The following is a 72089-nucleotide window of genomic DNA, read 5'->3' as shown; positions in this document are numbered from 1 at the left end:
AGTAGCATTGCCATCTCAGAATGGAAGGATGGATTTTATAATTATGGAAAGGTACGCAGGTACCTTTGAATCTATTGTTTTTGTTTTATTTATCAAGATAGGTGGTTGGTATATATATGCTATTACTGTGATTGTAATATTATTCAAACTTTTTAAAATTTCTGAATGTTTGACAAAATCAGCAGAATATATTTGACTTTGATTACATGTCCCAACATATCTGAAAAGAAGTGCATTCCAAAAATGCACTGTGCTTGGGAAAGTTTAGAAGTTAGACAAGTCTAGGGTTACCTCAGTGCTTCTTTCCCTTTTTTAGCTCTCTATTCTTATAGCAGTTTAAGATATTAAAAGAGCATGGACCAGGAATCAGGCAATGCCAAACTTGGATGCTACAAAGAAAACATTTGATATGTGGTCATGCAAATTAAAATTTGATATATCTTTCTTTATGGTCTAGTTTGCTAGCTGCTGAAATGCAGTATACCAGAAATGGAACAGCTTTTTAAAAGGGGAATTTAATAAATTGCTAGCTTTTGGTTCTAAGGTGGTAGAAATGTCCAAACGAATGCAAGTCTATAGAAATGTACAATCTAAGGCATCCAGAGAAAGATTCCTTGGTTCAAGAAAGTCGATGACGTTCAGGATTTCTCTCTCAACTGGAAAGGCACATTGCAAACATAGTGATGTCTGCTAGCTTTCCAGTAAGCTAATCAAGACCTTACAAAGTTAATCTAAGGAATAATAATGTGTGTTGAGCACATGTTATACAATCAGCATATATAGGAACTAAGAAATAATAGTTAATATTTATTGACCTGCAAATAAAAACATTTAGGATATGATATTAGGTGGTCATCAAGGTTAAGATCCTGGAAAACAAGAATTAAGTACCTGTAGCTTTTAGGGATATAAAAGTTTGTACATGGAAATCGTGTTTGAATTAATAGGTGGTAAAGCTGATAATGAAAATGAATTAAAAATGTGAGGTGGATTGTACAACTAAGTGAAGATAATGTGAGACATGGATCATTGACTGTGGGCAGTGTATTATGATGCCTAATGGAAGAAGGTGGTGGAAGGATACATTGACTGAGAAGTAGAATGGCAAACTATGGTGTATACATATGATGGAATATTGTGCGGCTACAGGAAAGAACTAAGTCGTGAGGCATGCAACGAAGTAAATGAACCTTGGGGACATTGTGTGGTATAAAATAAGTCAGAAACAAAAGAACAAATATTTTTGTGGTCTCTTTTAGTATTCTTTTCTGGTATAGCATTTTCTTCTGGTATAGCATAACTTGAAAGTGACATGTCATCCCATCTGCCATATGCTCTTATCACGCAGACCATCCGTAGTTCAGTGAGGAGAGGACAACACAAAAGTGAGAACATCATGATGTGGGAAACAGTAAGGACCTTTGGAGACTGGCTGCCACACCCAGAGGCTTAGGCTATATTTAAGTCAATGCACTGCTTCCTTCACTGAGAAAGTATTGCTACCAAAGCAAAACGAAAACAAGTAAACCAAACAACAAAACCTCTCTGCACTACATAATGAGTAACAAGCCAAAAACTACCAATCAAAACAACAAAACCTCAACTACACTAAATATAAAACTTGACTATCACCTAAAGAATATGCATTATATTTAAGATTATTTATTTATTAATGTGATAATACAGAAATTATCATAATAAACTTATCACATGCTGAGGAACAGTGGTAAATAAGGAAAAACATTCTGTTAAGGGTGCTTGAATTATAGAACAAACTCTTTCCTGCAGGTGTTACTATAAGGTAAGAAACAGTTTAATCCCAGCTTTTAGGAATGTACTTTGGACAGCAAACACTTAAACAAGCAACACTTGTTTATTTGTTCATCTTCAGTATTTTTGATGATTTTAATAATTCCATTCAAGGGAGGAATAGGTTATCTTTTCAATGGCATGTCTTGTCATATGGCAAAAACAAAGTTTAGCAACCAAGAAGAGAGGTTTATAAATTATAATAATGTTCCATTATTTAAGAACAATTTCTATGAAACATGTGATCTTGGCATTTCAATCTCTAAAAAGTTATCACCAATCACCTTGCAGATTTGGTAGACTACTTTGAATTTTATTTTCCATCAATAGACGATCCATGCATAAAAATTTTATGATAAAAATCTAGTTCTTTAATCAAAAGGCAACTTAAATTTAATTCTAAATTTAAAAGTTAAATTGTTGTAACTAGCTGCTGATGAATGATTGCAAAAGAATTTGAAAATGGAGCATCACTTCCTACATTTCAATAAAAGTTTAAAAGAGTAACCTGAGCTCACTGAAATTGCTTTAAAATTTTTTGCATTCCCATCAACAAACCATTGTGAGATCAATTCTCTGACATGAGTGTTATCAAATCAAAAGTTTATATATACATTATTTTCTGTGAGTAGCACTATTGTCAATGCAATCTATATTAGGTAAGTTAATAAGTGAGAAGCAAGCTCACTTATCACATTAATATTTTATTGTTGATATATGGTATTTATTGAAATTGTGCTTGCAAGTTTTTAACATAGAGAATTACTATATTCCTCATGCCTTTTTATTTCATTACTGCTGTAGAATGACAAAAATATATATCATTTGATATATTTGCTTATAAACACATTAATGAATGAGGTATATTGATATTTAATTATTTGTCCCATGTTATGTTTATACTGTTTCTGTTAATTAAAATTTAACTTTATGCCTGTTGACTCTAAGGAATGAAAAAACTGGAATTGTATACATAGATCTTTTTTTTAATTTTATGTTTTTGATATTCATTTTGTCACTTTTTTCAATGTTGGGCTGAAATGGTTATTTCAGATAATTAGATTAATGTATATCTGGTGGAATTTAGTAAGGTTGTTAGAGGTATATTAAAAATATTTCAGATTGGGCCCCACAGAAAACCAGTAAGAAATTCAGGGTTTAATAAATATCAAGAGTTGTGTGAATATTTCTCAGGGAGAAATTAAAAGAAAAATTCAGACTATGGAGATGCAGTACAAAAAACCTTCATTTTCTTTCTTTGAGAATCTAATGAAAAAAGAGCAAGTGAGTAGTATTTTTAAAATGCACCCTCAATTTTCTCTCACTTGTACAAAATGACTTCACCAGTAACATTGGGGAAGAATTTTAGTTCTTTAGAAAAAAAGACAGATTTTTTCTGACTGTGTTGAAATATTTTTCCTTCTCACTGAAATTATTTTGGTATGACGTATAAAAGTTGATTCTTCCCCATAATACAGAAATGTGAATTTGTTTAGTAGTAATGAAAATAGCAACACCGATGTACTTTGAATTTAGCTGGAAAGATGAAAACATCCTCAAGTTACCCATGAGAAAGGTCATTAAGCTTTTTTAATGTTAATCACATATATTTTCTCATATAAAAATTCACACTGAGACCCGGGTTCAATTCCTGGTGTCTGCCCATGCCAAAAAACAAAAAAACAAAAAAAGTTACACTGAATCACAAATCATAACTTGTGTGAATACAAATAATTATTACATGATTTAGGAGCTTATTATAGTTGAGATATTTTGCATTATTAAACTTTTACATGTGTTAGATGCTTTACATATATTTTGTCTAATTTACATAAGAATTCTGTGGAATAAATAGTATACCATCATTTTCTGCAGGCAGAAAAATTGAAGCACAGAGCAATTAAGTAATATGTTCAAAGTCACCCAGGTAGACTGCATTGGTGCTGAAAATTCAGTCTAACATACTATGATTGCAAATCCTCTGCTTTTTCTACTATACTATTTTGCCCTAAAATTAAATCCTTGCCATGATTTCAAAAGTAGTTTTTCATGAAAGCAAAATGTACATAGATTGCCAAAAAACTTTATTGGACAAGAAATACTAAATGAAGAAAAATCTCTATTTCAACTTGATAATTTTCCATATTCTTCTATGATTTTGTTTCATCGAAGCTGTTATAGGACTGGCTTTACTTATGAGATATGTTAATAAAACCAGGTGGATGGGTGGTGCGATGGTGGCTCAGTGGCAGAATTCTCACCTGACATGCCAGAGACCCCGGTCCAATTTCTGGTGCCTGCCCATGCGGAAAACAAAACAAAACAAAACAAAACAATCAGATTGATATACACTATTAATTTGAGGGCTTATATCTCAGTCCACCATTTTGAAACACAATAGTAGTCATAATGTTCTCCAAGATGGGGTCAAATTCTGTAAAAATAGTAAATTATCTGAATGAAGCCACTCTTTGGATGATGGTTACAGAGATTTGTGATTGCTCTGTGTTAAGAAGTCACTTCCCAAAGCACTAGAGAAATGGTTGTTTTCCATGCACCTTCTATTTGTGTGAGTGTTTTTTTGCCCCCATAAGGTGAGATAGATGCTTGTAGAATACCTACTATATTTTTATTTGTTTTGAGACTTATAAGATATTTCTTTCCTAAGTCTCCCTTTCTTTTCCCAAAAGACTTAAGTCAAAAAATAAGGAGAGGGCTTTGATTCTTCCTCCAACTTACTCATAATCTCCAGCGAGTCATCAATACCCAACATTTTTACCCTCTTCATCACTTTTCTGATTTTGGCTATACCCTGTTAGGTGGCGCTATACTTTTCTTTCTCTTGGCATGTTAGAGTAAGATTTTAGTTCTGATTTTACAGTTTAGTAGCCACTAGCCAGTTGTGCCTCTTGAGCACTTGAAATCTGAGTACTCCAAATTGTGAATAGTTGAAAGCATAAAATACACACTGTTAATGAAGAATTAGTATGTAAAAAATCTTTAAAATGATAATATTTGAGATATATTGTTAAATAAAGTGCAATTTTAAAATTCCACTTCTTTCATTTTGCTTTTCTAATGTGGCTACTTTAATTACCTGTGTGCTTTAATTACATTTCTACTGCACAGCACCGCTCTGGTTGTTCTGTCTGTCTTCTAACTTGTCCCTCCTTAAATTCCTTCTGTTGAGCTGTCAAGTAATCTAACACACAAGTCTGACCACAGCCCTTCCTGACTTAAAATGCTGCAATATTTCTCAGCCTCATGCACAAGAAAGACAAACTCATTCATGCATCTTATAAGGCCTCGCTTTTAAACACTGATTTTCCTCTATTCCCTGCCAGTCTGTTTTTACCCAAGCAGGATTGAGCTGAGTGCAGTGTGCAGTTCCTGCCATAGTGTTTTCAGACTCTACTTAGCTTAGACTGTACATTCTTCTTCTGTTGCTGTAGTGAATAAACAGAACATTCCAGAAGGACCAGAAGCCTGCTCGTTGGAGGCATTGTCACCAGAGTGAAATACTAAGACTAAGCTTAGAAACAGTTATGCGAATGACATGTAGTCTGTAAAAAGAGTCAAATTTGGATAATTGCCACCATGTACACTGCACAGCAGGCTGGTGTTCTGAAATGAGCGTTGTGTAACAGGACTTGAGAAAGCAGATAGCCATTTTACAAAGCACCATGTTTTCTCTGCCCCACCAAAAAAAAAAAAAGACTTATACATATATCACAAAAGATATCGAATACCTGCAAACTAGACAGTGTCATTGTCATTAAAATAGAGGTCACTCCAAGATTTTAAAAACGTATTTAGCTACTCTGTATAAGGTTTTCCTATTGCCTATTTCCTTATAACCTCTCTTCTCCACAAAATAAAATCATCTCCTTCTCAAGTCAAGAACTCATACATTTTAATATCATGATATCAATGTCTTTATAGTATAAGGGAAACATTGTCTAGTTACACCTATATTTTTTCAAGTGTAATTTTTTATGAGAGATTACATGCCATTTTTTTTTGTATGCTGTATGGCAGGTCACATTTCATTTTATTCCCATGTGAGTATCCCATTATTGCAGCACCATTTGTTGAATTTTTTTGTTTGTGTGTTTGCTTTACTTGTTTGTTTGTTTTTTGGTGAACTGCATGGGCCAGGAATTGAACCCAGGTCTCCCGCAAGGCAGGCAACAATTCCATTCTTCAACTACCCTTGCACCCCTCAACATGCTGTTTTGATTCATGGTTATATTATTACTTTTGTGTACTTTTAGAAACTATAACATGAAAGCAGATATAGACTTACAGGCTTTCCCTTATCTATAACAAATCACTAGTATGCAATTTTTTCTTTAATTCTTATTTAACTCATGGAGGAAAATGTATCTTGGCATTTCTTTGGGCAACAGTTGTTTGGGGTTAGGGATGTGGACTGATGCTATATCAATTTAAGTCCAGCATGTCTATACAACCATTTATCAGATCTCATTACTAGTCCAGAGACTCAGGCAACTGGGCTAATTGGCCACAGACAAGAAAGTAAATAATTAAAGAATGACTTTTGAAGATAACGAAAATCTGAAGATTTTCATTCTTATGTACATATTTGAAATTTACTAGTGAGATTAGACTGTAAGTTTAGAGTGAAGTCATTTATTTCTCAGCTTAAAATATGTCACCAGGTTCTCCCAAACCTCACAAGAGAACAACGCCTTGCTTAAGATCTGCAATGTAATGGGAGGCACAAAAAGGCCAGGAACAAAAAGCCACCTGTACGTGCTATGTAATAATGTGCAGGAATTCTAAAGGGATTCAGAAAATATATTACACAGGCTAAATTCTTCAGTGCAGGCATCATGGGAAGTAGTAGTTGCGTGTGTGACTTTTTTTTAAAATTAAGAGACATCAATGTCTTTCAAAGAACCCACATTTTTTTTTCTTTGAGAATCCAAAGAGAGAGGAGGAATTAAGTAATATTTCAATTTTATCTATCTTTTGCATAATATAATTGCAGATAAAGTTGGTAAAGAACTTGGAGTTTCTGAAAATCCAACTGCATTGAAAATTAGGCATTCTTCCCATTGAAATATTATAGGGGTGACATTTATGAAAATTTATTTATATATGCATAGCAGAAATGTATGTTTTGTATTTCTGATAAAAATATCTTTGAGGTGGTTTTGAATTTAGCTGAATAGATTTGAAAATATGTCCTCAGTTACCCATATAGGAGTTTATTATTTCAGTTATAATAGTTTTACATACATTGCCTTTAATTATGAAAGAATATAGTTGAGTAAGTATTATATTATCATACAGGTAAGAAAATTGAGGTATGAAAAAGTTAATGATTTGTTCAAAATCACACAGGTTACAATCTGATGGTGCTGGAAATTGCGCCCAGCTCTTTATTTCCAAAGCCTTTTCTCCTTCTTACTATATTATTCTTATCTCACATATGTATGTTACCTCTGTATTAGAATTCCATTTTCATGCAAGTAAAATGTACATAAATTGGAAAACTCCATTGACTGAAAATTTACTATGTTGAAGAAAGTCTCTACTTTAATTCATTCATTTTGACACTTTACTTGAATCTGATTCATTGATGTTGTTAGGAGATCAAACTGATCTTTAGGAAATATGGAACATAAAACAAAATTGGATCAATATACCCTATTAATTTAAAGCCATATTTCTGTCTGCTGTACAAAAAGGCAGTCCACAAAGTTTTCTACTGGGATATACTTTCAGGAGAGTTGTAATTTACTTCAGCAAAATATGACCTCTGAGTAGAAGTTACAGAGATATGCAATGGTTCTGAATTATATAAACATTTCCAAAATTTCTAGTAAAATAATCCTGCTTTCCCTATATGTCTGATCTATGTGGATGATTTACTTATTTGTATGAATAAATGCATAAATAAATGTAAAATGTATTTATTTTATTTAGTCGTTTGTGGGATGTATAGAAATATCTATAAATATCAGGGAATACATAGAAATATTAAGAGCTACATGATATCTATCTCGTTTTCCTTTTCCTATGCCATCATATTTATTCTAAGTAAGTATCTGTGAGCTATCTTTAATTTTTCCTTCCTACTCACCATGGCATCCAATAAATCACTAAGTTCTACTACTTTTACATAATAAATAATTATTTATGGCAGTCCTTTCTCCCTGTTTGAATAACACTACTCTGGTTGAAGCTGTGAACTTCTTTCTCCTGGGATATCAGAGCAGACCCTGGTTGATTTCCTGGGCTTCTGATTTAACCATTATGCATTTATTCTAATATTGAGTTTTCAAGGCAGTCTACCCAATCACAGTATTCCCCTAATGAATACTCTCCCATGATCACTACAGCAAAATCAAAGTCCTTCATCTAGTTTACTGGGGCCTGACATAATATGAACTTTGCTTACTTTTCTAACCTGGTTTCTCTCCACTCCTTCTTTCCCTGTCTATGCTCCAGCACCAATGAACTTTCAGCCATGGTGTTCCTGGCCTTTATCCCAACACATCTTTCTCCCACCTCCTTCCTTTTTTTCATCTCCAAGTCAAGAATTCAGGTCACCATCCATTTTTAAGTACCTCGCATTTCCTAAGCCCTTTTGGGGCAGATGAGAACACAGAATATATAGCAGATAGGGTTGTTTCCTTCAACTAGCATGCAGTCTGTCAGAAGAGACATATGTGAAGCAAAGAGTGGATAATTCAACACAGAATTAACAAACTTCAGGTATATAGGGCCATATAGCAAATACTTTCAGCTTTGCAGGTCATACAGTCTCTATCACAACTGCTTATCACTGTTGTAGTGTGAAAGCAGTCATAGATGAGACATAATGAATGAGCATGGCTGTAGTCCAATAAAGTTTTATTTACAAAAATAGGTGGTAGGTCAGACTTGGCCTTGGGACTCTAGTTTTCCCATTCCTGATTTAACAGATAGGAAATCAGAGTGTGGTATAAAGTGTTACTCATTTAAACACTAAAAGAGAGAAAATTCACCCTGAGTTAGGCCCATTTAGGAGAACATGTCTGGTTGCTAGATGGGCAATTCTAGAAAATATCGAAATCAGAGTAGAATAATAAAACTAAAGTCTTTAGAAAGCTATACAAATGGCATTGTGGGCCTTTAAAAAAATGTCAACCATAGATAATTACTGTACTTAGATTGCATAGCAGTCTAGTATCCTGAAGCCAGTTCACATAAGAGGAGCCATGAAAATAGAATTGACTTTTACAAAGTACTGCCTCCCTTGACCCTTCATACACACCCACATATGTTCCAAAGCCATCTAATGATTACAAAACACGACACACGTTTGACATTAAAAATGAAAGTCATTTAATATCACTTTTTTAAAAGAAGACTCATAATGGTCAGTTATAATGATTATTTTTTCTCATTTATTTATGCTTGCTCTTCACTTACACATATCATCTATGTGAAAAACCACAAATCTATGAAATGACTTATCAGACCATCTCTTTCCTGTAGTGCAGCATTACCTTGTTGCATCTGGTTTTGTTTAAAGTAACATGTGGAGAGATGACATGTTATTTTATTTAAAGTGTGTGTTATTGATAGAACATGTTACTAGAAACTAACGTAAAATGAAGTAGATATAAGCCTAGTGGATTTTTTCTTCATTTAAACTTAATAATAGATCATTATCTGATCTTTTTCGGTCCTTTTACAGTAAGGGAGAAATAAAATGTCATCCTTTTTTTATCATCTACTCCAGTAGTATGTCAAAGTCCCATAATTTAAGTAAACTTAGGAATTTATATCTTACAGTATCACACACGGCTTTCTTTCACACTTCTGCCTCCCCATGAGCCAGTTGCATCAAAGAAGCAAGCAAGTTGCATATTAGTATAAGGAACAAGTATGGAGCAATCACTTTGATATGAAATGCTTTTAGATTGGCATACATCTCAAAAACTGAATTTCTCTTGACATAACTCTTGAAACCCATTTAATTCTCAACAGCCTGGAAATTCCTTTATCTCTTAGACTTGTTGCTCTGTGTTTATAAAAGTGACTGGCATCTATCATCCAAGATTATTTTTCTGACAAATGAGATATAGTTGTGGTTTAAAAAAAAAAAAAAGCTTTCCTTAATAGGATTTTTGAAAAAAAAAAAAACCAGAAAAACAAGAACTTTATAGATGGAAGCATATCTGAAGTCTCAATTTCTCTCTGACCCAGTTATAAATATGTCAAACGGCATTCTTTTAAGTAAATAGCTAATATCATTTCTTTTTATTTTCTTCTCTTCCTTCAAGACCTCTGGAGCTGTCCTTAGAGCAGCATAAAGCTTAGAGGGGAAAATGCGGTTTGTAATTGAGATTTTCTTTTAATATTCACTCTTCACTGGTTGCATCCAATGCTTTTATATTTCTTCTAGAAGTAGCAGTAAATTAGTGTGTTGGTGACATTTCAGAAATCCCATCTTGGACTATGACTTACACTCTATATTGCATTATAAATACCGGCTTACTTTCAAATCCCATGTGTCTCTTATGGAGAAACCAATTAGACAGTGAAGACATTATTCAACTTAATTTGCAACATTTATTACCCTTGATGGATATGCATGCATTAGTTATATTCATAACAAATGGCCTCTGAGTTTTGAGGGTATATATTATGTTCTTTAAAAAATTACTTACATTGCATATGTTTTCTTTTCATCCTTCTCTTTGCTTAATGCGTGTAACAGAGAAAAAATGTACATATAATTGAGAATTAAAAGAAGCCACATTTTAACTTCTGATATGATTCTGTGTGAAGAAGAATCTTGTACATTACTGCTCAGGATTTACCTACCCTATAAAGTTTAGTAGAAAAAGGGATATTTTCATTAAATTTATGATTAATCATCTCTTAGCTCTACTATTCCATCTCTTTGCTTTTCAAACCTTCCTTTCATACTTTCTCTTGTCATTTTTCTTTCTCCTATGTTCTTTGAGTCAATGTTCCATTTATAGAAATGTGGGTAAAAATTCATATAGGTGTCAGGGCTAACACAAATCCTTTTCTTTCCAGTTAATAATTTAGTGCTCTGTTGAGGAATCTGCATTGACTGTTTAGTGTAAAATAAAGAGACTGAATATAAAATGTCAACTTTTCAAAGGTAGAGCTGACCAGAGGCTGTTTTCTATGTGCGATTATGAGATGTTGGTTTAATGGGTGGGTATGAGCTCTGCCTGGAAATATTGCTTCAGGTCATCATTTCTCTGAGAACATAATTGTGGGACAGTCTGTTTGCCTTTGTAGTGTACACTGCACTATTAATGAATGTATTATTTTCCTTTTCTTCCCATTTTAGTTTCCTAGAACTGCCAAAACAAATTGCCACAAACTGGGTGACTTTTATTCGTTTGAGGTTCTAAAGACCAGAAGTCCAAAATCAAGTTATTGGGTGATGGAATTCTTGAAGCTCTGAGGAAGAATCTGTTCCATGCCACCCCACCCTTTTTCACTTTTTTTTCTATTGTAAACTATAACATATATACAAAAAAGCAATGGATTTCAAAGTACAGTTTAAGAAGTAGCTATGGAACAGATTCCAAAGTTTGGTATGGGTTACAGTCGCACAATTTCCAGTTTTTCCTTCTAACTGCTTCAAGCACTAGCACTGGAGACTAAAAGAAATATCAATATGATTCAGTAGTCATACTCATTTGTTAAATCCTAAGTTAACTTCTCTGTTATAATTCCTCCTCCTTCTTTGATCCTTCTCCCAATCTTTAGGGATATTTGGGTTATGCTTATTCTAACTTTGTCATATTGAAAAGGAGTGTCAACAATATGGGATAGGGGGATGGAATTGGTTGATGTTTGTGGAGATGCTGATACCTCTGGGTTTAAGGAATTATCTGGCCTAGAAACCCTATGAGGGTTTTGGGTTTCTGAAAAGTAAACTTAGTACATGCAACTGTTGTATAGAGCCCTGGATTTTCTTTAGGGTTAATAGGAATGACGTTGGATGGGGGTTGGCAAATGATAGTAAATAGCATTATCTAGCTGAAGCTTGCATGAGAGTATCTTCCAGAATAGCTTCTCAACTCTATTTAAATTCTCTTAGCCACTGATACATGGTTTTGTTACATTTTTCCCCACTTTGGGGAGAAAGGCATCCCCACAGTACTCATCCCTAGGAGTCATGTCCTATGTTGCCTATGTGATCCCTGGACGTCACATCCCACATGGGGAGGGGGGAGGTAATGCTTTTACTTGCATAATTGGGCTTAGAGAGAGAGAGAGACACCACATCTGAGCAACAAAAGAGGTTCTCTGGAATTAACTTCTAGGCATAATTATAGGTGGGCTTAGCTTCTGCACTACAGACATCAGTTTTATAAGAGCAAGCCTCAAGATCAGGGGCTTGGTCTATTAGCTGAGGGGTTCCTAGTGTTTGAGAAATTACCTGGTGTTTCCCAGGTGGAAAGGTTTAATAGGTCCCTATTTTTTTCTCCAGTCTCTCAAGGGACTTTGCCTATGCTTTTTAATTATCTGCCCAACATACTCTGGGACATATTCAGATATTGCATTAAGCTATACAGACTTACAAGCCCTCATTCCTATTCTGGGCTCCATGTGTTCGGGTTGTTTAAATGAACTATTCAGACAGGTTGAGTTAGATTGTGTGCTACAGAAAATTTAAGTTTTGGAGAACTTAAGCCTCTCTTCCTTTGGTCTCATACAGTAGGTGAAGTTCTAGAATACAGACAATATCATCCTTTGCCCCGTCTTCTGATTTACCTTAGTCCCAACCAGATCAGCTTTGTTTTTATCTCTATTAAAGTTTGATTCTTTTCTCATTTTTTAAACAGTTGTTGTAGGTAGCAATGCTGACTTTCTGAGGAGCAGAACTCCGCCTCTGAGTCTTAGGTGTCATAAAGTAACCAAAGTTCTAGGGAAATATCATGTCATACATATATTGCACAAAATCTCAGAATCTGAAATAACACTTAAAGCTCAGGAGTAAATGTGACTTCTATTAGAGCTTACAACCTAGGCCCCAATTTTCTTATAATTATTCTCTGAAAGAGACCATACAGCATTTGTCCTTTTGTTTCTGGTTATTTTGCACCATAATGCCCTCAAGTTTCATTCATCTCATTTTCTGCTCCATATCTTTGTTCTTTTCTGTAACTGCACAATATTCCATCATATGTATACACCACAGTTCCCCTTTCTGCTTCTCAGTCATTTAGCTTGCCGCCACTTCCATCTGTTAGGGTATTGTGGATAATGTCCAAAATAAACAATTCAAATCTCTAATTCCCCTATATTCTACATTATATGACTCTGAGTTTAATAGTTATACAATCACCTAGTTATACAATCATCATCACTCTCAATTTTAGACATTTTTCATTGCTCTAAAGAAAAATAACAGATAACATATACTCACCAAAGAGAAAATCCCAACCTCCCCTTAAGTCTTGTCCGTTCCTCCAAATTATTTACCCCTAGTATTGCTGTAGTACTGGTAATGTCTTCCTGTTTAATATTGGCCATAGCATGCAATAGTAGATTTTCCACTATACCCCTCTATTATTGACTCTTTGTATAAGATTCATACCTTTGAAGTGGTTCATGCAAAAACTGATTTATATTTGTAATGTTAATCAGTGAGATACATCTCTATACAACCCCTTTCAATCATATTCAGCTTTAATTTGATAATATTACTTATAAACCCACTAATGAACACATCCCTTCTATCCATCCCCATACATTTAAGTTTAACCTCATTAAGTAACCATTCACCTATTCTAGGATCTGTGTATCTCTAGTTCTCCTATATTCTACATTATATGACTCTGAGTTTACTTCTACCAGGGTCATATTAGTGAAATCATACATTATCTATCCTTTTGTTTCTGGCTTATTTCACTCAGCATTATGTCTTCAAGGTTTACCCATGTTGTCATATGCTTCAGGGCCTCAGTTCATATTACTGCTGCATAATATTCCATCCCATGTATATAATACATTTTGTTTATCCACTTGTCTGTCAATGGGCCTTGGATTGTTTCCATATTTTGGCAGTTGTGAATAATGCTGCTGTGAACATCAGTGTACAAATACTTGTTCGTGTCATTGCTTTTAACTCTTTTGTATGTATACCAAGTTGTGGTATTGACAGATCATAGGACAACTTGATATTTAGTTTTCTGTGGACAGCCAAACTGTCTTCAACAGCAGTTGTACCATTATATATTCCTACTGGCAATGAATAAGGGCTCCAATTTCTTCACATTCTCTTCAACATTTGTAGTTTCTTGTTTGTTTAAGAGCAGCAATTCTTACATGTGTGAGATGATATCTCGTTGTGGTTTTTGATTTGCATTTCCCTTATAGCTAATGAAGATGAGCATCTCTTCATGTACATTTTAGTCACTTGTATTTGCTCTTTGGGAAAGTGTCTATTCATATCTTTTGCCCATTTTATAATTGAATTGTTCTTTTTTTTGAGATATATACTGGATATCAAACCCTTATCTGATATGTGGCTTCCAACTATTCTCTCTATTGAGTTAACTGCTTCTTCACCTTTTTATCAAAGTCCTTTGAGGCACAGAAGTAGTGATTTTGAAGCATTCCCATTTATCTATTTTTTTCTTTCATTGCATGTGCTTTGGGTATAGAGTTTAAGAAGCTACTTCCTATTATTGTGTCTTGAAGATGAGTCCCTATATTTTTTTCTAGGAGCTTTATGGTATTGGCTATTACATTTAGGTCTTTAGTCCACTTTAAGTTAATTTTTCTATAGGGTTTAAGGCAGGGATCCCCTTTCATTCTTTTGGTTATTGATATCCAGTTCTCCCAGTCCCATTTATTGAGCAGTTTATTCTGTCCCAGTGCAATGGATTTGGGGGTCTTGTGAAAGATCAATTGACCATAGATTTGATGGTCTATTTCTGCAATTCAGTGGAATCAATATGTCTATCTTTGTGCCAGTACTATACTGTTATGACCACTGTGTCTTTATAACAACCTTTAAAATCAAGCAGTGTTAGTCCTTCCACTTCGTTCTTCTTTTTAAAAATATTTTTGTCTATTCAAGGTCTCTTTTGCTTTCAAATAAATTTAATCACTGGCTTTTCCAAGTCTTCAAAGTAAATTATTAGAATTTTGACTGGTACTGTGTTGAAATTGTAGATCATTTTGGGTAGAATGACATCTTACCTACATTTAACCTTCCTATCCATAAGCAGGGAATGTCTTTCCACCTATTCAGATTTTCTTTGATTTCTTTTAGCAGTTTTTTAAATTTTCTGTGTACAGTTCCTTTACAGCCCTGGTTAAGTTTATTCTTAAATAATTGATTCTTTTAGTTGCTATTTTGATTTGAATTTTTCTTTTAAGTGCCTCCTCAGTTAAGTCATTATTTGTGTATAGATAGATACATTACTGATTTTTGCACATTAATCTTGTATCCTGCCACTTTGCTGAATTTGTTTATTAGCTCAAGTAGCTTCATCATAGATTTTTCAGGATTTTCCAAGTATAGGATCATGCCATTTGCAATTAATAAAAGTTTAACTACCTCCTTTCCAATTAATGCCTTTTATTTTTTCTCTTGTCTGATTGCTCTAGCTAGAACTTCTATCATAATGTTGAATAATTGTGGTGACATTGGGCATCCTTGTCTCATTCCCAATCTTAGGGGGAATGTTCCAGCCTTTCACCATTAAGTGTGATGCTGGCTGTGGGTTTTTCATATATGTCCTTTATCTTATTGAGGAGGTTTTATTCAAATTCTACCTTTTGAAGTTTTGTTTTGTTTTTTATCAGAAAAGCATGTGGAGTTTTGTTGAATGCCTTTTCAGCATCAATTGAGATGATGTAAGTTCCCCCTTAGAATCTGTTATTATGTTATATTACATTGATTGATTTTCTTGTGTTGACCCACCCTTGCATGACTGGTATAAACCTCACTTGCTCATGGTGTATAATTCTTTTAATGTACTATTGGATTCTATTTGAAAGTATTTTGTTGAGAATTTTTGCATCTATATTTATAGGGAGATTGGCCTATAGTTTTCCTTTCTTGTAGCATCTTTATCTAGTTTTGGTATTAGAGTGATGCTAGCTTCATTAAATGAGTTAGGTAGTGTTCCTTTTTCCTCAATTTTTCGAAAGAGTTTGGGAAGGCTTGGTGTTAGTCTTTTTGGAATGTTTGGTAAAATTCCCCTCTAAAGTCATCTGACCCTGGGCTTTCCTTTGTACGAAGACTTTGAAAGACTGAATCTCTTTACTTGGAATCTTCTCTTTCTTCTTGCATCAGTGTGGGTTGTTTGTGTGTTTCTAGGAATTTCTTCATTTCATTGAACTTGCCTGATTTGAGCATATAGTTATTCATGGTATCCTCTTAGGCTCCCCTCTCTCTGAGCTGTGGCAGCTGTCTGAGTAGAATGGAGACCTGGTGCTTCCAGCCAAGGCTCTGGTCTCAGTGTGTGCTGAAAGTTGCCAACTCCAGGGCTGGGGGGTTGGCAGGCATCTGCTTGAGGTTCCCATAGGTCTGGTAATTGCCAGTGTCCTACTTAGGATGATTTGGGGCTGTGAGACCAAAGTGAACTGTCCTTAGCCAACCCAGAAAAGCCAGAAGTGCAATAGGGTTTGGCTTGCCTCTTAGGCCATGCCTCTTCACTTGTACATTCCAGAGAGCTGTGGGCCTCTGTGAAGAAAAGAGAAGAGTAGCAGGAACCAACGAGTCTCTTTAGCTGGATGATTGTCAGACCAGCTCAACTCTGTTTCTCCTCCTCCTCCCAAGCAGAGGGACCCAAGTCTCTGCCAAAAAACCAGGTGCCAATAGCAGCCTTCCTCAGGGTTTGCAAGCAGGCACTGTGCACTGACTGGTAGGTCTGTGCAGAAGCAAACCAACTCTGCTGTTTTCCACATTCCCCACAGGAGCTCCTGGCTGTGATGCTGAGAGGGAAGATCTCCCAAGCTAACTGTGGAGACAGGCAGGGATGAAGAGGTGCTCCATGCCTGCTGGACCCACTCCTTCTTGTGCACTGCCAGTTGCCCCAGGTGAAGTCATAACTGAGCACATTCACCCTGTTCTCTGCATTACAATTTCTCCACTTTTTCATCCAGGACCTCTCTATAAATGTAGAAGACCCTCTGGTTATTCACACCCTGGAACTGCTGTACTGGTCCTTTTTCTGTCACTTCTCTAGTTGTTCCAAAGAACCAGGGTGAACTCAGCCTCTCCTACCATCTTCCCAGATGTCCCTTCATGCCCTCTGGTGGCTTCAAGCAACCCTTGAAATTCTAAGGTTTGTAGCTACATAACTCCTATTCTCTGCCGCTGTCTTCACATTGCTTTTCCTTCTGTATCTCTGTTTCTCCCGTTCTACTTTAAGAATATCTGTCATTGGATATAGAGTCTACCCTAAATCCAGGATAATCTCATCCCAAGATCCTTAATGTGATTGCAGCTATAAAGACCCTAGTTCCAAATAAGGCCACTGTTTTAGTTTCCTAGGTTGCTTAAAGAAATGGGTTGATTTAAAGCAATGGGGATTTATTACAGTTTGAAGCCAAGAAAATGTTCAAATCAGAATGTCATCAAGATGATGCTTTCTTCCTGAAGACCATCTATCAGCAATACTTGGCTCCTCTGTCTCATGGTAAGGCATATGGTAATGTCTGCTGGTCTCTTTCTTCTCTTCCAGATTCTGTTGATTTCAGCTTCTTTGCTCTGTGGCTTTCTCAATCACTGCATTCATTCCATTTAGAAAGACTCCAGTTAGAGGATTAGGACCCATTCTGAATGAAATTGGTCACACTTAAGTGAAGTACCTTCATCACAAGATCCTACTTAACAATGGGTTCACACCCACAAGAATGGATTAGACTAAGAATGTGTTTTTCTGGGATACATACAGCTTTAAACCACTACAGTTACACTCAAAGTTTCTGAGTTTGATTAGTCTTCTTAGGGGTTACAATTCAACCTATATACCACCCTCTGATAGTTCCCTTCTCTCTCTCTTTTTCAAAACATTCTGGTACATTAAAATGTATCTTTTCAAAGCCAGTGATTATTCATACCAAACTTTACTTAGGACTGGGAGAGTCAGATGAACTTCTCCAGGGTTCCTTTATCACTTCTTCTGTAGTCCAAATATTGATAATTTGAATTTAGGTCACCTCCTTAAGATATTGAAACATTTGCTGCTCTGATTGTTACATTTATTAATACCCAGTTCAAAATGATCATCATTTTATTATAGCTTATTTCCATTGTACCTTAGATCACCATTGTTCATAAATGCTTTAACCTGTGTGTTCACATAGATAAAAATGCGTTCCATTGTTGAATGCTTTTAAATTTCAATGACAGTCAGATTCAAGTTCAATAATCATTTGCAGAACTTCTACTGTGTGCAAAACCCAGAGATCTTCCAATTTAAAAAAAAAGTCATCAAGGAAGTTTATTAAACCTGCAATGTATAACTTCAACCCCAGACTTATAGTATGGCTCAGAGCAAATACTTAAATAATAAAGAGGCTAAAACATGGGATTTCTAGTCTGTAGTTCTAAAACACTGTGCATAGATCTTTTATTACCCATAAGCATATAATCAATACAACACAGCATATTCCATGTGTTCCTTAGAAGGTTGTTGGTGACAAGGAAGGTGTTGCATTATCTCTACAGTCAGCAGCACAGAGCTGCATCTCTGTCATTCACCTTTGAAAATCCCATGGTATATGAATCAGTAGGTAAAATTAGGAGCACTTTTTGTGTAGGGATATTTATCAACAATTGTAAGAATGTAAGCATAAGTGGTCGAAGTATTATGGAGTCACATTGCTTGGGTTTGGGGCCCATTTATATTACTACTTTATATTGAATAAGACAAATATTTCCACATTAGTAAAGAGAAGCTATAAAATTTCTTCCTCTGAAGATTGTTATGAAGATCACATGTGTTATTGAATAGAATACAGGTCTTTATTAAGTTTTGAATGTCAGTAATATATACACACATGTATATATGGAACCATGTACCAAGGTTACATCATAGACTTTGCATTTCTGGCTTTTTCCAAAGGATCGATATGATGAAGGTGACATTTTCCAATATTGACAACAACAACAACAATAGTTCTTATTTGCTATCCATTCGGAAGTACTAGGAACTACACTGGGTTCTATATTCATTATTTCTAATCCTCATGGAGTCCCCATGAAGAACAGTTTGGGAATGAGGGGTGGCTTAGTTTCCTTGGCTGTTCAAGGAAATACCATGTAGTGGTCTAGCTTAAACAGTGGGAATTTATTTACTCATAGGTTTGAAGTTAAAAAGAAAGCCCACATCAAGGCATCGCCAAAGCAATGCTTTCTCCCCCAAAACTGTGGCATCTTGGGGATAGTTGCCAGTGATCCTTGGTCCTTGTCACACAGCAAGGCATGGGCAGCATTACCTGCTCTCTCCCTTCTCTGCCAGGTTCTGTTGATGTTCAGCTCCTGGCTGCTCCCTCGGTAGCTTTTTCTCCCTATGTCTCAATTTCATTCTGCTTATTAAGGACTCCAGTAATAAGAAGAAGACCAGATCTTATTAATGTGTGCTACACCTTAACTGATGTAACCTCATCAACCTCACCATTTCTATCCAGATGAATGGATTAGGTTTATGAACATGTTTTCCTGGAGAACATACATCCTCAAACCACCACAATAAAATTGTTCAGGGTCTCAGGTAGTTAAGCAGTGGAGGCAGGATTTTACCACAACTTCATTTCTGTAAAACTCATGCCTCTCTCTAGGGTGCCCTAAATTCTTCAGTGTCCACATAAGAGATTATATATCCCTTCATTCTCTACCTGATAGACTTGCGTATAAGTCATTTTCCATAATATCAGATGAATTAAGTTTATAAATATTTTCCAGCAAGAAAGATTGTGGATGTCAAAGGTAGAAATGTACAGAACATGTTTGCAGAGATAACAGCAATGCTCTTTGGTTCCTATGAAAACCTTACCACCTCTAATTGGGGCATCTGAGAAAGCCTTAAAAAAGATGAAGAATCTGAAGTCTGTTTTGAAAAATGCCTGTTTTTATTTTCTTTGATGGCAAACATATTCTACAATCTTTCTATTATACATTATGTTGTGACATCTTAAGTGTATTTATATTAATTTATGAGAAAAGAGAAGACAATGGAGAGCATTACACAAGAAGTGTTGGTAGCAGATTTGAGTGGTAGAGAAATCCTTTTGGCTATACTGAAGAAATCCAGTTTGAAGGAGCAAGAATTGATCATGGATGACAGGTCAGAATGGGAAATAGTTACATATTGAACCAGATTAAGAAGGGAGGGTGGGTAAGAAGGGAAATCCATTCAGGAGGTAAAACTTACAAGAACCAGTGCTACATTGTATATTGGGAAGGAAATAAAAGGAAAGATTACAGATGACACTTTCTAACTCAAATAAAAATGATGGTGACCTTCACTAGAATTATGGGTATAAGGGAATGTTTCAGGTAAAGATATTGTGTTTAATTTAGGAATGGTGACCAAGAATTTCAATTAAAAAATTAAACTGAAGATGTTAGGTTGTAAATTAGACATTTTGAGTCTAACTCAGAGCTTGATTTTACCCTCTCATTCATAGCTTTTTGGAATCAATAATGACAATGATCATAACCTTTCTAACACCTGATGTCATTTTTCGTTAAGGTAGAGTAAAAGGAGAAGAGTTATGCAAACTTCTTTTTGTTAGGCACAATGTGTCATTTTCATTGTTTTGTTTTGCTTTTTCATTGAAAATAATCAAAATCCAATTCTAACTTAAACCAAAACAAGAATTTGGCTCATGCAATTTTAAAAAGTCAACGGTAGGTCAGGCTTCAGATACAATCTGGTCAGTTCTCTGACTTCATTTTCCTGCTAACTCTTAATTCTTTTGTTCTTGCCTTCATTCTCAGCCTGATATTCCACATGGCAAGAAAATGACTATAGCAGTTTCAAATATATCTTCATGCTATGTCATTCAAAGCAATGGGAAGGTATCTCTATTTTAAAATTCCTAAGAAGAGTCCTATGATTTATTACCTTAGCAATTTTAAGATACATATGCCACTCCAGGACCTAAGGATAGAATCAGCTTCCCCCAATGCACCTGGATTCCCACTATACCCTGTGGGTTATTAAGAAGTCAGAATAACTTTAGGGCAGGAACCAACAATACTCACCATAATCTTTCTGACTGGTGACTATTCATGCATATATTTCTTTAACATGTCTTAACATGCTGCTATCAACATGGGCTTTATGCAATTTCTCTCCAAAAGAAGATAACTGAAGTGTCATCATTTACACCACCCAGCTCTGATTTTCAGGCTCCCTGAATGATATGCCATCCTCTTCCTGAAACTTAGATATAGCCCCTCATAGCTCAGTACCTATGGGTAAATAGAAAGTTATCTATTCTAATATATAGGTACTTGGGGAGGTGGGAGCAACCAGTCAATCATCCAAAACACATAAGATGTTCTCTGGACAATGCTGACAGAGAAGGTGTTTCCTTAGGCTGCATAGACTCTGGTTCTTCTCTTCAGGAAGATCTTCCCTGCTCTTTTCTCTTTTCTCCCAGGTCATATCTGGATTGTCCTTTAGGAAGGTTGCTCTTTAAATAAGAAATTTTAAAAAGGAGCCAACTTCCCTGTGCTGTGAATTCAGGGGCCAGTGGATTGTTCCATAGTGTAGCGGTTATAGAATCTTCTCTCTTCAATACTTGTATCTAGTAATGAGCTTAAGCTTTTATGTCCACTCAGTCTGTCTCTTCCATCTCTTTCTCCCTCAACTTAGTGATCTATTTTGGGCAAATTGACCAACTTAGGCTGGGATGACAAGGCAAAGTTAAGTTACCCTTTGTACCCAGGCTGCGTCCCAACTGTTTCTCATCTTTCAGTAATTGTTCTCTTTGATACAGATCACGCTGCTGAAATTTTCTGAGGAGGCTTTGGGGATCAGACTTTTCCTTTGCCCATGTCTTAATCCCTGCAAAATTTTAATTTTACTTTCTGTCAGCACAAATTTTATTAGGATTTGGGATGGAAAATCTAATTTCTTCAATCCTAAATCCTCCAAAATATTGGATTCCCATCATCATGGATTGCAGAGATAGGCAGGGAAGTCCATTTATAGCAAAACTACAGATTTTCTTCTCCTTTCAGACACACTATTTCAAAGTGGCTTATCTCTGTGATGAATAAAGTTACTGAAACTACTAGAAATAGCAATCGAGCAACATCATCTCAACCATTCTATACAGAATTCTTTAATGCTACAGATTTGCTAAGGGCAAGATTTGTGTCCAAACACTAGACAGACCACAAATTAACAACTATTTCACAACTATGGAGTATTAATAATCAATTTCTCACTCAAGGTACAGGAGAACTTAAACCCCCTCCTTTCCATCCTCCATATCTTAATTGAAGACAGACTTTTTGCTATATACTCCATTCCAGGAACTAATTCCATACAAGTTGGGGTGTTTTTACTTTTATATCTATAAAACCCAATTCAAACTGAATTAAAATACAAAGATACATTTATTATCTGAAGTAACTCAAAGAGATTGATAATTAGGACGAGTTTCAGGGTCTCAGCTCCATTTATCTGCTATTCTCTTGACTCTCATTTCCTCGCCTTTGCTTTTCTCAAGGCCCACGTATAAGCAAAGATGTTCCAGCCTTGTACTCCTCAGAGCTAGATATATTAATAATCAGTAGGCTTCAGGTCTGTTTTAGACTCTACAAAGGCAGGATGGATTCCACCTGAAATTCAAATTCATTAAATGACAATAAATATTTATATTTAATTAGATATATTAAATGCAGTAGTTACTCAAAAATGTTTCTCAATGATAAAATAGTAATTTAACATAATTTGAATAAACTGAGAGGCATGTTAAGATTAGACACTAAATATTTTACAGGTTCAACCTGTGCTAAGCAGTACAATACTTGTGTTTTTGACCTGAGGTGGCTTACAGGGAGGCCATGAGATTTTCCTCTTTTGTTTGTTGGTCAAACTATCCTATCTGCCTAACCAAACAAGAAAGACAAGTCTTACGCTAGACAAGCTGAATGGATGACCTTTAAATTCCTTCTTGTCTATTCAGGGGTGTGAATATTACCATCCATGCTATCCATCAATGTGTGGAAAATCGTCTTCTCTGGTTTCCCGTGACAACGTTTCATAATCAGGCATAACAATTTATTCAAGCTACTTTTCTTTTCATCAAATAGAGTGTGCAAAAGAGTTTTGCAAAGCTTTCAATATTATATGCTTGTACCTTTAAGACAGATTTTGAAATAAAAATAGAAATGAACTCCTTTGAAAGTTTATGCTAAAGTTGTGTCCTTCTGAAATGGAATCTTGCTTCTCTTTAATGATTTTCTCAGTGCTGAAATTGGAATAATTACTTTGGTTAATATTTAACTTCTAAACCAGAGTCAATGAGATAAAATTTATTTTCCTTTTTGCAAAAGGCAAAGCTTGTCCATATGTAGTTTTTTTCTAATCCATCATTTTGAAGTAATCTCTTTACCACCGTATCCAAGGAAATCCGTGACTTCATTTTTGCTACTCTGCCCTCTCAGTTCGAAGTTGCTAGCTGCTCTGTGCCCTTTTAGGTGTGTATCAGAACAAGAATTACATTTCTCCATTTCAAAAATTCTACTTTTCTGTGTTATTTTTCCTTCTGTGCCGGCTTTCGTATAAGAATGATCTGTCAGATAGGAAGTATTTGATGACTTAGCTCAACAAAATGTATTCAAAGTTGGATCCTTTACAAGGGTGCTATCAAGAAGACCACTTGAAGGGGTGTCTTTTCCTCATTAACACAAAGGAGCTATCTGCGCATCAAGCTGTCCATCTGTGGATTTGTATCTATTCAGAATAGAATACCCTTTACAATTTGTAGATATCTTCCCTATGGATTAATAGTTTCCCAGACTTTTTAAGTCTAGTTGAAGTAAAAACACTCTTAGATTTAATGTATTTACGTGCATGCGCGCACACACACACACTCACATATCAATGAGAGAGATGGAGATTGGAAAATTTACCCTGGCCAACTTATGATACAGAAAAGGGATTTGTTGTAAAGGAATTGGAGCAGTTTAGAGAATTGTTGAATACCCAGATGTCAAAAAGGCAGGTATTACCATAACAATATTGGCTGTAACAATAATGGACAGGCCATGCAAAATCCTGTCAGCAGAATCAGCCAAGGGCTAACATTTCCCTTCTTTTGTCATAACTCAAGTTTCAAATTCTCTGGTGAGAGTATGATTTGCCAGGTTTGACCCCAAGTTCATCCTATGACCAAGAGGGTATAGATCAGAAAGGATGATCAGCTTGACTAAAAATCTTGCCATGACTGCATGGAAGGGATAAGAGCTCTTCATTAAAGGAAGGAAGACCGTGATACTAAAAGAATGGGGAAGGGACACTGAGTAAGAAAAACAATAGATGGCCTCTTTTGGCACATATGCTCTGCTTCCCTTCAGGAATGGGCTCTTTGTCCTGCCCTAAGGAATGTGATTAGCAGACAATCTGCAACTATTAACATCTCCAGGTCCACCCCAGCTTTAGATCTTCTGAAGGTGCTCTCCTGACACACATATGTCAAAACAAAGTCAGTTTCTGATTGGAAAAGCCATGAACCCGGACACATGTTACGGGAAAATTTGGGCCATGTTCCTGAAGATTTGGGTTCCAGAGCATCTGCCAAGTTCTCTGGACATGAAGGAGTGGCCTAACCTCCCTCTAAAAAGCTAGGACTCCTTTTGGGCAGGAAGAACTTGTGAGCCTATTTCCCTTAAAACAATAGTCACCCCCCTCAAAATCTGCTCCATATTCTCTCCTCATGAGAAGACCAATAAATAGCATTAAGTCATAGCATATCTCAGCCAATGATGTACTGTACATGATAAGGGAGGAAAGTGACCACACTATAGAGATGCTGCAAGAATTACTCAGCATGTACTAGCAGGAGCTTTAAGAATTACTTGTAAGTTGTGATCTTGATGGTGCTTTATCAAGAGGGAATAGGACAGAAATAATAGAGATAAAGAGAGTTTATTTATTGACTAGGGGGGCATGTCCTTGTTTTTTGAGTAGATTATTTAATGTCCTGTCAAGGAGTCCAGAAGATAGAGCAGACTTACTGGTAGCCTAGCTCCTAGAAACTTGGAGAAAGGGATGGCTTCCCACTGAACAAAGTTGAAATGCCTCTGTTTTCATGGAAAATGGTGGAAGGAAAGATGAGAATGTCTCAGTGAACTAGGCATGCAGAACTTAATGTATTGTAAAAGTTAAGAAGACCAACTACAGGGTTATATTCCATGGGAAAGCCCGGCATGCAGAGCATGCTAAGGATAAGGGCATCACGATCACTTAAGAAGTTCATGTGTTTCTCTCTTCAAGAGCCTAGAGTGAAATCTGACATGTTAAAAGCAATGGGAACAATGGAGTTTTGAAGTGAAAGGCAGTCCAGGTGGTGACATGTAACTGCCAAAATTCAGGAATGTGGTCATAAGCATTCTAATGACCCACAAGATTGTACTGGCAAGTGGGGAACTTGACCAAAATTGAGTTGTTATGGACAGGGTTAATACTACATAGACTCCCTAATAATATAATAATAGGGTAATATAGATAACAGATAATGAGCAGTGATATTAATACATATAATTAAAAGTAGGTAAGAATAGATGAATAGGAGGCTGAGATACCATATTAAAAATTCATGATCACTTTCCCCATTCTCAGATCAGTGCCACTTTTCAGACCTCTCCAGGGCCACAAAAGGAAAGACCTAGTAACTAGACAATAGACAGACAGACAGAGGATTAATAGAAAGAGAGTTTAGATAAAGACAGATGATAGATAAGATTAGATCTAGATAGACACATGGATAGACATGAATTATATACACTATATATATATATACACACACACAAGTACACACACACATATGCAGTGAATATTCTGTTTTTTTCCTAAAGAACACATCACTACTGAAGCGGATGACTATATATCTGTACACTGGGAAAAGGAAAATCCCCACACACTTCAAAGACTCTTGGGCACAGGATCTGAGGTGATAGTGATACCTGGAAAACCAAAACATCACCATGGCCTCTTGGGCAGAGTGGGGTATGGAGAGTTCAGGGAGGTAATATAAGGAGTCCCGGCCAAAGTACTGCTTACAGCAAATACACTGTAACAGGTAGATTCCATGGATCATCATTCCCTCAGACCTGAAATATAATTTGGATTGATAGAGTTGATATTGGCGTAACCCTCCCAGGGGGTCCCTGATTTGTGGAATGACAACTATCACAGTAAGGAGGCAAAATGAAACGTTTTAAACTGTTCCCTCCCTAGGCAAGATGTACATCAAATCCAATATTTCATGGTGAGAGTATGGAATGGAGATTAGTGACATTCTTAAGGATCTAAATGATTCAGAATCTAAAGGATGCAGGTCACCATGATATTTCCATTTAATTTACCAGTCTCAGTCTAGCCCATGCAGAAACCAGACGGTCCCTGGAGAATGACTATAAATTACTGAAAACTAAACCAAGTAGTAATCAACCCTGAGAGAGGCTGTAGTGCAGGTAAAGGTACCCTAGCTAGAGCAGATTGAAATAGTCCCAGGCACATGGTATGCTGTCATTGCATTCTTTTATTATTATTATTAATTATTATTATTTTCCTGATTAAGAAGATGGGATCATACGCAATTCACATTCTCATGGAATGGAAAAAATATACCATCACAGTTTAACCTCAAGGTTTTGAAACTTTGCCACATTGTTCAGACAATAGTTGAATGATGTTTGGGCTGTCTAGACATGCTGCATAATGTTATTTTGGCCAGTTGTAACAGCAGTTTAGTGCTGACTGTGCTGATGGGATGGTTAGAACACTGGAGGCCTAATTAAGACTTTGGTGCTACAGAAGGTAGGAAACTAAGCCTATAATAAGTTAGGAATCTGCTACTTCAGTAAATATTTTTGGGTCTTTTGAGAGGGGCCAGCTTTGAGAGGGCCAAAGGACAGGGAAAAGCTTTATGGCACACACAGCTCTGCCTTCCAATGGGGCCATGTGATGTGGCAGACCCTATTGTATTCGATCACAATATGGGTCCATAGTGTCATGGAACTTGGTCATACTATTGGCAACAGAAAATCACAGACTTTTTGCAAAATAGCCATTTCTGGTACACCAAGGGGCTTCAATAGATGCACTGATTCACCATGGAATACTCAGTGACAACATGTCCAGAGTTGCCCACTATGGGCTGGATCCTCTTAGAAGAACTAAGATGTATTATCAGGTTTTCCCCAAAGCTGCTCATTTTATTTGCGATATGGAACACACTGAACTGAAGATAAGCAGAACAAAAGGGCATGAGAAACCTGCATAGACAGGTAATCCAGACCCTCATGTCACCCACGATGGCTGTATCTATTTCTCCTTCCACAGTTACTGTTTGCTATGTATGGTAGAGTTCAATACAACCAGTTGAAATGTCAGTAATATAACAAGCTTGGCTAAGAGATGGCTCATCTTGGAATGTGGCTGCAAGTTAAAAACTGGATGTGACTGCATTAGAGTTACACTCAGAGGTGGCCATGAGTGACAGTGGCAAGAGAAAAATTTTTCCAAAGACAAGAGGATTAGGTACCGTGCCTGGTCAACCACTTTGTGTGGAAGGAGATATGGCACAAGAATAAAATATATATACCGAATTGTGGTAAGAGGCCAATGGCCTGGCTGTTCAGGGACCTAGAATGAAAGGATTGGAAGACTAGAGACAAAGAAGTATAAAATAGAGGCATGCTGTTAAACAAAGGAGAATAGACACAAGGTAAGAATGTCTTTTCTTTTGTGTGTGTGTGTGTGTGCTGTATGGCAGGGGTCACATTTCATTCTTTTTCCATGTGAATATCTCCTTATTGGAGCACCGTCTGTTGAATTTGTTCTTTTGTTTGGTTTGGTTTTTTGTTTGTTTGTTTGTTTGGGAAATGCATGGGCCAGGAATTGAACCTGGGTCTCCTGCATGGCAGGTGAGAATTTTACCACTGAACTACCCTTGCACCCCCTAGGGAAGATCTTTATATAGCATGTTTGTACCAAGGAAAGAACATCTATCACATAAGAGATGCTTCTGACCAAATATGCAAAATGGGTCATCCAGTTGAAGTCAGCAGCCACCCTAGAGCTTACACAATGGCACACTAATGAAAGAGCCACAATGACAGAGATGGAGGCTATTCATGGGCCCCAAAACAGGGACTCCCACAAACCAAGGCCCAACTAGCTATTGCCACCTCTGAATGTCCAACCTATCAGCAATAGAGAACTATTGCATCCCTATGACACTGTTCTTTGAGAAGACTAGCAAGCTCCTTGGTAACAAGTTGAAAACCATGAGCTCATCCTTCCTGGGGTGGGGGTGGGGGCATTTTTCTTATAAGAATAACATTTATTGCAGTATAGCTTTGCTATTCCTGCAAGCAGAGCCTCAGTACCACTATCCATGGGCTTACAGAATATCTGGCCTGTGGGCAAAGGAGACTATGCCACGTGGCATCTGACCAGGGGATCCATTTAACAGCAAAGTGATAGCAGGAGTGGGCCCATGACTATGGGGCATACCCACCAACTAGAAGCAGTTACATGTTGGAGCATTGCAATGTCCTGTTGAAGGCTTCATTGAAGAAGGAACTTAAAAACAACACTCTGTGCACTGCAGGCATCATCCTTTAGGGATTATAGAGTTCTCTATGGTGTTGTATCTTCAGTAGGAAAAATACAAAAGTCTTGGAATCAAATGGTGGAATCAGAAGTTGTCCCACTTACTGTCGTTCCCAGCGACCATCCAGGAAACATGGTGCTTCTTATTTCCTTAAGGACTTTGCAGGATTAAATATCCGGGTCCCCAAAGAAAGGAATATTGAACAAAAAGCTATGTATGCAACTTGGGCACTTTAGATTCCTGTTCCAGGGATCAGAGCTCAGAAAAAGTCACCATATTAGTAGACAACTGAATTCAATCAGCAGAGAAGCTGTTGTTCAATAGAGGCAATAAGGAATGAATGGATATAGATCATTATCTTGGTTTTCCCTTGCTGTATTGTAACTGTGAGTGAACAAGTGTAGGAGTCCCAATGTTGGAAGAATCTGGTCACAACTATGTCAGATCCCTCAAGAATGAGGACTTGGGGCATACCATGAACTCTACCTGCAACTGAAAGCTTCAGAATTGATAGCTGAAGGAAACAGGAATTTGAAAGGATAAAGTAGAGAGGAGAGAAATGGACAAATACCAGTTTTAGCCTTGAGACAAACAATGATGGGAAAGGGGGGGATGCAATTCAACCAGTAACCTTCTTTTCTAAATTTCCCCTCCAAGAGGTGCTACTCCTCCAAAAGCACATGGAGAAGTGAACTGTCCTTCAGGAAAGGCTTTTTGTCCAACTTTGAAGAAAGTAGTTAGCTGAGCTTCCTATTGTTAACTTTTTCAAGTCTGTCTCAGCTTTTGAGTTAAGATTATGTGCTTCTTGTGGCAGCTTCAGCCAACACCTGGGCAAGTTTGCGATTTCAAGTCTCCAGAGTATAATGTTTACATTCTCTACCAAATAAAAAATTGAAAGGATCAATTTCAGGGTTAAATGATATGGGCAGCATTCTCAATGCCCAAACACAAGCTAATATTTGCTTTATTCTGTATTTTTCAAAGTGTTCTTTGAGAACATTTATAATACACATTCATAACCAAGCATTTTACATATAGCTGATATTGACTTACCTCAGATACTAAAAATAATTTTTGCTGTAGTGGTAAGAACTCAAATTTTAAATGATTTAGGTTGAACTCTGTTTTTTTTCTTCCACCCAGCATGTGACTTTGGGCATATCACTTTAAACTCGTTTACTCTTAATTTCATCAAGAGTATGGAATAATTATAATATTTACCCAAAAGAACCCCTCTGAGGATGAGTAACATATGAGAAGCAACCAAAAATCTCAATAAAGAAAAAATTCCTTTCCTCTCTTCTGCAGTTAGAGTAGGGGAGTAGTTTCCAGAGCCTGGAAAAGGAAATAAAAACTGTCATTTGTTTAGAAGGTAGCATGAACCAGACTCTTGGTTAATTACATTGTGTATATGATCTACTTTTCTCACTCTATATAATATTGTGGATTAATTATAGATATCCTTGTTTTATAGGTAAGAAAATATAGATCTCTAGAAAATAAAAAAAATGTATCCAAGATAATATGGTTCCTAAATAGTGAAGTGTTTATCATTGTAGAATTAGCAATAAAGACATTAAGAGTGATTCAATAATGTTAATGCTCGATTGAAGACTGCTTTCTCACCTCTTCTCTACCTTGCTGCATACGGTGAAGCCATGCTTTGCAGCATGCTTTCTACTTGTAGAGACTGAACTTTTAAAAGGGCAACTTGCTGGTGGTCTAGAGTGCAATTGATGGGAGGGATTTATTACACAGTTTTGTTACTTTTAAATGCACACAAAAGATCCAAATAATGTGAAATGATTAATAAATTGGAGATCTTACTGAGTCCATGTTAATGATAAGAGTTTGTCATTAGAATAGGGCTTAAAGAGTAGCTGATAAGTAGATGCTTACTTCCACATTGAAGTTTTTTTAATTCCCGGGATGTGCCATGTGCAGTCAGATCTCCCTCTTCCCATGTGGTTCACATCTGGGACTTCTCCTTGGAAAGAACTTTTCTCACTTAGTTGCTTGGCCAAGACTTCTTCATGCTTCAATGCCAGAATAAACTTCTTTTTGAACGTTCCTTCTCTTATAAATATCCCACCACCTTCCCCAAGTCACCACATTAAATGGGCCCAATGCCTTTTACAATGCATGTTTTTAACAACAGCATTTAATAAATTCCAGATCATTTAATTGATTATTCTGTTTGAGGACAGGGAAGGTAAAGTTCAACGGATGTTCATTATAATGTTTGGTGGATGAGGGGAGAATGACCTATTATTGCTAAATTGTGCTAAACTGGCTGGGCTGTTTAATCCAATGATTTTGCATGTCTTCTGTGGTGGACACTGTTAACCCTCTGCCCAGAACTCATTAGACCCATTTTACCATTTCTGTAATCTCCTGCATCAGTTGACCATTCTTTTATCTCTAAAGGCCTGTACCTGCCTCTTCAGACAACTCTTTAAGGACTATAAGATTCATTTTGTCTGCACTTATCAAGAGACAAATCATGTCTGGATGCTTATGTCCCTACCCCTTCCCTCCAGGGAAACCTTATGCCAAGGCTGATTGGTACTGGAGTGGGGTATGAAATTCCAGCTCCCTCATTTTTAGTCAAGACAAGACCTTAGGAGATCAGCCTAAGGCTGAGCCATTGCCTGCAAGCACCATATTGCTTGGCTCTTTCCTTACCCTCTCCTGATCATCAGACTCTACTCTGTGACCCATTTCACCTGGGAGCATTCCACAATAATGCATTGGCCTGTGAAAACATGTCTTCTACTTATGGGAAACCTGTCTTAGAGACATTAAGTGGTCATTTAAAATCGTTGCTTATTTTATCAGAACAATCTTCACCTAAAGATTACAAGAATGCAGCAGGCTTGCAATGAAAAGCATTGATGCCCACATTCCTCCCTCATTCCCTTTAGTGGACCTAACAGCTATCTTTTTGCTCTATCTTAATTTTATGGTGTTAAATAATGTAGTGCTCTTACTTTATATGTCAGATGTAGTTAGCATCTATTTCTTGGTAAGAGAGATTAGGAAATATCTCAGGATTTATTCCATCCTCACATTATCTTATCTATCTGTCTATCGAATCCACCTTTCTATCTAATCTATCCATCTATCCATCTTTACATCTATGTCTGTCTCTATCTGTCTAAATTTACGGTTTAATTTTGGTCATCTTTACAACTTCAAGCAAGATACTTAAACTGTCATCTCTTAAATTTTTCCAAGGTCTTAATCCATAGAATCTCCTTTTATTTCCAGGAGAAATCCCTCTCAGGTTCTTCTGCCATTTGGCCTGCTTGCCACCCAGGCCTGCTCTGTAGCTGTTACAGCAGGATTTGCCTTTCTTGCTCTCTTGAATTTCCTTCTTCATTTCATCTGGATTAATATTTTCATTTTACTAGAATATATCCTCAGGTAATTTCGTAAGTCAATGTACATAGAAAGCAATTCTGTGAGTCTTTGCATGACTGAAATAGTTTTACTTGCTTCTCACTTTCTTAGTTTTAAAGAATTCTATTCTAGATTGAAAATCTTTTCCTGTCATAACACTAAGGATAGTTTTCATTGTCTTCTAGTGCTCGTTATTGCTGAAACAAAGGCTGAAGCCACTCCATTTCCATACTTTTGTAAGTCACCTATTTGTTTTATCTCTTTTGATGGTCTCAGGTCTTCATTTTTACCCTTAGCATTCTGCAATTTAAAATTGGTAAGTATAACATTCTGATTTTATTTTCCTGCATCTTGCCTGACACTTTTATTTTATTTTATTTTATTTTTTTGGTGTATGGCTGGGAATCAAACCTGGGTCTTCTACATGGCAGGTGAGTATTCTATCACTGAACCACCCATACACCCATGCATTTTTTATTTGAATATCTACAAATCATTTCAGTTTGGGAAAATTTTGTGAAATATTCCTTTTATAGTTTTCTTCCCCACCATTTTTTATGCTCTCTTTCTCAGTCTCTACTATACTGGAAAACACCCAGCTGGTCCTCTGCTTGCCTCACCTCTTCTCTCATGCTCTGTATCATCTTCTGGTTCCATGTTTTTTGGACATTTCTTCATCTTACTCTCTGTCTCATCTAGCGTTAGTTTTATTTTGACAATGATAATGTTAATATCTAGTTCTGTGACTTTTTTTCATAATATCCTGCTTTTATTTATATGTAAAATATATACATTTCTGGAAGCAATTCTCTTCAGGTCTTTTTTTCTTTCATTCATTTGGCCCTTTTAATTCTGTAGGGTTTCCTCAAAAATCCATGGATCCTTCATACCTGTTTATGTGAACACGTGGAGCAATAGAAAGGCTCACTGTCCACAGGTAAGCTTGACTGGCAGACCCCAGGTCGGCATGCTCAGGAGGGACACTGGTTGCTGTGCTGGGGGCACTGGAATGTCAGACTAAGGAGGGCCTCCTCAAGGGGGCTTTATTCTCCCCACATATTAAAACCTTGTCTGTGCAGAAGAACATTTTGTCTGGACATTGATGTCTGACTATAGGATGCACATGTGGACTACTACTGCCCCTTACTTGCACTCAGCTCACCTCATCGTTTCAGCCTGAGTGCTCGCTGTGGCCCATACTGTAGCCGGGGCCGTTCCCTACATGGCTGCAGCTCCCTAGGCCTATGCCCAAGGTTGCATCTGCATCATTCAATACTCCCCATGCCCTTTCCATCTTCCATTAACTGCCAACCTCTCTTGTCCATGAATCACCCTTCTCCCGTGTTCTTTGTTTAGGTTTATGCCATTTAAGATTCCTTACTACTTATTTTTTATTGTACAAAAATACAGAGTTCCCATATGCCGTCATTACTTATTATGGAATTTTGGGAGGAAAAGGGATAAGTATGTGGGTTAAGTCTACCATCTTTAACTTTAGGGGATAGTTTTTATCGGTCTTCTCGAAATTTACAACTTCTACCATCACTACAATCACTGCTATGGGTTCTAGTGCTGATCTATTAGCATGTGGTCTGGACTAGTAGTTGTTAACAGGATATTGTAGCAAGAATCTTATTAGGATATTTGTGTATTTCATTTAACTAACCTGCATGATCTAATTACTGATAAACAGAACTCCATAAACTATCAGGCACATAATACTACAGCAATTTTATATGTTTCCCGTGCTATAAACCTTATCAGAATATGCACGAATGTGAATTTGGTAAGATTCATTTTAAAATTATTTCATAAATCTATTTCCTAAACACATTACCAACTGTAATATCTAAATAGCTGATTATTGCAATTTTCTGGGTTTCCGCCAGGTTTACTCATGTTGGAGCTTCTTGCAGTCTCACATATGTGTAGGCATACTCATGAGCATTGAGCTGTAGCGCAAGAAGACTATTTTTATCTTTCTTTTGGTGTTTTGGGTTGATGACAAAAATAAATAAATAAAAGATAAGCTTAACAGTGACTTTGTGAAATGATTTTTCTACTCTGAAAACTAAATTTAATCCCTTTCTAATTTTCTTTCTGAATCCTTAGCTGTGACCTTGTGAATCTCCTTAATATCTGTGAGCTTTCATACTCCTCATCTTTAAAATGAGAGAACTGGAAGTGATCAATGTTTAGACTTTTTTTTTCAAAATGAAATACTTTTGTCAAAAACAATATTATGCAGAAATTCAACTTTAAAAAACAGAAAGAGAGACAGAGCAGAGCATCTCTGCTTGAGCAGTGACCTGGGGAAGTAAAGAAGAGTGGGTTAGGACCAGCTCCCTAGCTTTCACCTCACTCCAAATGGCAGCTTGCGGGGACCTTGTTTGAATCTTCAGTTCCTAGGGAAGGCTCCTGGTATGTACAATGTTTAACTTAGTACCGAGACTTTGTACTCTTCAGAATCTAAATTTACGTTAACATATTAACACAAGAGTGATACGTTTGTGAGAAAAGAAAGAATGGGGAAAATTTCTACTGGAAATAGAAAAATATGGAACAGATCACTCACGCCTTATTTCCATTGTTTTTTTTAACTCTGGGGGATTCCTGTCACTAAATCTACCTGTGCCTTTCCATTATTCTATGGGATCCATTTGTGTATGATTTTCCAAGACTTTCGTGATTTGTTGCATTTTTTAAATAATGGCATGAATAATGCTTACATAATTTTTGTTTTAATATGCATTTTATATTTATATACATGTTGCATAGAAATAGTTCAAACATCATTATCCTTGGTCCACCAAAAAGTCTACATTTTTGTCCTAAATTCATATTATGACTCAGTTCAACCAGACACTTACTTACCAAAAATATGTGACTTTTCCAGTCCACAGATATCTTCTCCCCTCTGATTCTCTTTTGCAATTATTAATTGAACCACCCAGTAAATCTTAAGTGGATCTCACCATAGGAGGCAAGGTATTTCTTTAGATCTCTCAGTGTCAGAGATCATGCTTCTTTCTTGTTTTAATTCCACACATTATTTAGGGTGGTAGCTCACACATAAAGCAAGCTCAATCAATATCTAACTTTGTAAGAAGAAGAGGGGAGAAGTCATCATGTTAGAAAAAATTTTTTCTACGGAGAGCTTACCTTTTGTCTTTTATCTGGATGTGTTTTGTACTCAGCCATATGATCTGAACTGCGAACATGTCAGGGAATGAATCTTAACCATTTGACAAGGGCATATTTACTGTTAAAATGATGAGGGAAGAATTATAAAAATTAAAAGTTGAACCCATCTATTTTCCTGGTCCTGCAACCTGGGCAATGATTAGAAGTTAAGCTAGGGCTGGAGGTTATCTTTAAATGGCAGGCCCTGTAAATAACATGAAGCATTAAAGGTGTCTGAAATGCAAAAATGACTAAGTTGTCTTGTATGAAAATCTTATTTTCAGTTCGCAGAAGACATTTTGTAAAATAGTGTGCAGTTTTTAAACATTGTATTTCATTGGGGATGAAAATACACATGTTTCAGTGTGATATGGTACGCTCTGGGTTGAGTGTTTTGGGAACAAAGATCAAAAGAAGCACAAATCTGTTAAATGAAAATGCAATAAAGCCTCAGTATAAATCTGAATATATTCTGGTACGCTTCATAAGTTCTGAGTCTTTTTGGGATATAAGAATTTTTCTAGTCTCTCAAAAATTCATGTTGCAGAAGGCAATTTTATCCAAATCATAAATCCCTGCATCAACATTTTAGAGTTCCCAATTATCCAAATAGTCGTTCCTCAAGAGATAATAACGTGCAGTTGGTAAAGATTTGAAAGAATCCAATTTCCAAAGTTGCATTTTAGAGGTGACAAAAGACTAGGTATAATATCTAATATCAATCATACCTTGATGCCAAAACAATGATGATTCTGAGCAATATGTATACTCAAGGATGAGTGTCTCAAATCATATACCATAAAATATATCATTAAGGTTTGAATTTTTCATATGAATGTCAGCTATCTAGGTATATATTGTTATAATAAGCTTGCCAAAAGAGATGCAAACTGAAACAGAAAATCCAGGAAAAGAAACAAGATTTTTCTATCATTGTATTTTACTACAAACTGCATACCAAAAGTGAGAGGTTATTTGTTTTTCCTTTGCTCTTAGGCTGTTTTGATAGCACCAAGTTGTCTGCCCTCAGCAACTATTTTATACCACTCTTCTCTATTACTGGAAGTGGGGATCCCCATCACCATTGAAAATGCTATTGTTTTACTTCCAGTTGTAGGTTGTGAGAATCATCACAAAGGACCCAAGCTGTGATTCCCTAGGGAAGAACAACATAGGAGGAAATCCAGTCTTATCCTGTCTAATAAGAACTCATATCCCTGGTTCCTCTCAGTTAAAGAAAACTCTCCCTTTTTCTGTGGGTCTCATGAGTTCCTGAAAAGGCAGAAGAAAAATACTGAGGAGCTGTACAATTTTGAAACTATTATGTATTCCCAGAAATACCATCTTTTAATCCTGATGCAATCTTGTGGACCTAATATTTAGGGTGGCAAATTTTGATTGGGTTTTTTCTGTAGAAATGTGACACACACAACTGTAGGTATGGCCTTTTGATTAGATGGAGATGTAACCCCATACATTCAAGAGGAGTCTTGATTAGTTTATTAGAGTCCTTTAAAATGGGAAACATTTTGGAGAAACCTCAGATGCAGAGTCTTGAAGAACAATTGCTTCAGAGCTGACAGAGACACAGATGTTCAGAGATGCTTGAAGTGTCTACAGAGAAAGTAGATGCTTAGATATGGGCAGAGCTCAGCAGACATTGCCATGTGCCTTCCCATGAGATGCTAATATGCAGTGGAAATGGGAAGAGAGAAAACTGTGATCATGGAATCAGAGGTTGCAGTGACACATCCAGGAGCCAAGAAATCAGGTGGCCTCCAGAAGCTTGAAAATTCAAGGGAACAGATTCTTCCCTAAAACCTCCAGAAAGATTGGCATTTTGTCAACAACATTGTTTGGGGACTTCTGACCTCTAAAACTATAAGATAATGATTTGTGATTTTTAAGCCTCTAAGTTTGTGGTAATTTTTTACAGTAGCAGTAGGAGACTGAAAAGGCAATTGTTTGTTGGATTTTTTTTTTTTGTACTTAGTATAATGTTTACAAAGTTTACCCATGTTATTTCTTTTTTATGGATCTACCACATTCTATTTAGCTGATGAACATTTGGGTTGTTTTCACTTTGGGACAACTATGAACATTGATGTATAAGTTTTTTGGATGTTCCTACGCTTTCATTTCTGTTCCACATGTAGGAATGGAATAGCTGAGTCACCTTTTGAGGAACTGCCAAACAATTTTCCTTTCTCAAGCCTCTTTCCATAATAATTATTCCTGTGGTAGTAAAAAAATAGTAGCATTTCATCATTATTTCTACTTCCAACATCCTTCTTTCTCTATCAAGTATAGTCAGCTAAATTATTTTTGTTTTATTAACTACTTTATCTTTTATTAATTAATTCTTGTTCTATCATGTCTGACCAAATTCTCTTGACTTCTTATAATATAAAATTGTAAAAAATTAGTATAAGGATGATTAAAGTTTATAACATTTGCTTTTCATATAATAATTAAGCCTTCTGTGTTTGCATATAGGTTGATTATTTGTTAAAAAAACACAACTAACATTTATATTATATTAGTTGTTTAAATATTATTTGATTTCTTAGATAAACTGTTCTTGTTGAAAGATGATGCTTTAAGTGTCTAGGTGAAATGGACTACCTCAAAGCCATGAATTCTAAAACACAAGTCTTATTTGTTGCTTTTTTTCATATATAGACCATAGTTTTCTTATAGTTTTTTTTTTTAACTTTACTGAATTTTATGAATTGTATTTCTTTTGTTTCCTTTGTGGAAAGACAAATATGTGTTTTATCACATCACTAAGAATTTTCAGCTTCTTGCTCATAAAAGTTATATTTTCAGACTACTTTCTTGAATATATCCTTTGTAAAGTCAATTCTTCTTAGTCCTATAATTCAAGTCTTATTTGAGGATTTATTTGCATTGAAATTATGGTTTATTATTTACTTGATACCATGCCTTCTTATTTCTTAGATACATTTCTCTTTCTTATACTTACTCAAGTAATTTTTCCTTTTGTTTTGCATGAGTAGGCATCAGGAATCAAACCCAGGTTGCTGGGATGGCAGGTGAGAACTCTGCCCCTGAGCTACCATTGCCCGCCCCTTACGCAAGTAATTTTTATAGACAGGGTTCAAAGTCCATTCATAGCATATAATGTTTACTTCTGCCATTAAATTTAATTAACAGTTTACGAGGGTATAGAATTATAGTTTTAATAATATTTCCCCTTCAATTTGAACATGATTTATTGTCTTCTGTCCCCCCAAGCTGTAGGTAAAAAGTTCACTAGAAACACAATTCCTAAATTGATCAACCAACAAACAAAAATTTCTGAAAGGATCTTCTCTTTATTCTCAGTGTTTTTAAGATCTGCAAGGATATGTCTAGATGTGATACTTTTATCATTCATCCTTCTCAGCAGTCCTTAATAAGAGTTTTTATTATGAATATTTCCATCTTTCCACAAAAATTCAAAGAAATTAGTTTGCTCATCGTTCATTGGCATTTTCCACTTCTTATTTTCCCTTTCTATGGATCTCCTATTGGGTAGATGTTGAAAGTTCTGGACTGATCCATTTTGCTGCTAACTAATTCTCTCTCATGTGCATGGACTCTCTCTCTCTTTCAGAACACACACACACACACACATACACACACACCCTCTGCTATTTGCAAGATTTGCTCTACTTTATCTTGTAGCTTCTGGATTTTATATCTATGTACCTATATAATTTTAACATTATTTTAATTTTCAAAAATCTATTTTATACCCTGTTTATGATATGCATAACACTTGCATTTTGTTTCATGGATATAATTAATATATTGACAATTCTTGATAAAAAAGAGTCATTAGAATTTTTAAGTCACTTTCATTTTCTGAAATATTTATTTCTTCCAGGATCATCAGCACAGCTCGCCATATGATTTCAATTCTCTACCTCCTGAACGCATGCTGCAAATCTTTCATTTAATGAATTCATTTAATGAATCCATATCAATAAGTTTGAGACTCTGTTTACTTTCCTTTCTGTTTGTGGGTGGAATCATATAATTGGTTCTTGTTTGTGTATTCTTAGGGGAAACAATGCATCACATCTAGACTATGCATTTATTGATTTGTGCATGAAATCTATTTTTCTTCTGCCACAATAATAATAGCAATTTTAAAAATGATCAAATGTTAGTTTCATATTTTGGATTTGTTTATTATTGCAGCATATCCAACCTTATCCTTACCAATAGTCATTCTTTTATCTTAGTTCCTCTCTTTTGTGCAGTTGGTTTGTTGCATATCCATCTTAAATAATGAAGGAGGTTGGTAGTTACTGGAGCTGGCACAAGTTTAATTTCTTATTTTGTGGGCATCTTTTCTCAATATTCCTCCTTTTTCCTAAACTAGAGAGTTGACAGTGAATTCTGTGAAATTAAGCAGGACATGCCATAGCAAGATTTATTTTTTGATTTGTGTGGCTGGTAAGTAATTAATCATGAAGATCTAACCTGTAAATACTTACATAAGGAATGCAAGGTTCACAACTCTTATTCTATGTTCCAAGATGCACTCAAAGAAAATAAGTCAACTTCTTGAGAGAACAGTTGTATGTTTTTTCTACAGCTGTATACCACTGCTCCCAGTCATTCTGTTTTTTTATGGGGGTGGGGAGGATTTGGAGGCATTAATGTCACAGATTACTCTAGAAAATATATTTGTCTCCTTACTACCTAAAGGGCAGTTCATGTTTGCCAATTCTGAACCAAAAAATTCTAAGCCTCGTTTGGGGACAGAGAAAAACTTATTCCACTGTATCTGCTGTATTTTTCAATGAATGTTTTTAGCTGTGGTTTTTCTCCCCTGGATTCTGTGTTAATATGGTTCCATTTGATTTCTATTTGTCAGAAACTTGTCAATATTATTCTTCTGCAACTTTCTGATGCCCCTAAAACCCCTTTTCTAAGTATTACTAGTATCATTTTGTATACTTTTAAACTATCACTGTAATAGGCTTTTTTGGGGAAAATAAGGTAATTCTAGCATTTTGAACAAGAAGCCTATGCATATTTTATGAATGCTTCAATTTTTCATGATTAGGTACATTTTCAGTATAGATTTTGTTGCCGCCATATAATAAAGACTGTTGGGAAAGCTACCATACAATCTTGTCAAAGCTTCTCATGTTACATTTTTTTAGCATGATCAGGCTCCAGAAATCAAATCATGCTGCATTTTTAAACAGATTCATATAATTTTATACATTGAAAACTGCAGATGGTAAATTTTCAAATGCACATCAATAATATTTTTCCCATAACTGTATTAAAAGAATAGAAGACTAGGCTGCCTGTAAAACATTAGGAGTTTGGGACTGAGATGTACTAATTGGGTGTTGCAGTTATTGTTTTCTCAATAATTCACTATGTGATATTGGGAAATTTGCTTTTCTTTGATTCCAAGTTTTCTTATCCATAAATGGAATTGGAGAGTATTTTATTTTCCCATAATTCTAAGACTTTGGAAAACTCTACACAATATTATTCCCTTAAGAAAACTGATTCCATTACAACAGACACTCATAACATTTCACACTTCCAATTGGTTTTAAGTGGTGAAACAAAATCCTAGAGCTCTTAGCACCTTCTCTCTACAATCTGGTTTCTCTGTTATAATTATTTTAAAATATATTTCCATTGAACATTTTGTTATATGTTTCAAAAACCACAAAATTATAGAAAAAGTATGTAGAAGCCACTGAAGTGAATCTTAAAAGTTCAATTTGTCTTAAATTTTGTACCATGTCTAATTATTCAGAATAAAATCCAAATGCTTCAATGTACAGAATTCCTTCTGATCACTTATAACCTCATTTCTTTCTATTAATTTCATCCTTGCTCATCTCTTCCTCAGCATGCTAAAGCCATATGAAATGTTTGAAATTCCCCCATAGTGTCTTCATATTGAACACATACTTGTCCCTCTGCTGGGAATGCAATTTCCCACCTTCTTAATCAAATTATTTATTACTAAGTTTTCAAGATATTTCCTTTAGTAAATTATCCCACCACAACTCACCTCTACCAGTGGCTGGATAGGTGTCCTTTATTTGTATTCCTTCAGCATGCAACATTTCTTCTATTGTAGGGCTTCAGAAAAACATGGATTGTGTCTATGCACCTTGTTTCTCCACCATTTAGCACAAATCTTGACCTATTGTTGGGCTATTAATATATGCTTGTTACATGGATGAAAGAGATTTCTATCTAGCCTTTTCATTCCTTCTCCATCTTCCTCAGAGGTTATAAAACAATGTCCATAATAAGCTGACGACCAATATGAAATAGAGCAAATTTTTCTTCCTGTTTTCTTTCCTATCTCCAGGTTCCCAGGATGCTACTCTGACCATTAATTGTACTATGCTCATTGAATGTTTATGCTTATCAGAGTTGGTCCTGATGCTGCACAAACACATCTGATACCAAGAAAAGATTTCCTTTAATATATTCATGCCAATCAGATTGAGACTATTTGTATTTCATCTAAATGTCCTGTTTCTCATGCTATATTAAAAAATGTACTTTAATTTTAACCATTTGATGGAGGCCTAATTGAAATTTAACAAAGTGCACATATTTAAAATGGACAATTTCTTAAATGTTGACGTACGTATACAGAGATGAAACCATTACCATAATAAAATTAATTAATTAACATATCCACCATCCCCCAACATGAAAAAAAAAGTATATGAGAATTATGTTAGTGACAAATACCAGTTCTGGGATAAAATGCTATTAAGGAATACTATTAAGGATATCTAAACAGACATCAACTATCATGGCCTTGAAGGTAGACTATGTGGTGTCACTCACTAGCTGTGGTATAAGTAAATGGTTTAATCTCTTTTCCTCAATTGTAAAATCTGTATAATATTCTTTACCTCAAACATATAATGAGGTGCATATATAGTCCTCAGCACCACGGACAGCGCCAAGCAGCCCACAACAGCACCCGCATCATGTAATGATTATCTCAGGCATGTTGAATAATGGAAAAAAAAAGAAAGAAAAAAAGATAGTGGATTATTTGACAGAAACAAAGATCACCTTGGAGCAAATACCTATTTCATAGAGTCCTATATGCTATGGTGAAGTGCCTACCTTTTAGCAGAACATCTTACTTTCCTTATGCAAAAGATAACTCAAAAGATAACTTCCTAATGGAAAGACAATTATACTTTTGAATATTTTGATTATTCTGGTAATTGCTAGCACACATTGTACCAAACTTGCCTATGATTTAGACCTGTACTTCTTTCAACATTCTCTCTAATTTACTGGAAAAATATATAACACATTTTAAAATCTGTTTGCTTCAAAATTAAGTCTTTGAGTGAAATGTTTGCCATCACTAATGCAATAAAGTACAGTGCATTGCTTTGCATGGAAGTATTTACAGAATAGTTCCATTCTTTACTTTGAAATGCATACTTTTTAAAGGGCTGTGTACAGCCTTGATGTTTATGCATTGGATAGCTGAGTGGCTTCTCTGTTTTATTTTATACTATTTTATTCACTGAACATTTTTGGATAGTTTTCTATAGACTGCATTTAAAGGTGCATAAAGCATTAGCATAGGAGAAGGAGAATAATGCAGTTTGATTTTTAAAAAAAATTCCTTCTTCACCCCTACTATTCACTGGCCTTTATTATAGAGGTGGTGGACAGAATTGTAAAATGGCCTAAAAGACACTTGATATGTGATGGGATAAGAGTGATATCTGAAGAAGGGGTGGAAATTCAGGTTGGGACTTTGGAGGATAAGTCGTATCAGGGCTTGTTGTGAATGTGAATGTTGCCTGCAATTTGACCTCATTTCCTAAATATAATAGATGAAAAGATGCCAAATAATTCAACAGAAGCATCTCTAAGTGATGACATTAGAGGTGATAATTTTTTCTTCCTTGGGTATTTTTGTATTTCTAAATTTTTAGTATGTATTTCTTGAAAATCAGAAAAAAAAAGTGTTGGTAACCTTTTCTGCTTAAAATACTTTAGTACCAATTTTACAACTGATTAAATTTCTAAGTAAAATTATTCTTAATTCTACAGTAAAAAATTAAAAACATAGAGTTCAGCAAGAAGCCTCATTAACTACAAAGACTTGATAAGTAGTAAATGCACTTATTAGAATACATTATTATGCAATTTCTAGTCTGGAAAGGATATAGAGAGGTCATCTACTTCATTACCTTAACATCACACACGATGACTCTTTTAAATTATCCACGAAAGATTAGAATCTATCGTATTTTAGACCTTTTGAGGAGTCACCATGTCTTCCTTTGCTGGTTCATTTTAGTACTTGATAATGTTTTGCTGACATAGGATTTTAAATTCTCTATTCAATAGAGACTGCATGAAAAGTTATAAAGAATGGCTGATTTGTAAAACCAGAGAGTACTCTTAGCACTGATATGGAATCTCACAATTGTTTTTATCCTCCTTCAAAATTGAGTGAAATTACTGCAAAAACTAAATTTTGCATGTCCTCTTAAAAAAACAATCTGTCTTTCATGAAGAACGTTCCTCTTATCCAAGGGTCTTTGCTTCCAATGGACTAGCAGTCTCGTTGGGAGGAAGGTGGAGAACCAAGTGGAGGGAGTATCTACCCCATACTAGGAACGTCTACCAGACACTGTGCTAGGCACTTGGGGTAGGCTCGCATTTAATTCTCAAATTAGTTCCATATATGTAAAACATCCCAATCTACAAACAAAATTTTCAGAGATTTATCAATGGGCTCTCAAATTTCCTTGGCATAGCTTCCTATGGTCTAAGGTAACTAAAAAGGTGCTAACTCGTCTGCCTGGCATGCAAGGTCCTTTCTCAGACCATCATAGCAGCTTCTCAGGCTATGTCTTGAGCTCTTTTAAATGTTTCGAATGTCTGCCACATATTAGGACTTTCTCACCTCTGGGGACCTTTCCTCCTCTTGCTATTTCTGCCAGCAATATCCTTCGTTACTTCAAACTAGCAAAAATGGCACACTTTTAAGACTCAGTTAAATACCACTCCTTCTGTGGAGCCTTCAACAAACACTCTCTACTCTGAAAATTTCTTTATTTAGGATTCTCCCTCAAGTTATAATTGTAACATTAAACACCAATTCTTTTTCTTTTTTGAGGGTTGTGACTGTCAAATGTATTTGTAACACCCTAATGCAAAGGAAAACTGAGTTTGAGAGGGGAGATAATGTGAACTCTAATTTTTGCTGTAAACCTTTATCTTCTCTAATTAAATAAAATATTATAAAAAGGAATGAAGTTCTAATATATGCCACCATTTGAAGATAACATGTTGAGCGAATGTCAGGCAAGAAGGGATAGTTTGTATGAGTCCATGTATATGAAATAGGTAGCATATAAAAATTCATAGAGACAGAGAGAAGAATAGCGGTAACCAGGAATGGGGCTGGAGAGGGGCAATAGGGTGTTAATGAGTAATGAGTGAAGGACTCTCATTTGGGGTGATGGGGAAGTTCTGGTAATGGATGGATAGTGGTGAGGGTAATACAGCATTGCAAATGTGATTAATCCCACTGAATTATATGCTTGGGAGTGGTTGAGATGGGAAACTGTATGTTATATATATGTTTCCACAATTATAAAAGAGAGACAAAAGTAACAATGACAATTAAGGTAATACATGATCCCATTCTGGATATAGTAATAGATGAGAAAATGTCCAGAAAAACATTACTGAAACACAAGAAAAATTAGAATAAAACTGTAAGTTTTATATCAATTTTAAATTTATTGGATTGATAACTGAACTGCAGTTGTTTACATATGTTGAATTGGTACATTCCCTAAGGAAATGTACATAGAAGTATTAAGTGTTCAAGGAACATGGTATAAACAACTTCCTTTCAAAAGTTTAAAAAACAGATAAATAGATAGTTATATGATGGATGAAATGTAGATATTAGATAGATATAAGATAGATGATAGCTAGATAGAATAATATGATAAATGTGGCAAATGTTAAAGTTTGGTGGATTCGGGTATTTGGATGGAAGGTATGTAGGAGTTCTCTGTATGGATGTTGTACTTTTTTGCTACTGACTTGTAAGTTTGACTATTTCAAAGTATATTTTTAAGAGGCTCCATCAATTTCCAAAATGGCCTCAAATTTCCAAATTGTTTTAACATAAGCACACTTCTTCATCATTATAATCACCAAGCAATGATAATCCTGATCTGATGTACTGAAAAGAGCTCTTTGCCCTTCTGATCTTCTTCCCCAAAACTATACCACTAGCCTGATTTTGAGAAACAGCAGACAAACTCAAATTTGAGGGACAGCCCGCAAAATACTGACAAGCACTCCACAAAACTTCCAATGTCACAATAATGTGGAAATAGTTATAATTGCTTGCAGATTGGCAGAGTCTTAAGCAGACATGATAGTTTGTTGGAATGTGGTTCCATGGATTGACTCCTGAGACAACAAAAGACCATTGTTTGAAAAACAGGTGAAATACAAATTACGTTTGGAGACTAGTTAATACTAATATACCCATTTCGATTTCTTCGTTTTAACGAATGCACAATGGAAATGTAATATGAGAACTTCAGAGGACACTGAATATGGCTATGTAGAATATTGAAACTCTCTGTTCTGTCTTTGCTACTGTTCTGCAAATCTACAAGATTTCAAAATAAAAGTTTATTAAAAATAAGTTTAGATTATACCCAACATAGTCGTGGCCAATGCTGCAAAGATGACTTTATTTATATGCATATAAATAAAGATGGTAAATGTCCTTAAAGCTGTACATAAATGCTATATATGAAGCCTAATTGCATATTTATAAAACAAACATAACTACATTATATTAACATTTACATTTATTTGACACCAAAATAGCTCAGAGTATAATCTGTTCAGTTCAGAGGAAAATGTCAGGGAGACTAGTTTGTTTTGAATCCCTTGGGAAGAAAACAAAGCTGTTTAAGTAATTAAACATTTTGATCAATATTGTATATGTTCAGCCACGCTTCTTTACTTTAATAATATTGAACTACTTTTGCCATGCTTAGATACTCATATTGAAATTACTATGTCATTGCACTAGGTTGAAACTATTTTTTTTTTCTGATAACAGCTTCACTGAGGGAAGGGGTTCCCTGACACCAGGCCCCTCATCCAGCCTTTTCCATGGATTATCACATTTAATCCTGTAGCTCTAAACCAGTAATGAGGCTGCATGCCTCCAGGAATGTTACGTGAAACACCGAAAGAACCAGGTCCCAGGCTCCGAAGTTTCAGGAAGCAAGCTTTATCAGTCTGTGCACATGGGGCTTAGCCGACTAACCTCTGAAGTCTGAACCCCAAACAGGGGCTGGCACAAGATTTTTATAGACAGAATGGCCTGTTTAGGACAGGATTTTCCTAATATGGTAACTGTGGAGAGCCGCCTCCCGGGTCGGGCCTAGTGGACACGAGAGGTTAAAGGGTTGACCAGTGGTTCTCGACATTGGTTTAAGGTGCTCCACTCACTTCCGTTAGGTGCTTTGTTTATTGCAGTAAAATTACGCAAGTGAGGGCGCACCGACCAGAGCCACCAATCCTCACTCAATAGAAATGGCCGTATCACGGACATACCGCGGTGCCAGAAGAACTCCTGCATAGTAATTACCTTGGGCAGATCATGCCCGCAGGAGGGGAGAGGAGGCTGCGGGGCATCTGGATCTCGAGAACAGTTGCAGACTGTTGGTCTAAAACCAGAAAACTTGAGGCATCTTTTTGTTTGATTCTTACTAAGCAATCCCTCACAGGACTGTTGCAAACTGTCTGAGGTGTTAAGGAATTCCAGCAAGACTCCATAAGTCACCTGATCGCAACCGGTTGCACAGACATTGCTTGTGTTGTCTTGGCAGGAACAATTACTCACAGAGAGATTAGCAAAGGAAAGGATCAGCGTATCGTCAGTAAGGGGGAAGGATTCATTAAAGGTCATAGATGAAATATTTGAAGTCAACGGCAAATGATAGAGACTTAAAGACTGAGTACGAGTGAAGAGCACAGGAGAGGCGGGAGACCCAGCAGAGAATGGGGCCAGCGTCGGAGGATGATGCCACAGGCCCCAGAGGAACGTGTCATGGTTTTCTCCCTGGGTCACTGCAATTGTACTGAAAAGGCAAAGACAGGTTAGAAAGATTTTTGTAGGAGGGAACGTTTCTTAACTGAGATACCCCGCTGTTTCAAGAGGGTTCTTAGCGGAGCTAACAGAGGCGAACTTTCTGACTGCCCCATGATTGCAGTCGGCGCTGTCTTCTAACCACTCGGGGAGCTCTCCCGAGTCACCGGGGCTACCTGAAAACCCGCGGCCCTTAGCTCTCGCGTAACAAGCGGCACTCACCTTTCCGCGGTGATCAGGCGCGAAAAGACTACCGTGAACTCCAGAAGCGCGTCCTCACCAGCAGGTCGAGCGAAGAGATTCCCCGTACGGGCCACCACTTGTCCGCGACTTCTCACTCAGCTCAGGGCCTGGCTGCCGTCCCGTGCCTTGCCTCGCTGGTGCAACGAAGAGCTCCCGGGTCGACGGGCCCAGGCGCCGCGCTCCTCCCGCCCGGCGGCCTCCGGTCCGCTCCAGGCAGCGGGTCTCCGGCCCGACCCCGCCTGCAGACGTCCGGCAGGACCCACCATGGGCCCCAGGGCGGCGAGCCGCGCGGAGGACACAGGTAGAGGCGCTGCGCTCCGAAAGGAAACGCTGACCCAGAAAGAAAAGGAACTGGCCTCGGGACCGCACGACGCCTCAGCTGTTCGGCAGACCGACACACCAGGAGGCCCAACCGGCGAGAGCCGGGCCGGAGAGAGAGAGAGAGAGATAGACGCAGACAGACTAACCTTGGTGAAGACACGAGTCCGGAACACGCGGCGGTTGTGAGCACAGACTTTTACTGGAGCTAAGCTTGCATTCTTTGTAACAGGTTCCGCGCGGGCTAAAATACCCCACGGGGGAGCAACCTCTATGCGGCCGTCAGGTACGGCTCCCTGCGGGTCGTCTCCCCTCCCCGTCCGGGTAACGCCTTTATATACAAAATCCAAACCCAATGGGCTAACGCCACGTATACAAGGGTGATTGGTAGACAGGGCAGGCGGGCGCGTACGTCATACGCGGAGGCAGGATGCGGGCGCCATCTTGGCTCACTCGATGGGTGGGGGGAACTCTAGGGCAGGCTGCGGCGTGTCCACTAGGCCCGACCCGGGAGGCGGCTCTCCACAGGTAACTAGTGATTCCCAAGGGAGATGATTGCTGAATGCCAGAGATCAGACCTGGAAGGATTGCAAAGCTGAATTTACAGAAGTGGATGAGCATTCATTGGGGAGGGAGCTCCTACAGAGGCCTCTTACTTGCCTACATGTGCTTTCAACCATCCTTGGGGCTAGGAGACATTCCAAAGAGGAAGTGGCCTGAGTAAACAGGAGTCCTGCTTATTGCCAGGGGCCTGCCTACTGCATTCCCCCCTTTGATGTTTGCTCAAATCAGTGGGCAGTTGCATCACTTACACCTCATTTTCTTCTTGTTTTAGGTGTTGGTACTGGTATTTCCATACAGCCAGGACTTTTGCCAAGGTTTGTTTTCCACTAGGGCCTCAATGGAACTTTGTAAACTGCTTATTAGGAGTGGCAGGAAGCATGGGATGAGGAGGCACATATAGCCAGCAGGCCTAGGACACTGGCAGTCAGGGTTTTGAATCCCCCAAACATAGAGAACCAACCTCCAGACAGATCACTTGGGTTCCACCATTTCCACGTGTGTATGGGAACATGGGCTAGTTTCCTCATCTCATTAGTTATTTCTCTAATAGCTTTTCCTTGTTCATCTATTTGGAGGCAGCAGTCAGTCCAGTTAAACTTTCCACAGACCCCTCCTTCCTTCGCCAGGAGATAGCCCAGAGCCAGCCTGTTTTGATAAATAGCTGCTTGGATCCAGTCCTGGTTATCAGCTAAGGCCTCTGGTGCCCATGAAGTTCTGTTAGTTATTAGCTCCAGAACTGCTTGGAGGCAGATGATACGGTTGAGCATATAGATGGGGGTTCGATATCCCCCTGACCCATCCTGAACCCAGGTGCTGGGCCCAAAATACTGGATTATTTTTCTGGGAGCCACTCATAATCCTCCCAAATCCCTGTTTGGATGTTGTCCTCCATCCCCCATTTTTCTCTGCTGAGTGCCTGTAGCAGGTACCTGAGCTGGCTATTTCAGGATAGGGGGGCCAAAAAGAAAGCTGGACAAATGGTCCTGATGGTGTAGGATCCTGTCCATCTGGCAGGCAGCTGCTTGTCGGCTGTTTTCCTACATAGCCAGTAAAATCCAGCCAGGGATTGCCAAGGACAGGGGGTATGTACATTGTTCCAGTACCTGGTCAGATTTGGTATTTCAGGTTGAAGTCTGACCCAGGCAGGAAGCGTGGAGGTAGTACACCATGGTGTTTATTACCTCCTCCCCAGAGCAAACAGTTTGGAGCCATGCCTGGAGCCATTGTCCCCTTTTGAAGGGGCCATGGGGACACTGAGCAAGCTCTTGAGGGTGAGGAACATGGTGGCAGTTACAGAGGACCTGGGTAGGAAAGATCCCACGAGGTTAGAGTGAAGTTGGTCTCAGGAAAGAACTCCAGGCATCCTGCTCCTAGGAGGACTAAGACTGCTAAAAGAACAACAAATGCAAAGAGCAAGAAAAAGACAGTAAGTCCATCGACCTGGAAAGCCAGGATATTCATGTGTTGATTCCTCAATCTTCGGCCATACATAGATCAGTCAGGTTCTGGGGTGACTGAAGCAAGGATTGGAGATCTCCTTAGGCTTCAGCCATGCATGGACTAGCTGCTTCTGGTGAGCTAGAGCAGGCAATGACAGTTATTCAGGCCTCAGTTATGGGCTGGTCAGCTGATCTTAGCTGTGATGGAGAAGGGCACAGTGGCTTCTGGAGGATAATGCATATTGGGTATTCAAGATCAGTGGTGCACTCCCAGGGGTCATCTGTGGTGGCCTTCTTGACCTGAGAGTGGTGAATCCACAGGATGATTTCTGCAACTCTGACAGCTGCTGGGGTTGCTAAAACAGCACAGTAAGGGTCTCTCCATTGAGACTGGAGGGAGCCTTTTTTCCAGTCCTTTACCCATACCAAGTCCCCTGGTTCAAATTCACGTATGGGAATGGGGGCATAGATGCTGAAAGGCTCTAATGCTTTCCCTTTCAACTCATTTAAAACCTGTCCCAGCTGAACCAAGTGTTGGGTTAGGCTTAATTCGAATTTCCATGAAGTTTCCCTGCAAGACACTGGTAAGGTTTGGTGGCCTTCCATAAACTAGTTCAAAATGGGGGAAACCTATTTTCTTTCTCAGGGCAGATCTAATTCTAAACAAAGCTATAGGGAGTATCTATACCCAGGTCAGTTTTGTTTCTTGGAAGATTTTTCTGCAATTATCCCTTTAGAGTTCAATTTATCCATTCTACTTTTCTGCTGCTTTGAAGCCAATAGTCAGTGTGGAGCTTCCAAGTTATCCACAAGTCTTTTGCTAGCTTTTGGAAGGTTTTGGCTACAAAAGCAGGGCCATTGTCAGAGCCAGTGGTAAGTGGCATTCCGTATCAAGGAATGATGTCCTTTAGGAGGGCTTGCACCACCTCCTGGGTTGTTTCTGAGTGGGTAGGGTATGCCTCTACCCACCCTGAGAAGGTGCAGAGGAATACCAGGAGACAGAGATATCCATGAACCTACGGCAGCTCTGTGAAGTTCACCTATAAGTCTTTGGACAGACTTAGACCTGCTAGCTGGTTATTTAGTCCTCCCAACCTGACACTGGGTTGTTTGACATTGTTTCTTTGGCAGATAACACATCTTTTGCATGCCAGCTTTACCCAGGAAGGGAGCTTGGGTATGTAGAGGTGAATGTTTGGACAGGTGGTGAGATCTTTCTCTTTGAAGTGAGTTTGGTGGTGGACACTTTTCACTAGGGGCCAAGCCAGGTTCTTGGGGATAGCAATGCATCCATTGCATAGGACCCACCATCCATCACGGCATTTTTTTCCTTCCCTCACTAGCCAGTTCCCTTCACTTGGAATAGTTCGGTTTTTCTCTTCACCACTGTAATGGGTGGGGGATGAGGGGAGCAAAGAGTAGTCTGGACTCTGGAGGGAACACCAGCTGTCCCTATGCCACTTGTTTGTGCCAACTCCTTGCAGTTGTCTTTTGCAGTTAAGGAGTTTCCCTTTTGGTGACTGTAGTAATGGATGACAGTCACAGCAGAAGGGACCCAGACTGCCTCCATGCTTGATATGTTTTCTCCCTGGCATTATAGCCCTCACTCTTTGTGCAATGCTCCATGCACACGTAGGGTTGTGAATGCATACTTTGAGTCGGTGTATATATGGGCTTCTTGTCTTGCCACCAACTGCAGATCCCAGGTGAGCATTATGAGTTCGGCCTTATGGGCAGATGTTCCTGCGGGTAGGGGTTCTGCCTCTAGTATGTCTACTAGGATGACAACTGCATACCCAGCATAACATATACCATCTTTTACCATACTGCTTCCAGCATCAATGTCAGGACATTTTAACAATTGATCTTTCAGGTCTGGGCGACTGGAGTAGACTTTGTCCATAGTCTCTATGCAGTCATGTTTTGGGGCCCCCAACCTGACAGGAAGCAGGGTGGTGGGATTCAGGGTTTGGCAGACACCAAGGTACAAGTTTGGGGTTTCACACAAGGTGGCCTCGTACTTGGTGAGTCTTGCATTTGACAACCAGAGGTGTCCCTTTTTGCTTCATAACACTGATGACTTAATGGGGAACCAGCACAGTCAGTTTCTGCCCAAATGTGAGTTTTCCAGACTCATGGACTAAGAGGGCAGTGGCAGTGACAGCTCTTAGGCAGAAAGGTCATCCTAGTGCTACGTTGTCCAATTGCCTGGAGAGGTAGGCTACAGGCCTTTTCCATGATCCAAGAGTCTGGGTTAAGACCCTGAAGGCTGTCTCTCCCTGTTCATGGATGAACAGGGTGAAGAGTTTCTCCACATCCAGGAGGCCTAGACTTGGGGGCTGTGTGAGTGCTGCCTTTAGACACTGGAAAGCATGTTCTTGTTCGGGCCCCCACTGGAATGGGTCCTTGTCACCTCTCCTTGTAACTTTATAGACCACATAGTTCAGGATCCAGACTCTGCAGAACCCAGTTGACCCTAAAACCTCCCTGACTTGTTTCCTGAAAGTTGGTGTGGGGATAGCACAGGCATCCTGCTTACTCTCCGGCCCTAGGCCTTGGATCCTGTGTTGTAGGTAAAAATTCAGATATCTGACTTGCTGCTGGCAAATTTCCTAGACATGCGGTACCTTGCCTGGTCCAGGTGACAAAGAAGGCACTCCGTCCCTCACTCACAGTCACTGAGGGATTCGGCGGCAAGTAGAAGACCATCTACATATTGTAGGACAGTCTAGTTGTAATCTTTGGCTAGGAACGATTGCAGGTCTTTTTTTGCTTGCCCCAAAATAGTGGGGGGATTTTTGAACCCTTGAGGCAACTGAGTCCAGGTATACTGTCTTTTGGTTCCCACAGAGGACCTTTCCCACTCAAAGTCAAATATTTCCTGGCTAACTGGGGCTACCCAGAAGCAGAAAAGGGCATCCTTCAAGTCCAAGCATGAGAACCATTTGGCTTTCCCTGGGACCAAGCTGAGGAGGGCATATGGATTGGGAACCACAGGGTGTATGGTTTCCCCAGCTGCAATGACTGCTCACAGGTTTTGGACCAAGCAAAATTCCCTTTTTTGAGCTTTCTTCACAGGTAACAGTGGGATGTTCCATGGAGAATTGCCGAGTTGGATGATCTGGTAAGAATCCAGCTGCACCAAATGGCCTTGGATCCCCTCGACGGCCTTCTGAGGGATCAGATACTGTCACACTCCCACAGGCTGTGCCATGGGCTTCAGGGCAATTACCACTGGGGAGCAATATTTGGCTAAGCCTGGCAGGTTGTGCTCACCCCAGATACTTGAAATGTTCCTAAATTCAGGCTAAGGCAGACCTCCCCTCCCACTTTAGATTCCTTGTGCAGCTGCCACTCTTCACCAGCGGATGTGGTTAAGAGTAGGATTTTTGCAGACCATCAATTTTTAGAGAGGCTTCTCCTTTAGGGCCAAAAGTAATTTGGGCATGCAGTTTCTTGAGGACCTCCTATCCCAGTAGTGGCAGCGGGCTCTCAGGCATGTACAGGAACTGGTGTGACACAGAGTGGCCCCAATGTTACACTTTCTGGCCTTCAGGAATGGCTTATGCCACACTACGCTGGCGGCACACACTATGTCTATTATCTGGCCAAAAAATGGGCAAGCGTCCCCTAGAGGCTCGGTTATCACTGAGTGCTCAGCACTGGTGTCCACCATGAAGCCCATTGTTCTGCCCCCCAATTATACATTGACCATAGATTCCTGGGGTTCCAAAAATATGGAACCTGGTCTGTCCTAGTCAGAGAGCTCATCCACAGTCAAGGCGATGGTGTTGGAATCTGGACGAGGCCTGGGGCTGTCGTCCCTTCTTCTTCTGGTGTACTGGATAGAACCAGGATGTTAGGCTTGCCGATTGGTTCCTTGCAGGACTTTTCAACCACTTGGGCAAGAAACACCTGGCACTGCCCATCGAAGCAAGCCTTTATTCACCCTGGCTTCTTTTTCTCAACTTCCAGCCAGGTGGTGATGTAGGGAAACTAATCTGGGTGTCCAGGCATCCCTGTCACTACACTATAAACTGCTTTCACCTTTTCTAACTCAAAAGTTCCCTCAGATGGCCAATCTACCCCAAAAGTGGTCCAATCTAGCTCACACAGCTTCCTAAGTTGCCCAGGAGTCCGCTTTCTTAAAATTTGACATCATGCACTGTAATGGTATCTTACTGGCTTCCCCTCCCATATCGGCAGAACCAATGATTAAGTAGAGGGTTTACAGACAAACAACAAAGGGGTTTTGGACAAACTGTCACTTCATTTGGTCTGGCCTGGCCCTTAGCAGAGTCACAGGAAAGCAGGGTTCAAACTCAATTGCAGCCTGGTGCACGGTTCCTATGACACAGGACTTCCTGTCACTCATATAGTTGCACACACTCAACTGACACTGCCCTCCCCAGAACTGGACCTGAAAACTTCCATTTTGCTTGGTCATCTGAGTGGAGACCAAGGGTACTCGGTAGTCTTGAGAAGTGATCAGACTCCCCTTCCACTCAGGTTCCCCTAGCCTTTTACAAGTGGGCTGAAACTGACACACCCAGGTGCTTATGAGTCAGATGGGTGGTGCTCTCAGGAACCTGGTTCCAGAAACTGTCCCAGATCCATCGCCACTCCAACAGTGATGGGTGCCCCAGGCAGGGATGTTAGGAGTCTGAAAGACAGGGAAGGTCCCAGGTGCTAGCTCTGAACTCTGTAAGGTCTTCAGTCTGGATGATGCTGCCACTGCAGGTGAAGGAAGTGAAAATATTGCCAGCCTCTTGATCCCAGATGAGCCCCCAGAAATGTAGCATGAAAGCAGGAATGAGGCTGCAAATCTCCAGGAATGTTATGCAAACACCAGAAGAACCAGGATCGAGGCTCCAAAGTTTCAGGATGCAAGCTTTATTAGTCTGTGTGCACAGGGCTCAGCTGAGTCACCTCTAAAAGTCTAAGCCCCAAACAGGGGCTGGCACAAGATTTTATAGACAGAATGGTTCATTTAGCACAGCGTTTTCCTAATATGGTAACTAGCAATGCTTGAGGGAGACCATTGGTTGTGTGCTGATGATCAGACCCAGAAGGATTGCAAAGCTGAGTTTACAGAAATGGATGAGCATTCATGGGGGAGGAGGGGGTGCTCCTACAGAGGCCTCTTATCTTGCCTACTTGTGCTTTCAACCATCCGTGGGGCTGGGAGACTTTCCAAAGAGGAAGTGGTCTGCTTGGTACAATCCCAAGGAGACACCTTGTCTCCTCTTACTGAAGTCGGTCCTCCAGTCTCTCCAGCTGTGGGCACAGGAGGGGCTCTGTTCTTTAGACTCCCCCACCCTACCCCTACCCCAAATCAGTCCATGTAGTTTTAGTTGGTGGTGTTTAACCTTTTTACTGTAAAATGCAGGACACATACAGAAAGCCATATAACCACCACCCACCCACCTGGGGTCTCTCCATGCCCATCCTCATCATGCCCCCACCCCACCATCTGACTCCTGCCCTCATCACTCCCTTGCATTTCTTTATGCTTTTATCAATCATGTGTGTATCTCCAAACACTTATTTTAAATTTTTGATTTTGGTGTCTTCTGAGTCTCTTAATCTACTGCTCCCCCAGCTCTCACCTTGTGACTCATCAGTGTTGGCTGCCAGCCCTGCTGTGGCTCAGAGGTGCTTCTCCTGACTTTGCCTGCAGGGAGCCACTGGAACCCAGAGGTTTGGGGGGACCTGGGCCTGACACCTTTGGTAATTCTTAGGGTAGGCTCTGCTCTCTTGGAGGAACATGGTACTTGCTTGTCTTATTCTTTTTGTGATGTCAGCCACCACTGAGGCTCAATGCTTAGAACCACTAATTCATACAAGAGTGAAAACAATGCTCCTCTATTCTTTCTCTCTCTTTCTCTCTCTCTTTCTTTCTTTCTCTCTCTCTTTCTTTCTTTCTTTCTTCTTTTCTTTCTTTCTTTCTTTCTTTCTTTCTTTCTTTCTTTCTTTCTTTCTTTCTTTCTTTCTTTCTTTCTTTCTTTCTTTCTTTCTTTCTTTCTTTCTTTCTTTCTTTCTTTCTCTCCTTCTTCCTTCTTTCCTTCCTTCCTTCCTTCCTTCCTTCCTTCCTTCCTTCCTTCCTTCCTTCCTTCCTTCCTTCTTTCTTTCCTCTCTCTCTCTCCCATCCTCCCTCCATCCCTCCTTCCCTCCTTTCCTTCCTTCCTTTCTTTCATTCTTTTGATTTATTAGCAGGAACAATTTCCAGAGACACCTCCTGTCATCAGCAAGTCAGTACCCACTGGTAAATTTCAGTTATGCAGAATAAAAGGTCATTTCCCCTTATTCTCCTATTTTTCAAGAGGATGAATTGGTTCCCTGTCCTTCTCCAAAGGTAACCAAACAGCATTTCCCTTCTTAGCATCATTATAACCTTCTCTGAGGTGAAACCAACTTTGAACTGTTGAACTGTGAATCTTAAAATGTGTGTACACTTTAAAAAACTGTTTTCTAGATATTAACTAGTTGACCCTTATCAGTTATACTTCCAATTTTAAATGTTAACTTTTTGTAAATGTGTGTAAAACAGAACCTCAGATGAGCTTATTACATGTATTTGCATATTATTTCACACATTTAATACATTAGATCCAAAATTACCTATTTCCATCATTGTTTTCAGTGTAACAATTTCTTTTAATCTACATAAAATGACAAATTGGATACCCTATGTTCAACCAATCAAATAAAAAGCACTTAAAATTTATTTTTCTGAGAGCATACGTTTCTGCTGCCTGCATTTTTTTTTTTTTTTTTTGGTTTCACAAAACTCTCATTCCCTTCCCTTGAATGGGGTAATTCTATGGTGACTTTAAACAACAACAATCATTTGTAATCTTCTCTAATTGTGGATCATATTCCTGAGTCCTTGTGTGGGGTGTCAGTAATGACACATAATTGCTCTTTCCTGGGATTCGTTAATATGGGAATACCATCTCTTTGTTCAAATTTTCAGATAGCTTATTGGCTCCCTAGGTGAAATTACCTCTGTCTCAGTTTACCTTCAGGTGAAATTAAAGGTTGCGATAATTGCATAACCCTGTTTTATCAATTCGAATTTGAGTAGTACAAGGAGCATGTCACACTGGGAAAGCAGAGATGCTTGACTGACAAGAACAATTTTAACTGCTTAATTGCACAGAGATACTTGAAAGATATATCCCTCAGGAAACTAATTTGAAAATCATAGCTTTCCTTTTATGCACACTAATATTTATAAAGCACTGATGGTTTACTGAGTTCTTTCATATAAATTTTCTTAACCTCATTATCATAATCCTAAAACATGTTGATTTCTCTGTAGTAAGATTATAGAAGAATTTCTTATGTGCGTTCTCGTCAAAACCAAAGATTTATGGAAATGATGCAATGGGACTCTGAAAAGAACCCCTTAAAGACTCAATGGACTGCTGCTTTCCTAAAATAGGAAAATACCATATGTCAGACTGAATTTGTATGGAGAGAGAATAATAACTTTTCATTTCTTATTTACACCAGGAGAACTGATAACTCTTCTTGAGGCCATGGATAGCTTTTGGAATGGTTTCAATGTAAATTTTATTGGCGAAGATAGCTGTCAGGACACATGTTGCAGGCAATCAGGAATGTCCCATCACAATGTCGGCTACTCAGGGCACACCATGTCAGAAGGAAACTTGAACGTGTGAGTCAGTAGAATTGGGCAGAAGCAAGCATTTGAAGGACTAGGGTGTTGACCTAATTTTTCGCAGGACTAAAGTTTGGTTTTATTTTAAAGAAGAACTAGTGGGGAAGAAAATTAGGAGAGATGGATAGATTAGATATATTTATCTCACTCATTGAGTTCTGTTCTAAATGCACGGTAATTCTCAACGTTGGTAAAGTATGCAGTGTTGAAGAGCTGTCTTGAGGGAGCTCAGTCCACCAGCAAAGATATTGAGCACACACCACGAGCAGGGCATTGGGTTAGGTATTGGTGATGTTCAGATGAGGATGCTATTCTCTCACTCTCTGACATACTCACAGCATAGTGAATTGTCTGGCTTCAACTCAGTTAATTCCTGCAGAATGTCTGATATGTGTCCATAGACCTGATGTGTGTTCAAATGACCTGTTGGAGCATTTTACTTCACTCAACTGGTTGCCTAGGAGAACGTCTCCTAGAGGAGAACATATGTGACCTGAATCTGAAGGAATATATGGTGAGCTTGGAGAATGAGGGTGGAGGGGTATTGTATGCAGAGGCAATGCCACCAGCAAACACTCTGCCTCCTCATCTCTTTCATAGTCATTACCATCCTAGACATAATAATAATTATGAAGATAATAATAGCTACGTATTCAGTACTCACCATGTGTCAGACATCACGTTAAATGCTAATTCTCAAAGCAACCCTTACAAGTAGGGACATTAGTACACCCACATAAAGGAAGAGGGTAATATGCCTAAGAAATCAGTACCCTGTGGTTCAGTTTGGATTTATTTAAATCTAAACAGTCTGACCCAAGAATATGAATTCAAAATCATCACTCTCTTCTGCCCCTTGTGTATATCCATGTATGCACATGGGAGTGATCAGGGTAGGGTTAGCAATTTGCTCTAATGTAGAATGTGATGGGAGAGGATTGGAGATGTAAGTAGAAGACGGGACATATTGGGCTAAAGAGCTTCAACTTTGTGGGAAATTGGGAGAGTGGCATTGTGTTTTAAGTAGAAAGATAAAATTTTTAAATTCTCCTTTGATAGCCACGCTAAAAACAGCAACTCTGCTTCAGATGACTAAATTTATGAATTTTTTTCTCTAAGATCTAGTATAATTAAAAATAGAAAATGTTTTAGCCATGAATATCATTGTAAATCACTGAATGATGCAATAGCTCCTGCTCATAATGGAATTGGTTGAAGAACCATCCAAAAACACATTTAAAATTAAGCATAATACTTAACTTTAAAGTGGATTCAAGAATATAAGTAAGTCAATGAAGTTCTTTACTAGAATTCTGTTAGGGGCAAAATGTTGATGAATAATCACAATCTTCTCATTATTTTCCCATTCTGAAGAAATCATTTTAATTTCTCAATCAGTCTGCTGGTTTTATTGTGCTGCTTGGCATGATATTTCAAAAAACAGGCATCTTGATCAACCTGCTCAATATTTCTATAATAAGGAAATCAACTCATTGTCTCCCTCTTTTATTATTTTTGGACCCAGATTTTAGTAATTTGCTTTAGAAGTTTCAAAAAAAGTGCCAGACTTATTGAAAGTATAGGCAGAGGCAAAAGGCCCTATTCTTTTTTGCTTTATATTGAGGTAGCAAAGGTGAACTTAACCCGGTTATATTGAATTTGGCCTAGATAGAAATAGTCAATACAGCAATCATGTGAAACGTACTTCTCTTAGTGCGCCTCTCATTTATCTTTCATGGTGCGCCAAGCCTCCTTCTATCATACCACTTGCCACAAAAATTTTAATTATAGATATACCTATCTTAATAAGTGTTTCATAGGTTGGAAAGAAAAACAACTTTAAAAAGTAAATTGCCTTTTTTAGTATAGCATTTCTCAGTTCTATTAATTTGCTACTATGTGTTAGGAATATATAAGATGGTAGAATATGTATGTATACATATGCAAGAAGGTATATATAGTGTGTGCGCGTGTAAACCTTCTTGGCTACAAAATGCTTTTTTTGCAGAATATTTGCGGAGTATTTTTTTTCCCATCAAGCACATTTTAATAAATGTTGTTACAAACTCTTTGAGGACAGTAAACACATATGATATCATTTCACTTGCTGAACCTAGGTACCCAATTAACTTCCAAGTAAATTAGGGAATGAAAGCAGCTGAACTAACATGTATTGAGTCATAAATATGTACAATGTACTGCACTGAGGACGGCTTTGCATATGTTGGTTTAGATAATCTGTGAGATATTTCCATTACATGGATGAGGAAATTAAATTCAAAGAGTCATTTTCCCAATGTCATACAACTAAATTGTCAAAGTTTGGATATGAACTCATCTTATGTCACTCTATAGTTTATGAAGCACTTGCCAATCCTGTAAGCTAATTTATCTCTACTATTATTTATATCTCTTAAATATACAGATGGGATTTTGTGTGGTTGTTGGCTATCCATGTTTTATATATATTTCATGAATAACAGGAGAAAGGTAGGTTAATTAGCCCATTTAAATGAGTTAACATGGGCAAGCCTCCAAAGGAATTTGGTAATTACTGTTATAACTATCAATTTTTTAATAAAAGAACTCATATCACTATATTATTTTCCAATTTCAGTGTTTAGAGGCAATTATAATAAGCATAAAACATTTCCCAGGGATTAATGGCCTCTGAAGTTATCTGTCTTCAACTCTGCCTTAGACCATCAAATCCTGTCTAGTTGTCATTAATTTCTTAGAAAACCACATGTTTTAATTGCTGTTGCTTGAACAATTACTCTGAAATTGTTGGGTGGATGCAGCTGAATTGTTCAATGTTATACTCTTCTTTATTCCTTCACATTTGTTGTGGAATTTAAAGGTGCTAAATCATGAGATCACCTAGTCCAAATGACTGTAGATATTTGAAATACACATTTATTGTTGTTTAAGAATTATGCCATCCTCCTTTTTTCCCCCTAAACTTTTCTACTAAAGAAAAAAGTTATTTTAGTGATCTTCTGGAATGGTCAGGTGACATTAATTACCATTCTTTCACAAGGATAATAAAGAGATTTATACCTATCCTCCATATTACAGTCTGGTTTGGAATATTTTGTAAACTTGAGTATAAATTTATGTTCACAAATGCAAGACCTATTCCAGCAAAAGACAGATGCCCTTTGTAATGTGATTGGCTTTCTATGGTAAGCCACATGTGATTTGTGGTCCTTTATTGTTTAGCAAATTATCTGAAATGTGTCAGAGAGGGCATATAGTAGACTCTACACTCAAGCAGATAAGGTGACAAGGAAAATGTCAAATCATTCCATTCTGGAAGCTGTTAAGCTGAGGGCTGAATATACTAATCCTATAAAAATCACAGTTCAATGAATACTCTCTTGCTTATCTTTGAGAAAAATTGCTTAATAAAGAGATGTGTTTGGTAGATGCCTTATTTGACCTAGACAGTTGATTATCTTTTTGCCTCCTAAATTGTTGACTTACTTTTTTATCACTGCAAATAGCACAGGACATAAAAACTCTATGATAACTTCTCTAATTTCCCATGGGCTAGATGTATATATATATTTTTAAATCTTTAGTGGTAAAATAACCCAGATCCTTGACATCTTTTGAAAGTAATAAGAGATGATATCTTTCATTAACTTTCCATTCAACTGTTTACATAATCTTTAACATTTAATATGAAAAGGCTGGGGACTGATGGCATGAAGAGAAAAGAGATCTATTCTGTTGCCATTAATTCCATTTTGAAGTCTGCCATTTAGTCTGATACTGTTCTTTCTTATGTAAAACATTGCTTTACAATTTCTGATGAGGAAAATAGGGTGATTTTTAGGTATTTAATTCATTTTAATATTGTCTTCAATGGAAAGATGAAATAGTAGAGAGAGAGAGAAAGAAAGAGAGAGATGAATCCTAGTGAAACAAATGAAAATAGAATACTTGCATAAATATGTCATTTGGTTAATATATTTGAAACCAGTTGAGTTTTACTTGAGGATTTTTCTTTGTTTTTGATGGCCTGAACTGGGCATAAGATGTGACAAGTGGCCTATCATGTGAAGGGACTTATTATCAAGGGTTTACCCATCCATTGGTCAGATAAAGACAATGGAGATTTCAGGCAAAGGAAAATGTCATGATTCCCAGAAACCAGTCTACCCAAGGTAAGAACATAAACAGGATATGCAGCCAGAATTGGAATAATGTTCAAATTCTTGGGATGGAAACCAAAAAACAAAGGCAGCAAAATTCACTGCCACTTTGGGCACAGATTCGTCCTACCTAAACTACAGAGATGATATATTGAAAAACAGGAAAAGTCTTATTGAATGAATAGCAGCTCATGACAGGAGTTGGAATTGGTTTTGGTTTTTATTGCCCCAAATAGCAAGACTATATCTATAGTAGGATCTCTAACTTGTATCCACTGATGATCTTTTATGAAGTCCACATGCTTTTTCAAATGAGAAAAACATTTGGAAATCTATTACTTTTAATTGTGTAACTGTGGGCAAGTTACTTCACTTCTCTGTTGCCTCTGTTTTCTCAACCACAAGTTGTGAAAAATGACACTAGCTACTTCATAAGGTTATTGAGAGATATAAATGGGTCTATATGTGTAAAACACAGAAGGATGTCAGAGATAGAGTAAATTGTGCATTTACCACTATTATTACATTATCCTTCTATTTGGAACTTACTTTTGCTAAGAGAAGCAAAAGATGGCAAGGCAAGGACTTTACATTATTGGTATAATTCAGGCAATGAAAAGTGAAATGAACTAATGGATGGGTTATTTTTATTGTGTGAAACAAAGTCAAGAATTGCTTACCCTGATTCAAAAATTGATTCAGTTGACCACATCGAGCTATCCATTACTTTTCTTCCACCTCTCTCACACTGGGCTTCTGCCCTATTTGTCCTTATTTTATATACTTCTCCAGTGCACCTGACTGATCATTTTCCTCTTGACTCCAAGGTCATCCATAATCTGCAGTGATTTAAGTCTCTGAACATAACATTTAACTTTCCTGACCTCTTTAGCACCTACATCTCAACTCTGTTTAAGATCCTCTCCTGTAGCCATATCTTTGCTCTTATCTTCATGAACTTCTCTTCAAGTAAAATCTTAAGTTAAAATATCCTAGTCTCTGAACTCAAACTCATTTTTCCCAATCTTCCTCTGCTTTCCCCAACTCATCTTTGACTTTATTGAGACCTGTTCTTTGTTTCTTCCTGCCAGATAACATGTATCTCCACTTCCTTTTTCTACCCAATCTTTTCCCTCTCCCTTGCCCTCTTTATCTCCTTTCCTCTTAATGCTGTTGACATATCTACCTAGAAAATACTAACATATAAAGGTTCTCATATTCTATCTTTTCTCTATTTTCTCAAGAGTTGCTGAAATAGGCTAGTGTAAATCTGACTAACCATCATAGAGTTTGTCCAGATTTCTGAAAGTTGAGACTGGACATTTCATACTGTCCAGTAATTCTCTATAGAAACTATTTCAAATATCTCTCATCTTTTGTAGTCCATAGCCCATAACTTATCCCCACCCCCATTCCACCCAAAAACATAATGTATGCAACAAAATAAACATATAACTATGTGTGTTGTGTTTGTGTTCAAAAATCAGTGGCAGACACACAAATGCCATGTAAATTATTGTTTTTTTCATCAATATAATCATCATCAGGTGAAAAGTCCTCAACATATTAAGTAACCTCCACCTTCATCTGCAATCATCCATTTGTCTTTCCCCTACAGGTCAAGGTGATCCCACTGCTTGTGTTCTGGACCCACATCTGTTAATTCATTTTAATAGATTCATTTAATACTTTGCTCCATTCCCAATCTTATGTTGATAATGGCTCTTTCACCCCAGCATTTAAACATATCCTGATCTCTCCTATTCTCCCTTCCAACAATGAACTTTAGTTCCTATGTTGTCTTTTCTTCCCATTGAAACTTGGTGATAAATAGAAGGAAAGAAATCACAGAAACTATAAAACCTGTTTTGATATTTTTTTGTTTCTACATATTCTTTTTCATAAAGAAATCACAGTCTGCATTCTGTTCCACTACTTCACAAAACAACTGTTTCAAAACTGAACAGTGTTCACTTTCTTACAAAATCTATGACAAGTCCCTCCTTCTAAAAAGCTCCTTTTTTGGGCCATCACAATTTCCTGGTATTTCACCTAATACTCTAGCAGCACATTCATAATCTCATTTATTGTGTCCTCTTATTTCATTTGTCCCAAATATTGCCTTACTCCAGGATTCTCGATTTCCATATGTAATTAAATTCTCAGCCAAGGTTGCAAGAACTCTCTCTATATTTTTTGCTGAGCTATTTCTTTCCCTGGTGAGTCCTAGACTGGTATAACCAGTGACCTACTTCATAGATATCAGATTTAATATATGAAACCTAAACTCAAGTCTTACTCTCCCATCCTCAAATGTTTCTGCTCTGACAATCATTCTATTAGTTAGTAGGGCTACTGGCACATGATTATGTAAGTAAAAAACTTGCTGGTCTGCACTGACTCCTTTTTAACTCTTCCAAATCTAGTCAAATTACGCAATGAATTTTAAAATTGTACCTTCTAAATATCTTTCAAGTGAATTTCTTCACCAGCAATACTGCAAATACCTAAGTATATACTCCCCAGTCTGTATTTAGTCCAAGCCATTCTCCAAACAAGCTCCACTGTAATCTTTCTGAAATGCAAATATGACAATAGCATAAGCTTATGCCATTTGTCATTCAAGCAATTGGTTTGAATAACTTCTTTTTCTATTTCCTTTTTAAGTCCTGAAAATAATTGGTGAGAACAAAGAGCTAAGCATAGAAAGTAATTGAATTTGAAAGAAAAACAGCTCTACTCATCAGCATTGCACTATTTTAAAGTTTGTCTTTGCCTATAATGGCATATATCCCCAAAAGCTGAAATTTAGTCATTTCATTTATTAAACACATATCAGATCCTTGTACTTCATGATGTATTTTAGTTGGTAGAATTGATAATGGGTAAATATTGAAGAAAAGGGAGATTTTATTTATCTAATTTAGCCATTTTTTATTGTTTAACATTTATGCATTAAATATGCCATTGGTATTTCTGTAACCAATACACCTGAATTTGACAAATTGTTAATAATTTTAAGCTAACTTAAGAACATGAAGAAATTAGCCTTCTCCAAAAGAAATTAGATTTCTCTTATTAAGGACTGTACTTTTATTCTTTGGCTGAAATTGTAGCTAACAAATATTTATTGCTTAATAAATGGTTGTTGAATGACTATCTGGTTCTCATTGCTTTTTCTCTAGGCTGCACTAAAAAAAAGTTCTTTTTAGGGTGGCTGTTTAAATCTACCTGAGTTATTTCTTGCCTACTGCTACCACTCTTTTATTTATGATCATTTCTTGTAGTTAATCCAAGCTGGCAATTTAATATTTATTTGTTGATATTGCACAAAAATACTTCCTTAAGATACCTTGTAACATTTCAACATTATGTTCTAATAAATGCTGTTTCATAAATATTAGTGTCTGTGGGGCATAAATAAGAAGACAGTGTTTTGTTTAGCATTATTTTAGTTTATTTGCTGTTGCCTTTTCCCGGGATAAAATATGCTTCCTAGAATTTGATTTCAGGACTATCAAGACCATTTCCAGTACTTTTTAAAAACTCTTTTTAAACAAATTTGGCTTTCTGTAGTACAATTATAAAAACTAATTTATATAAAGTTGACTAGGGAAAGGAGATTTCAAGATAGTTAAATTTTTATAGTCCTGGTATTGACAATCCAGTACTTTATATAGTGTAATTTAACTTTAATTACTCATTTCTTCATTCATACAATTGCTTAGAATTTATCACCAGTAGAACGGCCACGTTATGACTAGCTATGTCTGTTATTGGACCTCAGTGCTTTTGCCTACATGGCTCCTCCCTCCATATAAATACTGAAATTTACATTTTGCAATTGAATTGACATGAAGATGAATATAATCCAGACTGCATTCATTATTATATTTTCATTATTATTATATTATTCATGTTTTTCTTCTGATTTAAAAGAAATTAAAATTTTAAAATTCCCATAGGCCCCTTAAAAGACCATGGCCTAGTGCTTACTGTACTTAATGGATAAACAAGTCAAGAACAATAAACTGAGGTTAACAGTTATTATTTTCAATGCTGTTATTTCCACGAATTACCCACCTATCCAGAGGGTTGGATTGTTGCATGAAGCAGTTACAAAGTTGCAAGCCTCCAGGAATGTTACACAGAAATAGAACAAACTGGAGCCAAGGCTCTGAGGCTTCAGGAAGTAGGTTTTATTGTCTATGGCCATAGGGCTACACTGAGTAGCCTCTAAAAGTCTGAGCCCCGAACAAAAGGTTAACATCAGATTTTATAGACAGGGTGACATGTTAAAGACTAGGTAAATGATTGGCTGGTTTAAATGGGGAAGGGTGTGAAGCTGGGTTTACAGAAGCAGATGAGTGGTTAGAGGGGAGGGGGCTTTACAGGGACGACTCTTATCCTGCCTACTGGCCATATCTTCAGGGCCTGGGAGATTTTTCAACAGGGAATGCCCCGAGTAAACAGGGGCCTGCCTGCTGCAACAGGAATGGATTTAAAAGAAGGGCCTACCTGCAACATTCCCACCTTTGATGTTTGCTATTGCCAGTGGGCAACAGCATCACCTATATCTCATTCTCTTGTTGCAGGTGTTGGTATGTCCCAATCTGAGCTGGGTGTGGGAAACAAGGTAGCTATGCAGGGTTTAGGCCCCTGCAAAGTTGGGAGGGTTGAAGGTCTGTGCCCCACCTCTGTTGGCCCTAAGTTTTCTCCTGATGGCCCTTTTGTGACTGTGCCTTTCTTAGGTTGTTCCTTCCCCGAGGAATCTTACCCATCTTTGGCTAACCAGCCATTCTCTGGGGCCAACCAGGGTGATGTGAGGTGTGCAAGTGAGGGAGGGGCAATGCCCTCTTGAGAGGGTCTAATCTGTCTCCTTGACAGTCAGTGCCCCCTATCATCCACACCCAAGACCTGCCTTGGGATTTCCTCACCTGCTGGTGGGGCCCCGGCTCTGGTTACATGTTTTGGGGAACCCAAGTGTTTTTTTTCCCAGTGAGGGCCCAGCTCATTACTTTGGGCAAGAGACAAACTGCATGGCACCAGCTCCCAGGAGGCCTCTACCTCAGCACAGCCAAGAGCTCCCCCCATCTCATACACATTGCATTACCAGGAGGACCACACTGGTAGAGGTGTCAGAGTTGGTGGGGGGATAAAACTGTACATGTGTTGAAGGTCAGGTGGACTTGGGAACTGCTTCTCTTTCTTGCAATTATGGCAATAACATTGTCACCCTAAAGTAGCAAAAACAGCACTGCTGAACCTGGCTAGGTGGGATTATAGCAAAGGGGGTCCTTCCTTTAGGGTGCATACAAAACAATGCAGGTCTGAGAACTGCCCTGACATGATTATTGGTTATAGTTTTTGTCTTTTTCCCAATATAGGTGGTTTTGAGGCATGCCTAGCATGTGCCATTTCCCTTAGAAGGGCTTATGGCCATGCTGAACAGAAACAGAGGAGTGAGGCGCATGGTATTGGCTATGAGGAATGCTACCACATGCATGTACAATTAGCCTTAGGGAAGAAATGGAGACACACAGCAGCAATTAGGAAAGGGGAAGTTACCTGGGGAAGAGGGATACCATCAAATTAGAGTAAAGTTGGTTTTCTGGAAGAACTCCAGGTGACCTATTTCTAGGAGGCTAAAACTGCTAAACAAAAGACAAATGCAAGCAGCAAGAAAAGACTATTAGTCCACAGGCCTGGCAAGCTGGGATGTCCATGAATTGATTCCTTAATTTTCAGCTGTGCCTAGATCAGTCAGCTTCCAGGGTGACTGAGGCAGGGCCTGGAGGTCTCCTCAGGCTTTGGCCATCTGCTGACTAGTTGCTTCTGTTGAACTAGAGCAGGGCAATGATGGTCATTTAGGCCTTGGTTGTGGGCTGGTCAGCTGGTCTTGGGTGTGATGGAGAAGGTGCAGTGATGTCAGGAGAATGATGCGCATCAGGTGTTCAGGATCAGGGGTGCACTCCCAGGGATCGTCTGTGGTCACCAGTCTGCAGTGACCTAAGACTGGTGAATTCATGGGATGATCTCCACAACTCTGACAGCTGTTGGGGTCACTAAAACAACACAGTAAGGACTTCTCCACTGAGACTGGAGGGTGACATTTTTTTCCCTCCGGTCTTTTACCTACACCCCATTCCCTGGCTCAACCTCATGTAAGGGAGGGCACATGCTAAAGAGCTCGGGTACTGCTTTCAACACTTTCCCTTTTACTTCACCTAACACCTTTCCTAACTTTATTATTTCCTTTTGCACAAACTTTCAGCAACTTACTATATTCAGGCTTTGTCTTACATTTTCCTTATTCTGTAACAGCCATTTTTTTTTATCTTAGGACAAAATTGCTTTCTTTTTCCTTTTAGTAAAAACATATCCTTTATAACCTTCATACTTAAATTATTACTTCAAGCAAACATTTCACCACATACAATTACCATCAAAATCAAATTTTTCAGAATAATGTTAAATACTTAAAATTCTTTAGTTAATGCATATCTGAAACATCAATATACAATTTTTAAATAAAAATCAATGGCATATATCAAGACTTAAAAAAACTGTAAGGATAAAACTTGCAAGCAAGGAGTTTCTCAATATTTAAAAACTTCCTCAGTTTAAAAATATGAAACATAAAACCAAAGGGGAGCCACAGATTTGTAGTCAAAGATGATGGGGTTTGACTTAATCCCTTTGTCTGGAAGAAAGGGACTAAATGAGGTGCCATGGGAGCTTGACACAGGTCTTCTGCCTTTTCATTATTCACTTTATGATTATAACTTGGTTTACATTTTTCTTCATACATTCTCTTTATTTCATTATTTGACAAAATGTTAATATTTTTTCAGTTGACCTCAGTTTCCAGCAGAGCTTGGAACATGTTTCTGTGGGAAATCCTTTTACTGGTATTGGGGAATCATTTCCCATTATATCTTTTGGGCTTTCCTTCCCTTGTATTCCAGTCTCCCATGTCTCCCACCTCTGCCATTTTATTTAAGACACTGTTAAGTTGATTGCCTGTTTCTCCTAATAATAAAGTCATTATCAAGTCATGCTGGAGGTACTGTCTTAATGATAGTATTTCTCTGTGAAACATTGACAGGGAGGAGGTGGTGTGTGTCAGCCTCTCCCAATACAATTGCTGACTTCATAACTTCTTTTTTAATTTCTCCATAGCATCTCACAAAATGTACCAGGGTCAATTATTTCATGGCCACATAGTGTCAACAGGGCATTGCTTATTACACCTTTGTGCAATCAATGCCAGCAAGTTAGAACTATTTCTGGTCTGCTGACTAAACTCCTGAAAAACAGTCTGTGTAAAGGAATTGGTACTAATTCCTACAAGTTTTATGCAATCAGCATGGTCCAGCACCACTCCTCCAGCCCCTGCATCAGCAATTCTGACCATCCAGGTTATTAATGGCTCACCAGTTTTCTGAATAAAATGCTTAAGAATGTCAGCTATTTCTTGTTCTTTTAAAGTGGTTTTGAAAGTAACCTGAATGTCCTATTTCTCTTCTTTTTGCCTTTGTATTGGGTGAGCTTTCATTTCTGGAGGGTATTTACTTTTTTTTTCCTGACCAACTTTCTTATTTAAAATATTTTCATCTTTTTTTATCATTTGTCTCATCCCACACATCACCATCCCACTTACGGTCCCAATTAGCAGTGGCAGTGGCTAGTACCATATATACTTTTCCTTTTTTCACTTTACCTCATCTCTTCTTATATTTATATTGGGCCACAGGGACTGTGGCCCTCTCATCTATTGATAGATAATTACAAATTTGATTTTCCAGAACAAAATTTTGATTCTGTGGCATGGGCAGTTTTTCTTGTAATTCTGTGAATTCCTTTTCATAATATTTTTTTTTTCAGAGATTGCTTGATATGTCTATTCACACATTTTCTCTATATTCTGTTAACAAAGCCCATCCTCTCCTAAACACTACAATCATTTCTTTCTCTTTTTCAATTGGAATGTTTTCTAAACACAGAGCACCTGAGCAGGCTTTTCCTATTTAATTCTATTCCCCCAATCTTCGCAGCGTCCTGTGAGTTTTGCCCATTCCTTTGCAAGTGAGGAGTAAGGTAAATCATCCCATCCTGGAATTTTTTGGTTCTTTGCTTTGAACTTAACCTGAATGGGGTTTGGCTGAATCCCTTTGTCTGGAAGAAAGGGACTAAATGAGGGTACAGAGGTGCCACGGGCACTGTGGATTTTTTAAAAAATGACATTATCTCCTAATCTATGTCCAAAGCTTATGGCCCACTATTAATTTATCTCAAGTAAATCCTTGAAGAAGTGTTACTGACTTAAAAATTCCCAAATGTCTTATAGCATTAGAAAGTACAAATCAGGGAGACAAAATGTTTTAATCCAAAACATTCTGCATACAAAATGGACAAGAAACCAGCAACTTCAAATTTATTAAGAAATGTCCTAATAAAGCATTATGATATTCAGAAGAACCCAGTCCATATTTTCAGCACAAATTTTCTAAAGCTTGTCTTACTGACCTTTACCATAATGAAGCAATGCTGAAATGCAAATCCTGTTCACACAGCCAAATTTGTCTCACAATAGGCAACTTGATATTTGTGGCCATTTGATTTATAGGTTTGGATCCAGAGATAACACAGACTTCAGTGATACAAAAACAGATTTTATTAGGAAAGAAATTAAAGAGAATATTAAAAGATAGTAATTAAAAGAGTCTTCAAAAATAAAGTATAGTTACATCACCAGATTAGGTGGCACCAACACCTGAAGAGAAGTGCTGGAGAGTTTCAGCAGCAGCATTTTAACTCTCATTAGTAAAAATTCACAGCAATCTTGGGGACAGCATTCAGAGTCTCCCTAGTTAAGACCCATAGCAGAGCATAAGATTCTGATGGGGTGCTCTCCCTCTCTCATAAGATTCTTTTCTCTCTTCTCTTAGGTTTCTCCTCCTCATTTCTCTAACTGCTTGCATGCAGTTTTTTTTTTTTTTAAATATCTTTACATAGTAGTGGCCAAATTCCAATTAGCTCACATGATCAGGCCCAGTTTGGTCCTCTGGGAACTGGTTAGGGACCAAGAAGAGCTTCCTGGGACCTAGATATTTTTTATTAAAGTACACCTCCTTCCAGGAAGATAGCCAATCCTCTCAGCTAGAGTGCACATCTCAACTGTTTCTTACCAAGGTCATGCAATGGCAGCATCAGTTGTACAGAACAGATTCTCTTAATGAGATAAATTTTAAACTCCTCCACAGATGTTCTCTTCTTACTCTGAAATGTGAAAATTTTAATTTATAAGACAGAGTAATGACAAGCTGTAATACAAGAGTATTTATTTTTATCCTCCCCAAAAGTGGTCCACTTTAATTCACAGTTTCTTAACTTGGCCAGGGGTCAGCTTGGTTCCCCAGTCATCAGTAAAAGGTTTCTTAAAATTAGACATCATGCACTGCAATGGTATCTTACTGACGTCCCTTCCATATTGGTGGTGCTAATGATTAGGGAAAGGGTTTACAGACAAACAACAAAGGGTTTTGAACAAATCATCACTTCTTTTTGCCTGGCCACTTCCCTAGCAGGGATGTTGGCAACCTCTTGGCTTTGGTGGTCTGGTATAAACCCTTGGCCAGCCCCTCTTTGGGGTTGCCTACCCTGAGCCATATGAGAATCACCATAAACTCACAGAATCTGAACTCACTCATGGCCTTTGCATGGCTCATGTGGCCCAGGACTTCCTTTCATTCACACAATGAAAACACACACAAACACCCCTCCCACACTGCCCTTCCCAGAACTGAACCTGAAGACTTCCATTTCCCTTGGTCCTTCAAATGGAGACTGGTATTCAGAGAGTCTCTGGGAGGTGATCAGGCTCCCCTTCCACTTAGGCTCCCCTATCCTTTTATGAGTGGGCTGAAACTGGCACACATGGGTGCTTAGCAGTCAGATGAGCAGTGCTCCCAGAAACCTGGTTACAGAAACTTTCTTGGATCAGTTGCTGTTTTGGTAGTGATGGGTGCTCACCCAAGGAGGTCAGGAATCTGAAATACAGAAAAAAGTTGCTTTGTCAGCACCAGATTCTGTTGGTTCTCTGGTCCAGGTGATGCTGCCACCACAGGTGAGGGAGGTGAGAATATCACCAGCCTCTTGATTCCAGATGAGCCCCCAGAAATGTGGCATGAAACCAGGGACAAGTCTGCAAGCCTCCAGGAATGTTACATGGAAACAGATCAAACTGGGGC

The sequence above is a fragment of the Tamandua tetradactyla genome, chromosome 3, assembly GCF_023851605.1.
Source record: "Tamandua tetradactyla isolate mTamTet1 chromosome 3, mTamTet1.pri, whole genome shotgun sequence".
NCBI lineage: Eukaryota > Metazoa > Chordata > Mammalia > Pilosa > Myrmecophagidae > Tamandua > Tamandua tetradactyla.
Note: the sequence above shows the minus strand (reverse complement) of the source record.